General features: G+C 33.2%; 4 protein-coding genes across 4 annotated transcripts; 1 reads left to right on the forward strand and 3 right to left on the reverse strand.

Annotated features, from left to right (window-relative positions):
• The first annotated feature begins 21,964 nt into the window (after positions 1-21,964).
• LOC143561096 (uncharacterized) lies at positions 21,965-22,948 on the forward strand. Its single transcript, XM_077049240.1, has one exon. The coding sequence runs from the start codon at positions 21,965-21,967 to the stop codon at positions 22,946-22,948; it is 984 nt and encodes a 327-aa protein (XP_076905355.1).
• A 9,745-nt stretch (positions 22,949-32,693) lies between these two features.
• On the reverse strand, positions 32,694-38,855 carry LOC143561097 (uncharacterized). The gene is made up of 4 exons (XM_077049241.1): positions 38,711-38,855; positions 37,562-38,492; positions 37,146-37,477; positions 32,694-33,106 (listed from the first exon to the last, which is right to left on the reverse strand). Exons 1-4 carry the CDS (start codon positions 38,853-38,855, stop codon positions 32,694-32,696), a joined length of 1,821 nt encoding a protein of 606 aa, XP_076905356.1.
• A 180-nt stretch (positions 38,856-39,035) lies between these two features.
• On the reverse strand, positions 39,036-43,167 carry LOC143561098 (uncharacterized). The gene is made up of 10 exons (XM_077049242.1): positions 43,098-43,167; positions 42,988-43,026; positions 42,813-42,904; positions 42,264-42,336; positions 41,893-41,988; positions 41,537-41,782; positions 41,031-41,400; positions 39,999-40,828; positions 39,567-39,889; positions 39,036-39,461 (listed from the first exon to the last, which is right to left on the reverse strand). The coding sequence occupies exons 1-10, from the start codon at positions 43,165-43,167 to the stop codon at positions 39,036-39,038; spliced, it is 2,565 nt and encodes an 854-aa protein (XP_076905357.1).
• A 2,083-nt stretch (positions 43,168-45,250) lies between these two features.
• On the reverse strand, positions 45,251-47,955 carry LOC143561099 (replication protein A 70 kDa DNA-binding subunit B-like). Its single transcript, XM_077049243.1, has 11 exons — positions 47,803-47,955; positions 47,468-47,735; positions 47,278-47,377; positions 47,073-47,197; positions 46,922-47,006; positions 46,495-46,627; positions 46,205-46,416; positions 46,005-46,125; positions 45,719-45,898; positions 45,565-45,633; positions 45,251-45,472 (listed from the first exon to the last, which is right to left on the reverse strand). Exons 1-11 carry the CDS (start codon positions 47,953-47,955, stop codon positions 45,251-45,253), a joined length of 1,668 nt encoding a protein of 555 aa, XP_076905358.1.
• Between the last annotated feature and the right edge of the window lie 24,134 nt (positions 47,956-72,089).

Below are 72,089 nucleotides of genomic sequence, written 5' to 3' on the forward strand. Positions count from 1 at the left end.
CCCCAACCTAAGGCGGAAATGCCGGGGCGTGATCCGATTGCTCATAGCTCGAAGATACTATCATTGAATATAAGTGACAATATGTAATTAATTATTTATTCAAATATACACACATTACTCAAATACAATAAACAATTTAAAATACACGAATATAAGTTCAAATAAAGTTTAACTTGATAATATCCTAAAGTCTTGTCTACATGTCCAACTTCAATCTTCAATACTAACAACCTGCATATGCGTAGAAAATGGAGTTTGTCAACAACACATGTTGAGTTAGATGATCACCAATTTTGACACAACAAATAATATATATGATATATGATAGATAATTGATAAATAATAAGTGTTAAATGCGCAAAACCAACCATGTGATAGTAATCAATCAAATCATAACAAAACATGTATATAACCAAATCACAACCAAAGACTTCATAGTGTGCCAATGAATCGTTGCCAAGCGAATCGGGCATTGATTACAATGACTGAGATTGTCGGTTTACCTTCGCCAAGCGAATCGGGCTCCGGTTACTAAGACGGTCGTATGATCATACTAATGAGAATCTAAGACTTGATAGAATACAAACACACTTAAACAAATAGCAATTAGCAAATATCATTTAATTGATACAACACACAATGATCATGTTTGCGATTGTTTGAGATATATATATGATAGAAAATATGAATAAGTACGTATATGTCCCAAAAACGTTTGAAAACAGTATATAAAAAGGGGAATGATCAAACTCACCTTAGATTAATGACAAGCGATTAATAAATGCGATTAAACGAGCTAACGAATAAGCGAGTCGTCCACTACACGACAAATGTTATAAACGATCTGTAACACCCCGGCTTAAGCGGAAACGCCTGAGTGTAACGTACAGATTGCTCAAACACACGTGGCACTATTAAGTGACCATAATAACATTAATTCATTAAAAAGCCAAGTACACAAGTTCAATCAAGTAAACAATACGAGTTTACATCAAAGATAAACAATAATCGAAACAAATGTCTCGTTTATTAAATAACCTAGGTAATCTAAGTGTCTTCAATACTTCAACCTCTAATCACGGTACCTGTAACATATGTATAAAATATGGTCAGCTATAAATATAGCTGGTGAGTTTTCACAGTTTAAATACGTACATAAAAACCATACAATTTATAGACATGTGGTAAACGAGCAAGTAAGTCCTTTCCAGTTGGTACAACCAAATTACTTGGATAATCGCGCAAGTAGGGTCCTTTCCAATTGGTAACAACCAACGTACTTGGATAATGAGGCCCTTTTCCACTCGATACAAATGGACCGGAGTGCAAAGGGGGGCGTATGATCATACTTAATGAGGCTTCCCAATCGTGCAAGTAATATTCGTGCAAGTAATACAAGTAACACACAAGTCCATATACGAATTGTAGTTTTGTAATAGAAGTAACAATACTTGAATTTCAATATGGATACATATGCTACCCCAAAACAATAAAAATATTAAAAAGGGGTGGTGAAAAACTCACCTTAGTAATTGAAGTGAAAAAAAGGAATACGAATAACTCGAAAGCGTCAAAGGGAAACCGAAGCGGTCAATCCGTACAAACTATAAATAAGAATAAACATGACTTTTAACGACTATTCTATCGGGATTTTAAGGCTGTTTAATTGTATGATAGTTTTAGAAGATAGTTATTATTTTATTATAATTTATTACCAATTCTACGGCCCTTTGATTATTATATTATTATTTATGTTTAACGGAAATTGTTTATTAATAAAATATAAATAGCTTAACGGCGAGAATATGGAGTTTATACTTCCGAAATGCTTGAACCATCGATTACAAGTCGAAAATATGATTATTGTCTTGACAAAACGATTTTTAGGAATTTAAAGTTTACTTTACGTTTATTAAACGATTTTTAATAGCGGCTTATGAAAACGAGAAACTTGGTTTTTAAGTGTGAAATGGTGAGTTATATTTTATATTAAATTTACATAATTTTTTATTTTATTTAAAAAGACTTTTATGATTTATTTATGATTTTTAAATGATAAAAATTATTATGTTAATAAAACTGGTTAAAAAAAATAAAGTGACTGACCCGGTGGGTTTCGAACCCGGGTCTCTATGCTGCAAGTTCTGAGTGATAACCAACTGGTCTGGGTCACATACTCGTTATGAACATGGTTTTAATTATTTTTATATATTATTAGTTTTATAGTTATATAATAATAATGATAATAATAACAGGAAAAAAAACAAACACGCTTGACCCGGGTTTCAAACCCGGGTCTGCTGTTTATAACACAGTGAAGTTAACCAGTTGGTCTAAGTGTTCATTCAGTTTGAGCTTGAAAAAGATTATATATATATAATTACCAGATTCATCTTCTTCATTTTATAAGAACATAAATCCTAATTTTCCAATTGGGGTTTCTGTTCCATGTTTGTTTCAGTAAGTTTAGGGGTTTTGTTTATTGGTGTAACGGCATTAAAAAGCATATATCAATTACATTTAGATGTTAAGATTTGGCCGAAACCTAGTTGCCGGAAAAGAATTTATAAGAATTCTCAATTACAGATTACTCAGTGTATTAGAGGGGGATTGAGAGGAATGAGCGAGTTGTAATGAAGCTTAGGGTCCTATTTATACTAGTAGGAGGAGCGTGGACGCGGTTATTGCACTAATGGTGAATCCCGTGAAATCCGGCGTCGATTACAGGGTGTTTTACGGCAAGGAATCACAATTAATTAGTTGGTAATTGCTTAATATTGACGGAGAATTATTTTTATATAAACAAATTCGAGTTAAAAAACGCGTTTAAGGGTGTAACGGCTTCCTCCGGCGCCGGATTCGGCCACCGGAGGTTCGCCGGAAAATCGGGACAGGGGGGGACGGGAGGGGCTGGGTAAGGTTTGTTATTTTAATATAATTTGAATTAAAAATGTTACACTATTAGTCCCTGAAGTTTAAAGAACCTTTAAATGATAATATAAATATCTTTTAAGTTAAATAAAGTTTTCAAGTTTACATTTTTAACCCAAACTTTATAATTAAATTATAAAGTTTTCGGTTTTGGATTATTTACGCGTTTTACTCGCGCGGCTCGATTAACGTTAAGGTTCGGAAATTTATAAACAACGAACAATGAATAATGAACATTAAATGTCGGGAATCACTTTATTAAAATATATTTAATACATCGAAACGACCCAACGGGTCGGGTTTGCAATACGAACACGAAACAAAAATTGACGAATGTCACACGATCAGAATCTGAATATTTGAGATATGATAATACAAGTAAAAACTAACTCGTGGCCGTTGAAATCAATCCAAACGGACGTTTAGAACTCTAGATATGTTATATTTAAGATTTAAGTGAGCTGGTATTGACCAGAATCCGAACAGCGAGTCGGGAGTCGGGTTTTGGTTAATAGCCTTAAAATTTCGTTACAAGAATAAAAGTCTTTTGGACCGAACGTTGAATCCGACCAGAAGTATGAGAAAACGTTAAGTCAAACTAGTTGACTATTTTGTCCTTTAACTAGTTTTAAACCATTTGACCAGTCAACACCCTTCAACCACCGAAATTGATTGAAGGTTATTGACTAGGGAATATATATGAATGATTTCTATGTTTACAACTTACCCGAAAAGTGAAAGAATCAACAGAAACGATGAGTCAAAAGTCCATACGTATGTAAAGTCAACCGGTTATGAACGTATCTTCAGCCAATAAGCAAAAACCGAAGAGTTTGAGGAGGGTGACGGCTGAGAGTAGTGTTTTAGGGTTTAGGGATGATTTGTGGTAGAGAAATAATGATATGTTTATCTAGGATACACTAAATCGATCTAAATATGGTCACTTACTCGTTTAAGAACCGAATGGGCCTTTAATGATTAAATCAATGTTACAAGCTGTAAATTTCATTCTTGATCAAGGGGTTATGTATATGGACATGTATTTTAGTTATATTAGTTTTCTTGGAGCTTAATTCACCTGATTTATGCCTAAAATAAGTGATTTGCATGCTAAAAACGAATTAGGAAACAAAATAATCAATTAATAACAAAATTGAACCAATTAATAATAAAAATTCGTTTTTAATATTTAAGGTAAGAAAATGGACATTTTATAATATTATATAACTTATCTTGGGACATAAGTTTCGAGATTTGGGTCAAAAATAGTCTCTGTACTTTTATAAATGCGAATTTTAGCCGTTTTAACTGATTTTAAGGGTTTTTTAAGAAATATTTGGCATAAATGAAAGTTATGAAATTATAAAATAAGTTAAACTAAGTCAAATACCAATAAATACAAGTTTTAAATAGTTCGAAAGATCCAAATTTCGTTCCCGAATCGGTTTAAACTTAAACAAATACAAATACAAAAAATCCGAGATGTTACAATGAATGGTTAGCAAATCATGTTTCATAATTCCACATCATGAATGGTTAGCAGATCATGTTTCATGTTGATTCACCAAGGCTTACGATGTTGCTTGGAGGCTTAGAAGTAGTAGACGTTGTCAATAGGCGGTGCTCCTTTGTTTTCTCTTTTAACAATACCGAGCCCTTTCCCTATTTGTAGATAATCATAACTTGCACATGTGTATCTTCTATAGATAAACAAAATATTTTTTCTTGAATTTCAGGAGATAAAAGATTTCCACATTCAAATATGGAATCCATTTTCCTTAATTTATAAAACAGTTTTTAATTTTAACACATGGTAAATTGTATGACGCATTATCAAGAGGAAAAAGACAAGAAGGCCTTAAAGTTATTATCCTAGATAGTGAAGATAATCTTTCAAATCTAACTAATATATTCAAGCAACACAATTTTGTCCACATGGGCTTCCATGTCATCAACCTTTCATAAATCTAATTTCCGCATATTCATAACAAAATAATAATCATGTAACATCCCAAAATTTCCAGGTAATATTAATTATATTACTTAATATTAGAGATAAAGTTTACCCGGGTTATCAGGAAATAAATAATAGAATATGAGTTGGTATGGGTCGGGCTAGTGTCGGGTAATGGACGTTGGTTATGGATTTGGATTAATTGAGATGGGTTAAATGAGAATGGGATTTCAGGGATATAAATACCCCCAAAATCCCAAAATATCTTCATTTTCCCCACTCTCCTAAACACACACATTCTAACCGATCAAGATTCGAAGCCGAGACTCGAGATTTTGTTGATAGATCTGAGTTGGTGAGGTAAGAACAAATCCAACAAAGCTAATATTACTGAAAATGGTTAGGATTGGATGGGTTAACCGGACCCGAAACCCAAACTGCCCAAATCGGACCCCTAAAACGTCGATTTTAGGCCGATTTGATGGTTGGGATTTGTAGGCGCCGATCATACGATTCCGTGGGTACCAAAATCGAGTTATTTGGCTAAGAAACGAAGGAGTTATGGGCAAACAGATCTGCAGCGCGATAACTTCGCCTGCAAGATTAAGTTCGCCTGATGAACTTCGCCTTCAAGCGTAACTTCGCCTTCAAGCGTAACTTCGCCTAAGGATAACTTCGCCTACGGCCAAGTTCGCCTAAGGATAACTTCGCCTGAAGCCAAGTTCGCCTAAGGTTTAACTTCGCCTGAAGCCAAGTTCGCCTAAGGTTTAACTTCGCCTGAAGCCAAGTTCGCCTAAGGTTTAACTTCGCCTGAAGCTAAGTTCGCCCGAGGGTTAACTTCGCCTAAAGCCAAGTTTGATTAGAAAATAAATTATAAAGCGATGAGTTAAAGTAAGCTAATACTAGGCCACCAGATTAGGTCAGGCGAGTATTGATACGTGTAACTTGTACAGTTAGCCGAGCTCAGTTAAAGAAGAGGTTTACAGCTACCAGAGGAAGAAGCAGAGTCCAGGTGAGTTTCTAGCCCCATTCCTTGTTATGTTTTCGGGGCTGTGTGCATACTCGATGTGTTGTTAATACATTTATCCTAAGTGATAAGTGTATGTCATATGTGATATGTGTGATAGATATGAATGATTGCTTGTCGGTACGCGAACGATCTTCGGATATTGCGCGTACTGTCAGGTTAAAAATAAAGGTACGAATATTATATATCGAAGATGTAGGAATGCTTCAAATGAATACTTGTCGGGGCGGGAACGATCTTCGGATATTGCACGTGTCGACAAGGGGTATGGTTGTTAAATGAATGAGGTAAAGAATGCCTAGAGTGTTCTTATGTTATAATGTAAGTATGTGTGTATAGGTACACGAATGGCATGTGAGTTCTACGTTCGACATAGTAAGTTAGGATGGCAAATCCCTCTAGCTTCTGTCGGACATAGACTCGGCTGGTAATGGCATAGTTAAGGACTGCGAGCCTTATACGTGAAGTAGATGATATATGTAAACGTAGATAAGGACTGCGAACCTTATACGTAATGTAGATAGGCGTCAGCATAGGAAAGGGCTGTGAACCTTATACGTGCTGTATTTGTAGCATAGGGGAGGACCGCGAACCTCGTACGTGCTATGAGTTAGGTTGCAACATAGGGAAGGACTGCGAACCTTGTACGTGTTGTGAATGTATGTCAGCATAGGAAAGGGCTGTGAACCTTATACGTGCTGTATTTGTAGCATAGGGGAGGACTGCGAACCTCGTACGTGCTATGAGTTAGGTTGCAACATAGGGAAGGACTGCGAACCTTGTACGTGTTGTGAATGTATGTCAGCATAGGAAAGGGCTGTGAACCTTATACGTGCTGTATTTGTAGCATAAGGGAGGACTGCGAACCTCGTACGTGCTATGAGTTAGGTTGCAACATAGGGAAGGACTGCGAACCTTGTACGTGTTGTGAATGTATGTCAGCATAGGAAAGGGCTGTGAACCTTATACGTGCTGTATTTGTAGCATAGGGGAGGACTGCGAACCTCGTACGTGCTATGAGTTAGGTTGCAACATAGGGAAGGACTGCGAACCTTGTACGTGTTGTGAATGTATGTCAGCATAGGAAAGGGCTGTGAACCTTATACGTGCTGGTTTTGTAGCATAGGGGAGGACTGCGAACCTCGTACGTGCTATGAGTTAGGTTGCAACATAGGGAATGACTGCGAACCTTGTACGTGTTGTGGATGTATTATGGTATAGGGAAGGACTGCGAACCTTATACGTACCATAATTGGTGAACATAGGTAAGGACTGCGAACCTTGTACGTGTTCACGACCTTGAGTACAGGTATAGACGGTGAGCTATGAACGTACTCTCGGTAGACTGAGGTTAGTGATTGTAGATATGTATGTATGCGTGGTAGCAAGTATGTATGTAGAACAGAAGGGTAACTAGTGAAGTATGGATATGTATCTACGGATATTTATGTATGTGTATGTATTGTATGGCGTTCGATTAACTAGAACTCACTCAGCGTAGCTGACTTTTACTATGCACGCAGGTGAGCTGATTATAGAGTTAGCATGAGGATGACACACGGCATGGATTGAACGGTTGGCATCTGAAGAAAGAAGTAAAGATGTTTTAAATATAGAGTTTCGTGTTGGTATCAAAGAAAAGATTTAATTTTTTATAACAAATGATTGATGTTTTATATTCCGCGAAAAGTTTTAATAAACTCTGATTTGAAGAACTGTGTTTATGAGTAAATCCGACGTTAAAGTAGGGCTACCGGGTTCGGGGCCTTACAAGTTGGTATCAGAGCATAAGTTCGAGAGATTTAAGCATCCTACATGCTTAGACTCGAACAGAAAATGGGATTTAAGTAAGAAAGGAAAGGAGATGCCAGTTCAAGAATGCCATGTGTCGCTCAAGCAAGATCAGTAAAGGTAAAGTGCATGATTAAATGATATATGTTAATGAGAAAGGAAAGATATGTGAACGATAAGGATAGAAGTAATTGATTGTTTGATGTGACTAACTGCTTAAGTAGAACCAGCACAAAGAGACTCATAAAGGGAAGTGTATAGGACACGGAAAGCAATGTGATCAGCTAGTCACAGCTGGCCACTGTTATTACCTGTTAGCCTTGCTATCCTTGTACTAAATAGTTCCTTGAGTGATGATGTTTGTGTTGTCCCTTTTAGAATATAATTATGGTACAAATTGTCTGAATGCATGTTAGTCATGATAAATTGTTGGGTTGTGATAGAGTGTCGACTTAGGCTTTAGCATTTAATATGATATAAGACAAAGCCTCTTGAAGATTGAAATGAGACTTGGTACATCGAAGGCTTCATGGACAAGCTACCTTAAATAGCTAATACACATGACCACCATTTGATGACTGCAAAGTCAGGAGTAAGAAGGGTAACACAGAAAACGAAGGCGATTCAATAAAGCGTGTAAATATAAGAAGTTTTCCTTTTATAGGGAATAAGTTAGGTTTCGGGGACGAAACCTCTTTAAGGAGGGAAGACTTGTAACATCCCGAAATTTCCATGTAATATTAATTATATTACTTAATATTAGAGAGAAAGTTTACCCTGGTTATCAGGAAATAAATAATAGAATATGAGTTGGTATGGGTCGGGCTAGTGTCGGGTAATGGACGTTGGTTATGGATTTGGATTAATTGAGATGGGTTAAATGAGAATGGGATTTCAGGGATATAAATACCCCCAAAATCCCAAAATATCTTCATTTTCCCCACTCTCCTAAACACACACATTCTAACTGATCAAGATTCGAAGCCGAGACCCGAGATTTTGTTGATAGATCTGAGTTGGTGAGGTAAGAACAAATCCAACAAAGCTAATATTACTGAAAATGGTTAGGATTGGATGGGTTAACCGGACCCGAAACCCAAACTGCCCAAATCGGACCCCTAAAACGTCGATTTTAGGCCGATTTGATGGTTGGGATTTGTAGGCGCCGATCATATGATTCCGTGGGTACCAAAATTGAGTTATTTGGCTAAGAAACGAAGGAGTTATGGGCAAACAGATCTGCAGCGCGATAACTTCGCCTGCAAGATTAAGTTCGCCTGATGAACTTCGCCTTCAAGCGTAACTTCGCCTTCAAGCGTAACTTCGCCTAAGGATAACTTCGCCTACGGCCAAGTTCGCCTAAGGATAACTTCGCCTGAAGCCAAGTTCGCCTAAGGATAACTTCGCCTGAAGCCAAGTTCGCCTAAGGTTTAACTTCGCCTGAAGCCAAGTTCGCCTAAGGTTTAACTTCGCCTGAAGCCAAGTTTGCCTAAGGTTTAACTTCGCCTGAAGCCAAGTTCGCCTAAGGTTTAACTTCGCCTGAAGCTAAGTTCGCCCGAGGGTTAACTTCGCCTAAAGCCAAGTTTGATTAGAAAATAAATTATAAAGCGATGAGTTAAAGTAAGCTAATACTAGGCCACCAGATTAGGTCAGGCGAGTATTGATACGTGTAACTTGTACAGTTAGCCGAGCTCAGTTAAAGAAGAGGTTTACAGCTACCAGAGGAAGAAGCAGAGTCCAGGTGAGTTTCTAGCCCCATTCCTTGTTATGTTTTCGGGGCTGTGTGCATACTCGATGTATTGTTAATACATTTATCCTAAGTGATAAGTGTATGTCATATGTGATATGTGTGATAGATATGAATGATTGCTTGTCGGTACGCGAACGATCTTCGGATATTGCGCGTACTGTCAGGTTAAAAATAAAGGTACGAATATTATATATCGAAGATGTAGGAATGCTTCAAATGAATACTTGTCGGGGCGGGAACGATCTTCGGATATTGCACGTGTCGACAAGGGGTATGGTTGTTAAATGAATGAGGTAAAGAATGCCTAGAGTGTTCTTATGTTATAATGTAAGTATGTGTGTATAGGTACACGAATGGCATGTGAGTTCTACGTTCGACATAGTAAGTTAGGATGGCAAATCCCTCTAGCTTCTGTCGGACATAGACTCGGCTGGTAATGGCGTAGTTAAGGACTGCGAGCCTTATACGTGAAGTAGATGATATATGTAAACGTAGATAAGGACTGCGAACCTTATACGTAATGTAGATAGGCGTCAGCATAGGAAAGGGCTGTGAACCTTATACGTGCTGTATTTGTAGCATAGGGGAGGACTGCGAACCTCGTACGTGCTATGAGTTAGGTTGCAACATAGGGAAGGACTGCGAACCTTGTACGTGTTGTTAATGTATGTCAGCATAGGAAAGGGCTGTGAACCTTATACGTGCTGTATTTGTAGCATAGGGGAGGACTGCGAACCTCGTACGTGCTATGAGTTAGGTTGCAACATAGGGAAGGACTGCGAACCTTGTACGTGTTGTGAATGTATGTCAGCATAGGAAAGGGCTGTGAACCTTATACGTGCTGTATTTGTAGCATAGGGGAGGACTGCGAACCTCGTACGTGCTATGAGTTAGGTTGCAACATAGGGAAGGACTGCGAACCTTGTACGTGTTGTGAATGTATGTCAGCATAGGAAAGGGCTGTGAACCTTATACGTGCTGTATTTGTAGCATAGGGGAGGACTGCGAACCTCGTACGTGCTATGAGTTAGGTTGCAACATAGGGAAGGACTGCGAACCTTGTACGTGTTGTGAATGTATGTCAGCATAGGAAAGGGCTGTGAACCTTATACGTGCTGGTTTTGTAGCATAGGGGAGGACTGCGAACCTCGTACGTGCTATGAGTTAGGTTGCAACATAGGGAAGGACTGCGAACCTTGTACGTGTTGTGGATGTATTATGGTATAGGGAATGACTGCGAACCTTGTACGTACCATAATTGGTGAACATAGGTAAGGACTGCGAACCTTGTACGTGTTCACGACCTTGAGTACAGGTATAGACGGTGAGCTATGAACGTACTCTCGGTAGACTGAGGTTAGTGATTGTAGATATGTATGTATGCGTGGTAGCAAGTATGTATGTAGAACAGAAGGGTAACTAGTGAAGTATGGATATGTATCTACGGATATGTATGTATGTGTATGTATTGTATGGCGTTCGATTAACTAGAACTCACTCAGCGTAGCTGACTTTTAGTATGCACGCAGGTGAGCTGATTATAGAGTTAGCATGAGGATGACACACGGCATGGATTGAACGGCTGGCATCTGAAGAAAGAAGTAAAGATGTTTTAAATATAGAGTTTCGTGTTGGTATCAAAGAAAAGATTTAATGTTTTGTAACAAATGATTGATGTTTTATATTTCGCGAAAAGTTTTAATAAACTCTGATTTGAAGAACTGTGTTTATGAGTAAATCCGACGTTAAAGTAGGGCTACCGGGTTCGGGGCCTTACAAATCAATGATATTGACTTTTATATTTTTTTAACTTATTAATGCAATTATGATATTAATTATTCTAATTATTGTTAGAATTAAAAAACTTATTAAATTTACTAGGTTTAAATTGTTCATCGTTTCTTCTTTAAAAGGCACATGCTTCGTTCAAAAATCATAACGCTCCCCATCGTTTGTAACCAGATTATTCGCCTCATCTATAACCGGTTCTTCGTGATTTGTCGGTTTCATAATCCAAACGACATCAAATATGTTCATTCGTTGCAATTATCATGTGTGATTTATATTTTAGTGTTTAATCAATTTTTGTGAAGAACAACATTAAATTGATTCACTGTTATTGGATTTAGGGTTCAACTGCATGATTTTTTTATACTAACAGTCAATAGATTTGATATTTAATCTATTCCTATTAATCGATTTATGTTTTAATCTATTTTGGGTTTAAAGGTATGTTTTTTTTAAATTATCGGTTAATCGATATGATGCTTAATATGTTTGTTACTTAAAATTATGTTTATATATTATGATTTTTTCTTCCTAATGCGCCTTTTTCCAAGTTTCACTAATATTAATTTATTTTTATGACCTATCAATTTAAAATTTAAAAATTTTATTATATATGAATAGGAACCTAACTGTTATAATACTTAAAATATTAGTTTATTAGATTTAACACATTCCTTTCTTTGGTACAATATTAGTCAAACAATAGTAATTGATTTAACGAGCATTTATCAATCAATACACTAAAAAAAATAAATCATAATTCATTTTAAAAATTTTAAATATTTCATTTTGTAGTAGCTGACTTTATTTAAATATGTTAAGTTTAAAAGTTTAAACACCTATTCAATTAACTTTATAAATTTATAAACAAATGTTTATCTTATACATTGTTTAAATGCTCTTTTAAAACCCTTTAAATTTTTGAAACAAATGTCTGTTTTATAGGTTTGATTAACTAATTAAGTTTTAAATGGTTTCATCATAAAATAAATATTTCTCAAAATAGAATGAAAACTTTCAATACTATTCATTCAAAATTATTTATAGAAATTATTAAAATCAAAATCTTTTGAAACAACTTATATATGCAATCTAATTAACAAAATATTAATTTCTAACTAATTCAAATACGGGTTTCATTATTATTAATTTTACAGTAATTTAGGATATAAATTGGGGTATTGCTTGAATTTGTAACTAATTTGAGGTGTTGTATTCATAGGTTTTGGCATTTTACTGGTTCCAAATTGCTTTGGATAATATAAACACCATCAAGGTATGCTTTCTTCAATAATGTCTATGTAAAGTTTTTCTTTTTATTAATTAATTTCCTTATCACTAATTGTTTATTTTTTTCTAATGTATCTGTGTTGAAATTTACACAATGTTTATTTTTGTTATATTTCAGTTATTGTGTATTAGGCATGACATTTATAACATTCTTTATTTTTCAAATCCGAAAACCCGACCCATTTTAAATTTTTGGTTTTGTTATAAATATATATATGTACATATCTTAAGATCGTTTCATGTGTTTGACATTCGTTATTTTGTTATTTTCTAAACCGAGCATTTCCACAAGTTCTTGTTTATCGTCCACGAGAAATTACGTTATCGTTCGCTCGTTTACCATTTGTTTTCATTTTTTTACAATTAATGAAGCTCCGGGATTTAAAGTTTTATGCTTAAACAATACGCAAAGTACACGAGTATATTATACAAATATATTCAAGTATAATAATTTACGATTCATTAATTATAGCATTTCAAAGTTCATGGTTCACATAGTAAATTTATTTCCAATCATAATTTAAAAGAAACATGAAACTACAAGGTCTTTAATGCAAGTATTAATTTAAATATGTTTTTGAAACCCTTTTGAAAGACCAGGGACTAGAAGTGTAATTTATATTTAATAATTATATCTCAGCCCTCCCCCCCTTTTCTGCCGGCTCGATTTTCCGGCCAGGAGCCGCCGGCGACGCAATGGAACTTCCGGCGACCTGAAATCACGCCGTAGAACTCGCTTTTGACCCGTTTGTTTAGTATAACGACTATAGACTAACGTTTTAAACACCAATCAACATATTAATTGTACAATACCGGCTTGGAATCATCTAATTAAAACCTTGACCACCGTAACTACCGCCGGAAAATCAGCAATCATAGTACCGACCAATTAACGAGTATTCGTTTCAATTACAAGTATAATTAGGATCTAAAACATCAACTAAAATCGTCCAAAACATCAAAACAACCTAAGAAACCCGCTAAACCTCGTAATGGACCTGTCAAAATCCGTTTCCGGCCAACCCCCATTCAATATCAATTCGTTGTATTTCTAGGTAATGCTTATATGTTTTTGATTCGTCTTGAGCCATTGAACAAAACCCCTAACATGATTTTAGCAAACACGGATTTATTTAAACAGATTACGAATTTGGGTTTATGTATGACGAAGATGAACATCTTACTATACTATTAAAGCAAAATAAGGTTTCCACATGACATTCAACTAGCATGTCCACATAGGCTTCCAACTCATCAACTTTCCATTTATATAATTTCCACAAAGTAATTTGAACATTAATTATAAACATTAACTCATAAGTTGAAGAAAATTTTAAAATAAATTCTTATAATCATCAATTGTTGAGTAATAAAGACAATTAATTGTTTTCATTGTTATTTTTTTAAATTTTGAGACTTTGTTATTTTATGTTTTTTTGGATTTTGGGAAATTATTTACGAACGTTTGGACTAGATGTTTGGATTGAAATGGTGGTTTAAGTCCCGAGGTTTGGATTATATTGTTGCTTTATTAAACGCGCGGTTTAATAAAAATTATAACTATATCTCATTGTTATATTTATATTATTAGCATTTTTATGTCGTGTACTTAAATGTTTTATAATTTCAATAAAAATAGTTTTTATAACAGACGATTTATGTTACAACATCTACATATTTACGCTTCATAGTTTACAACATATGACTTTAGTAGATGATGAAGTTTTAACTACCATGTCTTTTTTGTTTCATGATATAAGTAAGAAATATGTGACATAACTTAGAATTATGTTTTAGATTGTTACTTTTCTCTATTTGTCTTTGTATGTTGGGTTCTTTTAATTAAAGTAACATTGTGATGCATTATAATAATAATAATGCTAGATTATCTGACGTTTACAATTCGTTAAAATATATATAACACACGCGACACACACACACAGGTCAGGTTAAAATAAAAACCCACTTGAGTTTTGAAAACTCTAGAAACCCATTCTTAACCATATGTTTTTAATTAAAGTTTGAATCTTGTGGTCCACAATTAAAGTGAATAAAAAATGTAAATATAAAAATAACTTTTTCTCTCTCTTGAAAACATTTATAAAAATTAGTAAAAAAATAACAAAACATTTTTTTTATTTTTCAATGTTTTTTATTAAATGTTACAACACATATTACGTGCGTAAAAAAAAACGATGTTACATAGGGTTTTCACGAGTTTTCACAACTCAAATGTGTGTGTGTGTGTGTGTGTGTGAAGTCTTATATATTTTATGTCCGTGTGTAACACGGGATGTAACCTAGTTTTAATTATATCTCATTGTTATATTTATATTTTTATCATTTTTTATGTTGTGTACTTAAATGTTTTATAATTTTAGTAAAAATAGTTTTTATAACACACAACTTATGTTACATAATCTACATGTTTACGCCTCAGAATTTATAACATATGACTTCTGTAGATGATGAAGTTTTAACTAATATTTGTTTTTTTTGTTTTATGGTATAAGTTAGAAATATGTGGCATAAATTATAATTATGTTTTAAATTGTTAATTTTTCTCTATTTTTTTTGTATATTGGGTTCTTTTAATAGAAATAACTATGTGATACCTTATAATAATCTTACTATACTATTAAAACAATACAAGGTTTTCACATGACATTTAACTAGCATATCCACATAAGCTTTCAACTTATCAATTTTTCATTTATATAATTTCCAAATGTTAATTTGAACATTAATTCTAAATATTAACTCCTAAGACGAAGAAAGTTTCAAAACAAATTGTTATAATCATCATTATTGAATAATAAAGACAATTAATTGTTTTCATTACCTTTTTTTTTTAATTTTGAGCCTTTGTTATTTATTTATTATTTTCTTTTAATTTCGGAAAATTATTTATGAACGTTTGGACTGGATGTTTGGATTTAAATAGTGGTTTAAGTCACGAGGTTTTGATTATATTGTTGCTTTATTAAACGCGCAGTTTAATAAAAATTAATTAGATCACATGTTATATTCATATTTTTAAAATTTTTTATGTTATGTACTTAGATGTTTTATAATTTAAATAAAAATAGTTTTTATTAAACACAACTTATGTTACAACATCTATATGTTTACTTTTACAGCATATGACCTAACTAGATGATGAAGTTTTAACTAATATGTCTTTTTTGTTTCAAGGTATAAGTTAGAAATATGTGGTATAACTTAGAATTATGTTTTAAGTTGTTATTTTCTCTATTTGTCTTTGTATGTTGGGTTCTTTTAATAAAATTAACAATGTAATACCTTATAATAATCTTACTATACTATTAAATCGATACAAGGTTTCCAAATAACATTCAACTAGCATGTCCACATAGGCTTCTAACTAATTATTTTTCATTTATATAATTTCTACATATTAATTTGAACACTAATTGTAAACATTAACTTCTAAGTTGAAGAAAGTTTCAAAATAAATTGTTATAATCATCGTACTATACTATTAAAGTAATACAAGGTTTCCACATGGCATTCAGCTAGCATTTTCACATAGGCTTCCAACTCATCAGTTTTCTATTTATATAATTTCTACATGTTAATTTGAATACCAATTATAAACATTAACTTATAAGTTGAAGAAAGTTTCAAAATAAATTGTTATAATTATCATTTATTGAGTAATAAAGACAATTAATTGTTTTCATTACTTTTATTTTAAAAAATTTTGAGACTTTGTTATTTATTTATTATTATTATTTTGATTTTGGGAAATTATTTATGAACGTTTGGACTGATATTTGGATCGAAATGGTGGTTTAAGTCACGAGGTTTGGATTATATTGTTGCTTTATTAAACACGCGGTTTAATAAAAATTATAATTATATCTCATCGTTATATTCATATTTTTATCATTTTTTATGTTATGTACTTAAACGTTTTACAATTTCAATAAAAATAGTTTTTATTGCACACAACTTATGTTACAACATCTATATGTTTACGTTTCATAGTTTACAACATATGACTTCAGTAGATGATGAAGTTTTAACTATATGTATTTTTTGTTTCATGGTATAAGTTAGAAATATGTGGCATAAATTAGAATTATGTTTTAATTTGTTGTTTTTCACTATTTGTCTTTGTGTGTTGGGTTCTTTTAATAAAATTAACAATGTGATACCTTATAAATATCTTACTATATATACTACTAGGATATAGCTCGTGTGATACACAGATGGTTAAAAAGTAAAAAGTTAAATCTAATAATATACATAACAACATACCTTATGGATTTATAAGATACAAATAATTTTCAAAAATACATAGATTAGTAAGAATATTTTGTATTTGTATTTTAAAAGAAAATCAAAATGAAAGGTTATAAATCTATAACAATTAAGAAAAAGATAAAGCTAACATTAATTCATCCTAGTTGATTTGGTAAGCCACAAATACCTTAAAATTAAGGTAGTGAGTTCAATTCCAACCAACAACACATTTTTTTTTATTTTATCATTCATTAAATGGAATTTGTAAAAATGGAAACTTATACATTTGGCACCTATGTGGAGGGTCTAGTTGAATGTTATGCGGAAAGAATGTGTTGCTTTAATAATATAGGTAGATTAAAGCAATACAAGGTTTCCAAATAACATTCAACTAGCATGTTCAGATAGGCTTCAACCTTCCATTTATAGAATTTCTACAATTTTAATTTGAACACTAATTGTAAAAATTAACTCCTAAGTTGAATAAATTTTCAAAATAAATTGTTACAATTATCATTTATTGAGTAATAAAGACAATTAATTGTTTTCATTGTTATTTTTTAAAATTTTAAGACTTATTTATTTATTTTGATTTTGGAAAATTATTTATGAACGTTTGGACTGGATGTTTAGATTGAAATTGTAGTTTAAGTCACGAGGTTTGGATTATATTGTTGCTTTATTAAACGCGTAGTTTAATAAAAATTATAATTATATCTCATTATTATATTCATATTTTTAGTATTTTTTTATGTTGTATACTTAAATGTTTTATAATTTCAATAAAAATAGTTTTTATAACACACAACTTATGTTATAACATCTACATGTTTGCATTTCATAGTTTACAACATATGATTTTAGTAGATGATGAAGTTGTAACTAATATGCCTTTTTTGTTTCATGGTATAAGTTAGAAATATGTGGCATATGTTCTAAGTTGTTATTTTTCTTTATTTGTCTTTTGTATGTTGGGTTCTTTTAACAATGCGATACCTTATAATATAATAATAATAGATTACCTGACGTCTACAATTCGTTAAAATGTATGTAACACACAAGCGCTCACACACACACGCACACACACACATATATATATATGAAGTTTTTTTATATTTTTCGTCCGTGTGTAACACGGGATGCAACCTAGTATCATTATAATACTTATATCTTTTGTTTCTGTATCATAATCAAATTGTTAGAATGGTCCAGTGGTTAGGTCACTTGTCTGTTTAGCCTTAGACCCGGGTTCGAACCCGGGTCAATGCATCTATTTTTGGTATTTTTCTTTTTTTAACCATTTTACTTATTATTTATATCAAATAAATTATTTATAAATCATAACAAATCAAATAAAGGTATTTTTAAACAAAATAAATTTTTTTATAAATTATAGCTTATCGTGTTTAACTAAAACCCAACTTCCCTATCTTGTTAATCCATAAAAATTCATATATATCTCCGTTACTTTAATTCTTTAACTTTACAACCCGTTAAAAAATCATTAAAACTAATTTATGTTTCCGTTACTTTAATAATTTTATAATTCGTTACACCGTTAAAATAGGTTAATTACAATACTATACATTAACTCACTTAGATTCAATCCGTTAGTGTATAATTCGTAAACTTTAAACCGTTAACTTATAATTCGTAAATATTAACTCGTTAGCTTTAATCCAATAATAGTTATATTGTTCGAGATAAAATCCACATTTAAAATATGTGTGTTGTAATATACCATATTAGCGTTAGTTTAATCCCGTTAAGCTTAAAAATATATATTAATACAAAAATGCATTAAATTAAAATAATGGAATACTCCTAAAACCAAATCAATAATTAACTTTAATAATCCCGTTAGTTTGATCTTTAAATATTCGTATTTATTTTACTTATAGTTCGAGAAGTTCAATCGTTTTGGATCCTTTAACGCATTTTTGATCGCTTCGGTTTCGTTATTGTGCTATCGGCTTTTATTACAAATATATCTTCGCATTCGAGGTGAGTTTTTCACCACCTCTTTTTAATGTTTTAGTGTTTTGGGGTAGCATATGTATCCATATTAAAATTCAAGTATTGATTTCTTCTATTACAAAACTATAATTTGTATATGGACTTGTGTGTTACTTGTATTACTTGCACGTTGGGAAGCCTCATTAAGTATGATCATACGCCCCCCTTTGCACTCAGGTCCATTTGTATCGAGTGAAAACAGGCCTCATTATCCGAGTACGTTGGTTGTTACCAACTGGAAAGGACCTTACTTGCGCGATTACCCGAGTACGTTGGTTGATACCAATAGGAAAGGACTTTACTTGTTCGTTTATTACTTGTCCATGAATTGTATGATTTTTACGTATTATATCAAACTGTGGGAATCTCACCAGCTATGTTCATAGCTGACTTTATTTTATACATATGTTACAGGTGTAAAGATACGAGGATGAAAGTTAGAAGACACATAGCATGCCTATAGGATATTCAAAAACAACTTATACATTTGTTTATTTATTTGTTACAACTTGTATTATTTGATAAACTTGTGTTACATGAAGATTTAAATGAAATAATGTTATTATGGTCACCTAATAGTGTCACGTGTGTTTGAGCAATCTGAACGTCACACTCAGGCGTTTCCACTTCAACCGGGGTGTTACAACATTTTGGATATTGATTTTATTAGACGATTAACTTTCAATTAGTATGTGTTTTTTGTTCTCATGTTATAAGTTATAAAGATGTTTTAACTTTTTATTTATCTTTGTTAGTATTTGTATGGTTTTGTATTTAATTTAATGTCTCATGATTTATATAAAGGTATCCTTTTTATATAATTATGACATTTACATTTTACTAAATTTATAATATACATACATACATACATATATATATATATATATATATATATATATATTACGTTTTAAATATGTTATACCCGTGTGTAACACGGGCACTATCCTAATACAACATCAAATCTATACTACTTAATAAATAAATGTTTTATTTACCACTTGTCCTCAACTTAGCCCTCCTCATTCTCAAAATCCCGCCTAAACCTGCCGCCTTTTATAATAGGCCTATTATTTCTTAATTAACAAAATTAATATTTACCAAAAGTATTACCATAAATATAAGAAACAATCACAGGATATAATCAAAGGGTGTAACCTTTTCGTGATATATGCAGTTAATATATTACCATAATATGCAGTTGACTAATTACCATTTTTAAATGTATCTCATTTTTTTTTTTTGGAATTTAAAACAACTATTTTTTTGGGAATTGATTTGCCATCTTCATTGTTTATAACCAGTTAAAAAACCAAACCCCATAACAATTACAATTTTTCTATATCTTATAATATCTGTTTTCATAACACAAGGTTACTTTTACATATTCATTCTTAATGATTAACCTATAAGTACTCTATGTATCCTAAAAATAAAATATATTAACATGACAAATAATTTATTTGATTTACATCATGGTATCCTATCGATCCTTTAATAAGGCCATGACTGACACACCTTTTGTTATCCCATTTGTATTACTTTTACTATAAGCCCAGCCTCATATTGTATACACATTACTGTAGTTCTTTGTTTATCAGTTTGTTCTGGATAAGTTAGAGCATGTTTGGGATTGGTTTAAATACCTTATTGGCTAGGCTTTCTTAAAAAGCCAGTAAGTTAAAAGATATTTGGCAATCACAAAAATCTTTTTTATTTTAGCCTTTTGAAACGGTTAAAAAACATTTTTTAAAAGCCCAAAATCCTGATTTTTAAAATGGCTTTTGAAAAAGCCAATAAGGCAATAAGCATATTTCAAACTCAATCCCAAACATGCTCTTAATTAGGGGGGTGTTGATTGCTTATTTTATCTCCTTAATACTTAGAACTTATAACTTATAAGTTATAAGATGTTTGAGAAAGTTAAAATTTGTAAGTGGATAAGTCATAAAGAGATTAAATAAGGAATCCCAAACAACCCCTAAGATGGCGTAAAAAACTTGGTTTTATAGTCGAATGGATGTACACTATCTGATTATTTAGGAGATAACTACGTGTAGTTTTGTTAAACATATCGCACCCTTAGATAGATAATGACCTTTAGAAAAAGATGAACTATACTCCTTAGAAATGGTTCTTGAGTGTGAAGATGTAATATAAATAACTGACTTAATACGAATTTAATGCTATATATTGTAGTATTTAGGGAAATAAGATGTTAGGGAGCATGCTGAACATTCATTTGCTAAAGTTTAAGAATTACGTTCAACTTAATGGCAATGCTACCAATACAACTACAAATGTTGTATAACGAGACATTTAGGGAATTGTGAATTGTATGTTTCATTTATAAAATTAGATATAATTCATGTCATTGCATATAGAAGTAAATCAACGTATGTTGTAGTTAATAGTGTTGTAAATAAATCTTATATCATTGTAATTATAAGTCTCTGTTACCAGTTTTTGATGTATTTAGGTTAAACTTGGTAAAGACATTTATCGTTGGTTTTGCACTTGCTACTAACCTTATTATCTTATGTTGCTGAATCAAGCATTTGTATATGCATTTTGCTATTATATTAATCTATGTTTAATCGACTTTGTGTATCCTTCCATTCTACAACACATCAAAATTCAAGAATTCTTCAGTGAAAGAACCATACTTGCTCCTATAAATGATGTCGTTTATGAAATCAATGATTGATTATTACAACAAAATTAATAAAATTTATATTCGCCTATCATCCTCAACATTGAACTATAGAGACAATGTAAAATTACAAATCTTAGATACCACAAGCCAGGTCATATAGACACGGCCATCAACCTAAGATTAAAAATTTTGTATTGTATTCATAGATTACGTATTTACGTTTATATCTAATTTATTTATGAATTTCTATTATCAACGATTTTCGCTATTGGTATTTTGAATTTTATGGACTTATAAAATTATTGTTTTCAATCGGTGATATACACGGGTGCCTAACCTAGTGTTGTATATAAAGAAATATTTAGAAATTTGTAATAAGTTTATAAATATTTTTCATCTTTTATGTCATTTAAGTTACTTGTCATTTTAGCGCTTTTATCGAAATGGTGGTGGCGATTCAAGGTGGAAGAGGATAGCATCTGGAAAAAGGTTATAATGTCAATTCACCATACGCCTAGATCTTGGCCAATCATCTCCCACAATAAAAGGTTAAATGGTACATGGGACAAGATTGTCAAGATTGATAAGGCGTTGGCAACATACCAAGTTTCATTAGCTGATTCCATTAAAGGGCAGGTTGGAAATGGGTCTAAGATCAGGTTCTGGTTGGATATATGGCTAACAGAAGATAGATTGAAAGATCAGTTCCCTACTCTGTTCACGTTAGAAACGGCGAAGTCATGTGTGGTAGCTGATCAATGCATAGTGACTAATGGAAATTATTCGATAAAGTGGAATTGGAGAAAGCAGCCTAGGTCCGGGGAGGCGGTTAACGAACTAATGGAATTTCTTGATTTACTTTATTATTTCAGGTTTAAGGGAGGAGAAGACAAATGGGTTTGGGGTGGTGAGGCTCTAGATTCGTTCTCGGTGGCAACAATGAAGAAAGTATTATATAGAGTGGACCCTCCATGTTCGAAGAGTATCCTAGAATGGAATAGTTGGATGCCGATGAAAGTGAACGCGATTGTATGGCGAGCTATCCAGAACAGGCTTCCCACTTATGATAATTTAATAAAAAGGAAGATTCTTTTCGGCCCAGATATATGTTGTAATTGTTTAGCGGCGAGTGAGTCGGTGGACCATATATTTGCGTCATGCTACGTTGCGAGCGTGGTGTGGCAAAGGATTGGCAGGTGGTGTAACATTCAAACTTTCCATATCAAATATATTCAAGGGTTATTTGTGGCTGTCAAACAAGTCCCTGAGATGGAACATAAAAGAAAAATGGTTTACTCCATTGTGATGGCTGCTATTTGGTGTTTATGGGAAACCCAAAACAAGTTCATCTTCGAAAATAAACCGGTAAAGATTGATAAAGTGCTTGGAGACATAAAGTATTTGAGCTTCTTATGGATAAAAAATCGGGCAAATTGTTTGAATCTAGATTGGAATAGATGGAAATCGATAGTGTTGTAAATTCTGTTCTGGTTTGTTTGTACTTCCAGCTCTTGCTACTTTCTTGGTAGGAAGGGTTTTGGTTTCTTTTGATATGAAAGTTGCTCTTCAAAAAAAATTTTTGATTTTTAAAATTTCGTAGATTGTATTTATTAATATGTTTTAAAAGTAGTTTTTTTTTCAACTCGTGTGTCACACGAGTATATAAGCTATTTTCTTATATTTTAAAATCTAGAGAGAGAGATATGTTCATCAAAAGATGAAATTATTGCAATAACAAAAAAACTAACCTATATAGATTTTTATTTTATTTTTTATTTTTGAAACTCTTCTCTATAAAAATAAGGTAAATAAAATTATGGAATTCACATGCATTTTATTCCGTTCCCAATATGAACGGTTATAGCCGTATAGAAATAATCCAAATTGTTACATGCTTTAGATAAGATAAGATAATATGAGATGTGAACCCCTTTGTTGTCGTATGTATAAATATAATATAAAAGAAAAAGAAAAAATAAATAATCAAGACAAAGATCTTCAAACTTTTTATTAATGAGATCAAAAGTCTAAAAGAGCAGGAGTGGGGAAAGAATATGAAATAACGTGGGATTTGGGACTAACAGTATTGATTTTATGCTTTTGGTACTAATTCGTTACATACAAAATTTGACTTAATAAACATGTGTAAATGGAGTTAACAAATATGAAGAAAAGAAACGATTTAATAGCAAGCATATAGGATACTTTTTCTATTTGTAAATACTATAATAAACACCGATACATATAGTAAACTAGTATTAACACCTCTCGCGTTGCGACGGTGTAATATATTACATATCCACTCCATTCGAAAGCATGAAATTACCATCACCGCCTCCTTCATTCGCCATCCCCTCTCCCGTAGCCAATAACTAACGCTAACCATTGAGAAAACTAAACAAATAAACGAAAAGTAGACGTATTGAACCACAAACGCTTATTGCGTTGTGTTAACACACAAAATTAGACCGAAACATAAAATACATAAAGTACATAAAAAAGTAACTAAGTCAACTTGACATCTACGCGTTGCGACGGGGCCATTAAACGGGAAAAATAGACATAAAAACGTTAACCACACACATGCATTGCAGCGTATTAACTCATTAAATTTGGACGTAAATGTTAAACAAAAAAATTGTGAAAGGCGAAAAGTACATGGGACCAAAGTTGAAAGTGGAAAAATATTGACGACTAGAACTAAAAAATATTTTATGACATATTTGCAAACTATGAAAGGTATAAGGGTCAAAAATGAAAAAATAAAAGTTAGACAAAAAAATATATATATTACATGGTATAAATTTAAATGCGCAATGCTGAAAAGAGTGATGCGTAATTCTCACAGAAATGTATATATATAAATATTAAAACAATGTCTCTATATATTTTCTGAAAGTTACAAATATTTAGTTCCTTTTCTTAGTTAGTTCTACATAGACTATTAAATTATTTTCATTTAAACCATCTCTGTACACCAGTATCTTATTATTCGATATATATTGTTTAATTTTTCAAATAATTGTAAATATACTTTAAATTTTGTGTTTATTACATACATATGCATAAGCTATGTACATAAAAGCCGTCAAAATAATGTTTTCATATGATTTTCAGTAAACTAGCATAACCTACTTAAAGAAAAAAAACACCCCTACAAAGGTGTACATAAACTGAAAATAAAACCAACTTTTTCTTATTTCTGAATGAGAAACAATAAAATCATATTTATATAATTTTATTTTAGTTTAATTTTAAGATTGCAAAAAGTGTGTGTACTTTTGTTATGCATTTTTTCATAATAATTTACGTGTCTAGACCTCTTCCCATAACTCATGTACCACTAAAGTATTAATTAAATAATTTTATGACACCAAAAGGTTGAGAAGTTTTGATCATAAATTCTACGTTCAAAAGAAAAATAGTAACAATTTTTGACAGTAAAAAAAGTCACAATTTCTATGTATCGTATCTAAATTTGTACACTCATAAATACATATTACGTACAAATAAAAATGATGCTCAAATTAATCAAACCTTTTAAGAAATGTACGTTAACAACTCTCCAAATCTAGTCACTTGAGAATTGTGATATACAATTATTGTGGAAAATGTCAAACCTTCTAAAACAATATTAGATGATACATATTGTTGTCTTTCAATTCATACGTAATATATATGGCCCTACGATATTTTTATATTTGTCACTTATCAAATGAAATGATACATATATTTCACACTAGGTTACTAACCCGTGTAATACACGGGTGAAAAATAGAAAATTCGTCACGTAAAGAAATTTGATTATATATTTGAATATTATATTATTCTTCTAATTATAAAAACAAATAATTTTAACCAACAATATCGCCCGTTCTTGAAAGTAAGTTCATTGAACTTGTCTAAAATCGAAGGATACACAAAGTCTATTAAATCATATAATGAATATAATGAATTGTTAATTAGAAGATAATCGAGAATTTGTACATTCATTTGTCGTCATTTAGACCCTCACCCCCAACATTCCCTTCACCTATATCTAATAATTAATTCACAAATTATTTTATCTCTTCAACATGTAAGGATTGGCATCCAACTATGAGCCTTTTGTTTTTTTTGATAATTTAAGTACCTTTCACTTTGAAAAGATATAGGAAGAACTTATTGAAGTATAATTTAAAATAAACACGAACAAAAATCTATACAATCTAACTATTTATTTAACAAAAGTATCATAAATTTAATATTTACAACTCCCTAAATACTTCCTTTTATACAAGGTTTATACTTTAATTTGTAGCATTTCATTGTTGTCAATGATTAATATAAAAAGAAACAAATTGATTTTTTTAATAGCTAATAGCTAAACACTTGGAAACATCAATTGACTTATATGACTTGTTTAACGATTCATAGAGCCATTACTTGTATACACTCTAATATTGACTTGAACTTGTTATGGCTTCAACTCAAGATGCTAATAACACATTTGGTATTATAGTATTTTTCATAATACCTTACCGGAAAACCATAATAATTCAACATCTCCATTGAATTTTTTACTTTTATATGGAACCTAAAGAGATTATAAAAAAAATTATATAATAATTAAATTCATTATAAACAAAAAGGGAAAAGAAAAAAAATGCTAATGAATAATGAATAATATGAGAATCGACTATTAGAGTATCAAATTAAACCTTACCAGAAAATAATTAATCCCCTTTACCGGAATTGGCGATGATAGAAATAGTAATCCGAAACAGAGAGAGAGATTATAATTGTTAAGGTTTTCAATCTTAAGATTTATATAATGTAAATGAGATTTTTTGAATTTTAATAATAATTAGAATAATTAATATCATAATTACATTAATAGGTTAATTATGGATTGTTTGACCAGATTGTAAAAGTATTTAAGTTATTGTAAATTTTAAATTTTAAAATTGGATATTTTTTAGTAATAATGCATTTTTAATTATGGTACATTTAGACATTATGGAATGTTTGACCAATAAAATTCAAAAGTTTAAAAATTAAAATTGAAAATCCTTTTAAAAATAATAAGTTTCAATCGTATTAATGTTACATTATGAAATGTTTGACCATTGATTTACAAAATATACATTTGAGTTACACTTTAAAGTTTTAAAGTTTATAAAATATTAAAATGGCATAAAACTTTGAGAACTATGGTTATAAAATGGTGACACAAAATAAACATAACTAAATGTAATTATGATAATAAAACACACACATACACACACACACACACACACACACACACACATATATATATATATATATATATATATATATATACTTATGAATGATAAAAATAGCACTAATGAAAACAATACAAACCTTATTTCAATATACATCGTTGGATAAATTAACCTTACAATATTCCAAGGCATGCCAAAATGCAATTCGAGTTAGATTTAGATTTAGTGACGATATAAATCATTAAATTCATAACAATATGTAAGGGAAATTTAATATCACAAAACATACTTGTATACATTTAATTAAATGGTGACCAAATTTTTATTTTTTTGGTTGAAATGTTGACGAAATTTGAATACCTGTATTAAAAAAAAATCAACCTCTCCGGGCAATATGCAGTCATTTCGATGGTATAAATCCCTAAAAATTACACACGGACTTATATCATTGTTTGGGCTAATTATACACATAAATATCTCCAGGCTAATTTTTTAGGAATTTATATACATGTATTGATTATTGTTTGAGCTAACTACCATTTCATCTTGAACAATCATTTCGATGAACCAATCTTCTCCGTGCTTTGAATTTTCCTTCAGACGTCAAAGTTTGAGAATACGCACCTTGAGGATACAGTCACTGTTAAGACATCCAATTGTTTCAACATAGTGATGTTTGTTGGCTCCATCTTCCTGGTGATGGAAAAAAAACATTAATTTCTGAAAAATAACACTTTTAACCAAAAAACGAAAAAATTTGAATGATATAAACAACAAAAATATAAACCTTGGAAATCAAGAAAATCATTTTAGCTCAATTTGGTGTGATAGTGTAAGAATTCTTGTGTGAAAGTGAAGTATTATATATAGTTTATAGTAAATGATTGAATTTTGGGAGGAATGAATAAAGAAGAAATGTATATACGGAATTAATTAAAAACATAAAATTAGGGAACTTCAATTACATTACATCATGGACGAAAATTAGGGAACGAGGACTAAGGGATTTTCAAAATTTGAATTACTAAAATGTAATGTTGTTAAATACAGAATAATTCAATTCAAATCTTTAATTATAGACTATATTTAAACATACGGAATTAACTTTTTAATATGGAAAAATAAGTTACTACTTTTTTTATTTACATGAATATAATTAATTATCAATTCAATCAATTAAATAATTACCGTATATCTTGAATGATTATCAATTACCGTATATCTAATATCTGAAATTATAATCAATTATGATATATTTAAATTGTGAATCATATGGTTGAAATTTATAAACATAGTCAACATAATATAATTAATAAGCATTTGAATAATTAAGTAACTGATATAAGCTGTGTAAAAATAACTAAGTAATTTCTTTTTTTATGTATTAACAATAACACAATTTTATTATAATAAACAGCAATTTAAAAATTGAGTCATTGATATAACATATGGTAAGTAGTAATAATAATTATAAATTAATATATATTTCAAATTAGAATCAGCCTCATATATTAAAATCTTTGATTGACTAATTTTGAATTAGTAAATCGGTCAAAATCCGTATTTATAGTAACCATTAAGAATGCTTAATCAAACCTTAATCAAATGATCAAATGATATATCATAATTTATTAAAATATAGAAATTCCGCAATTAAAGAATTCCTTAATCAAATGGAAAATTTATCCCTAATTTACAGAAATTGATTACAGAAATTGATATTTCATAAATATCAAATTACACACAATTATAGTATAGTTAAATCCGTAATCTCTGTATATTAGGTTGTTTTATATTGAATCCAATGGATGAAATATCAATTAATTATCTCAAATAAGTTAAACTTGGAAGGAAGTCTGATGATTAAACTGACTTGAGGTAATGTTGATGGTGAGCACCTTTAATTTGACAGATAAATGAATTGAAGAAAGTGATAGGTGGAACATGATAGAACCATCAATGAGAATGGAAGCGTGAAAGAGGAAAATTGATTTGAGTTTCTAGGTTAATTAAGTTATATTAGTTAGATACATAATAATAAAAATAGCATAAATAATAAAAATCATAATTAATTAATTAATAAATAAATTGGTTAATCATTATTAAATTAAATATTAAATTAAAGTTAAAGATAATTATTAAAGAGAATTGATTGTATCTTATTTTAATTTAATTTTGATTTATTTTATTCAAATGAAAATTAGAGAGGTGGTAGATATATATGGAAAGTTTAGGAAACAACCAATAGGAAGAGAGGAAGTTGAGTTAAAGCCTATTGTTTTAATATATATATATAGATTTTAGAAAATATAGTATATACCTAGAACTGTCATATAGTTTTTACACATTATAAAAAAGGCTTGGGTTATACATACACCATATTGGTTATTCATACACCAGGGTAGCCTATACGAGTCGTATAGGCTTTATACGGCTCGTATAAGTGCATGATCAAGTCATTTTCAGCAGAAGTGTCATGTTTTATTCTTTTGTATCGTATAGCCCCTATACGGCTCGTATAGGGCTATATGACTCGTATAGGGTCAATTTGACTCGTATAGTTTTTTTTTTTCAATTTTAAAACTACAAAATATTAAAAACAACACCCGAGCTGGTTACAAAATATATATATGCATAACAACCTATGTACAACATGAGCGTTTCGGGGGTAACGACTTTTTAGATGTGGTAATGCAATCCTTTTTGGTTGACACATATATACGAGTCGTATAGACTAGAAAAGTAATTAAAAATCTCTGGTCAAAGTACATGCTGACATGCTGTATATACGAGTCGTATAGACCCTATATGGCTCGTATAGGTCAGAGGAGTTACGTAGGCTATACGAGCTGAAAAATCTATACGGCTCGTATAGACTGCAAAAGCTGCCACACTGACACGTTCGTACACAGGTCAATAAGTTAGGGCTATACGACTCGTATAGGCTTTATACGAGCCGTATAGCCTTATTCCTACACCAGGGGACCGGTGTATGCATAACATGACCCTAAAAAAATACATAAATTCTCCCTAAAGTTTTCTCCCCACTTGCAATCTTCTTCTTTTTTTAAAATATATTCAATTAAAAACGGTGATCCCACTTAAAAATATTAGATTTTAAATGTCCTTCAGTTTATTCTCAACTTTTATCATATTTTTTGCACTAATATTTCATAGTTGTATTATATTCTTATTAAACTATATGCACGCACATACACACATGTATATAATAACAATATATGCAAATAGTAGTTAAGTATAATATCACATAATTCAAGTTTAATAAATTTAGTAAATTAATATCACAAGTTATATATAAATATATTTCAAAGTACGCCATAATAAAACTTAGAATAAATTATACAGTTGGTCGAATCCAATAATTCATGTCACCATCGTTGATGACTTGGTCTAATGCAAATAATTGTCGTATATGTTTGTGTATTAACCAAGGCATAAGGGGTAATGGAATAGTTATTTTTTCTGATTAAAGATAAATCACACTCAAATTTTATATTTAAATTACATTTTTTATAATCACAATATTTAAATTCTCACCATTTAAAGACATGCTATGGATTAAAATTGTTCAAACAATCATAATTCGTTAAAAGTTTTTAAATTAAATATTATGTTTACTTATAAAATAGTGATAGCATCATAAAGGATATGTAATTAACTATATATATATATTGGTAGTATAACAAAGATAATTAAGAAAAATAATTAGTCCAGTATGATAATTACAAATGAAACATAATCAAATCATATCACGTAGTAAATGTAAAGAGAACTATGATAAACTCTAGTAAATATATTATATATAATACTACTCATCGTAATGAAAGCGAGAGGAAAATGGAACGCACTGACTAAAAATAAAAAGAACAACATCAAAAAACAATGGTTATTCGAATTTCAAAGTATGTTTGAATTTTAATTTATGATGGGACGACAAATTGCAATGACGGATCTAGAGTCATAGGATGACTACAGGAGACACGGCGATAGAGGTTTATATGTTGATAGAAGCCACGACGGTGGTGGCATGAAGTGCACTTGTAGCGATGTGGCGACAACAAGAGAAAAATAAAGTATGTTCAACCAATATCTTTTTACAATGCGACCCCGAGACAAGAAGAAATAAAATAGAAGAGAAAGAAAGCAGTAGACCTTTGTATGTTCCATGGCGGATAGAAATGCCTATAGATAAGTTATGCGAGGCAGTAGAGCAATGTCTAACCCATAATTTGACGGAACTATTTCAATAAAAGGAGGAAGCGTAAGAAGGACAACACTAATAAATCGGAAAAGAGGTCCTATTATTTCCCCTAAACCTAAGAGGGGAAGTGGGGTTAGCTACGTTACCAAAGTTGAGTGTGAGAGAGAGACGAAAGCAAACCATAATATCTAACAGTTAAAACTGTGGTAAAAGAAAACCCTAATGTAAATTGATACGATCATATTATATTATTATTATTTAAGTTTATCTTTTATTTAGTGTCCTTGTTATAATCAAATTGTGTTTTATTATTATTATTATTATTTAAGTTTATCTTTTATTTAGTGTCCTTGTTATAGTCAATTGTGTTTCCTTATTATTTATCTTTTTATATTTTATGTTTTTTTGTTTTCCTATATATTGTGATCTTGATTAAGAGAAAGAATAAGAAAGAATTATTATTTGGGTCTATTTTTTCTTCTTTTCTTAGGAGATTGACGGTTGTCTCGAATATACCGTAACAATTGGTGCTTTCATTGAGCCTTAGCCTAGATGGCTTTGGAAGAACTCTTGTGGGAGCATCCACAATTACCTCTTTTTACTGGATCTAATCACGCCCTATGGATCTCTCAAGCTGAACAATATTTTATCTTTTACGCGATCTATGGCGACGAGCGGTTTCCCTATGTCATTGAATCCTTCGATGATGAACCATTCTGGTGGTTCAATGGTTGGCTTCGGAGTTTAGACTTCCTCACATGGGATGATTTCACTACGGCAATGCTGACTCAATTTCACGCTAGTTCCGTCAATGCAATTGCGAAGTCTGATCATGAAGCCATTGTTAATGAGGAAGTTACTCAAGGATTGAAAGATGTGACCTTAGGTGAGCATGCAACTGGTAAATATGCAAATCAAATTTACGACAATACAATTACCTCGTTGGCGCTGACACCGTTAAAAGGTGCAATAAGGAGATCCGTGTTGCACCCCTTGTGGTGGTCCGTTGACATTGGCCTGAATAACACCGGAAGACTCGAATGGCGGCCACCGTGGTGCTACGTTGAGACCGCCCCACTTGTCGTTGTACGACTCGAGTGGCGACCACCATGGCGACGTAATTCCGTCCTTGAGGACAAGGACGTTTTCAAGGGGTCGGGAATTGATACGATCATATTATATTATTATTATTATTATTATTATTATTTAAGTTTATCTTTTATTTAGTGTCCTTGTTATAATCAAATTATGTTTCCTTATTATTATTTAAGTTTATCTTTTATTTAGTGTCCTTGTTGTAGTCAAATTGTGTTTCCTTATTATTTATCTTTTTCTATTTTATGTTTTTTGTTTTCCTATATATTGTGATCTCGATTAAGAGAAAGAATAAGAAATAATTATTATTTGGGTCTATTTTCTCTTCTTTTCTTTTGTGTTCTTGGGAGATTGACGGTTGTCTCGAATAAACTGTAACATAAATTCTCATGAAACGTGCATTGTTAATACTGGATATATACACAAATAAGTATAAAGAAAACTAATATATAATTTGGATGAATACACCACAAAATCTTATCAAATCATACCTTATAATACAAATAATAATTGTAGCAAACCCCAAGTATAATCACATATACTAGTTGATTTTGTTTTTTTTATGAAAGCTCTATACACCTTCCAGGAATCATGCATACCTCATATTTAAATCACATATAACTTATTCAAACCCTGTCTCTGTCTCTCCCCATTATATATATCTCTACAGTTGATCCCACACTCACCAAAAGCCAACATTGACTTCTTCCACAATGTTGAAACTCTTTATTCTACTAACCATCTCCACCACCACAATCATGGCACAATTATCACCAACTGCCACCCCAACTGTCTCACCCACCGCCACCCCCGCCCCAGCACCGGTTATAACACCGCCATCTCCATCCCCAACACCCGTACCCGCACCTGCACCCGCGGTACCCACTCCATCGCCTTCGCCTACTGCGGTACCATCACCGGCACCTTCTACTCCTAATTCTCCAGCTTCACCACCAGGTGGTGCCTCTGAGGCTCCATCACCGGGTCCCCCCGGTGATGGACCACCGGCAGATGTTCCACCTAGTGGCACATTTGCTGACGGTTGGACCAATAGAGCTGTTATTGCCGGAACTGCACTAGTTGGAGTAATCTTTGCTGCCAGTTTTATGTGAAGATGAGAGTCAACATGGTTTTATTTATCTAGTTAATAATATACACATTTGTCCTTGTTTTTCACTTTTGAGTTATATATATTTTGTTTTTCATTTTGTTATGGTTTTTATATATCTATTGTTATTTTATTGGTTAGTCACGTTATGGTTCTCCATGAAAAAAAGAATATTGTGTTAATATATATGACATGATCTAATCGGTATTTGAAAATAAATAAAATCAATTATTCAAAATATGATTAAGAATTCAAGATTAGGCTATAAGTAAAAACCTTAATTATTGAATTTGTAACTAAAACTGGCACTTGTAGTAAAAAACTAAATACTAAAATTTGTGACGGAGAAAACAATGAACAAAAATGAATAATAATAATAATAATAATAATAAAAAGTCATATGACCCAGTCGTCTGCGTCTACATTGTAGTGAAAAGGATAGAATGATTCTTTTACACGAGTTCATGAGAATGTAAAGAAATACGATTAACATAATATGAACCCAAACATTGTGTAAGACACATGAGTCTATGCAAGAATGAATTTTTTGCAAGTTACACAAACACGCAAACCATTTAATATGAAATTGCTTCAGTTTATTTGCGTATTATTACTCGAAAATCTCAACATTACAACCACCCAAAATACCATAAGTTAACTTTGACATAAAATATAAAGTTTTTAAAAAGGTTAAACATCTTTAACGGGTCAAAGGCCAGGTCAATTTGCGAACCTGTAAGATTTTCTTGAACACAGTCCATTTAGCTGAATATTTATTGATGATGATTCCCTCACCAAGAGGATCGACTTTTGTTAAGGGAGGCGTCTCACTAACTTTTAATTATCAATTAAGGTTATAATTCTTAAACACTGAACTCATTTATAATACTGAACAGAGTTTGAAAACTGAAAATAGCAAAATCAAAATATTTAAGAAAATTATAGAAGCTAAATTGTTAAAAGTGGATGGGCTATATTCGTGGTCAACATAATAAGTTAATAAATATGATAAGTTAATAAATATGACTTTATTGCTTATATTCTTTATTGTACTTGTATGTATATTTATTTATTGGCAACAAATCTTTACATAACCAAAAGATATAAACACCACAAGAAATTACATGAATAAGAGTTGGTTATGATGTTTGTGCGAAATACACAAAAGATAAAAGATATACGAGTAACAAAATTGTTTATTATCGATCGGTATTTTGAAAATTGGATTGGTATTACACTAGCTGCACTAATGGCTTAACCTAATGGTATAACAAATCAAAATTACTTTATTATTTAATAATAATTATAAAAAGATATAAATATATAATATAACTAGAAATGTTAAGAAATGAATATAAAACAAAAATTAGTGGTACAAAAGTAGTACTACAAAGCAAGTACCACACAACCACTTTTGAAACTTGTGTCTCTAAAAGAATAGAAAAAAAAACACGTTATTATATATGAAAGAAAAGTACCGATTTAAAAGCAACTAAGTCTTATTTAATCTTTAGTAAGAAGACTAAAGACTTCACTTTCTCACAAATTACAATACTCAATAGAATACCTGAAGTAAGAGGCAAAGAGTCAAAGACAACTATCTAAAATACCAAGAGAGAGTCACACCAAGTCACAGAGTTATAGCCCAGCCCAAATAAGTAATGAAAATGGATTGATCCGACCCAACCCCCCTCTCTCTCTCTCCCTCTCAAAAAAAAAAAAAAAAAAAAAAAGACAAAACTTGTTCCACTGCAAATGGGTTTGCCAGATCAACCTAAAAATCACTTTGTTCATCCATGGGGCCACACCACGTGAACCGAACCAGCTTAGCTAACGTTTTGGGATTTAACCGGCTAGTATGGATGGAATTGGTTCGTACCTGACTACCATTGTCGTACCAAATATACTGATACCGTATTTGAATAAAACTAGGTATCATACCGCAACAAATGTATTGGTTCAGTACCGGTTTTCCAATGTGATACTCGCTTTGTTTATGTTTTTCTTTTTCTGTTTTTTTTTCTAATCTCCATTGATCGTATCAAATACCATAGGTAATCAAGAAATTAAAATGTATCAAATTCATTCATAATCAAGATACCATAATATCAAAAGCAAATCATTAAAAATATCCCTACAATCATATTTATATAAACAAGGCCGTAGCTTAGTTGGGACTAGGGGTGTTCATCGGGTTAACATGATCGGGAATCGGGTCGGGTTAGTCGGGTTTCTCTTAAAAGGATATCTAACCCGCAACCCGACCCTATTAAGGTTTGGGTTAGTCAGGTTCTGGTTCTGGGTTAGTCGGGTCAGGTTAATCGAGTTAACCATGTTAATTTATAATTTTAAGTTGTTTTTTTGTGTTTGTAACTTGTAGGTGGCAAATTTCTCATTCCACTAAATTTTTTCAATTTCTTTTACAAGTAACTATCTTATAATTAAATATATAGGCCTGTAAACGAACCGAACGGACATGAATAAAGGCATGCCCGAGTTCATTCATTTAACTTTTAACGAACACGAACACTTAATCAAACACATATTGGTGTTCATGTTCGTTAGTTAAAACTAACATGTTTGTGTTCGTTTATGTTCGTTCATTTAAAATCTAAACAAACAGTTCACGAACATAATGAGCATAATTAAACAAAGATAAACGAACATGAAGGAACATACACGTGCATACATTAACGAACATAAACTAACATAAATGAACGCATTTAAATAAACACAAACAAATATAAAACATATTATGGTGATATAATTTCTAAATGTCAATAATATTTAATAATTTTCTACGAATATTTAATGAACATAAATGAACGTAAACAAACTTAAATGAACGATCATAAACGAACGTTCACAAACATATATAGATGAACAAGTGAAATATGTGTTCATGTTCGTTCGTTTAATTAAATGAACACAACATAAATGAACTTTTCGCCGAACGGTTCATGAATAAGAGAATAATTAACTCCTTTATAAAGCTTACAGTATTGCCTTTATAGTGTTTATTTCACTTTTTCATCATTGTATTTAAAGTTAAGTATCACCACTAATCGGGTTATTCGAGTTAACACAAAACCCGACATTTTTTCAAAAATGAACTCGAAACCCGACCTTATTAACAATTCGGGTTTACCCGAATAACCCGATTAATACTTTTGTTAACCCGACCCTAATTAGCTTATTCGGGTTCGGGTATTTTGGACACCCCTAGTTGGGGGCCAGGGTGGCCCCGGGCCCCCTCCTCTTTCCGGCCGAAAATGTTTATATATAATATAAATTTATCCGTTTTCAACCGAAATTTTGAAAGGGGGGGGGATTCAGGTTTATGTTTTTTTTTTCTACATATGTTGAGTCCTCCTCTGTCGATGTGTATATTCAAGTTTCATCACTGTATATAAAAAGATACTAGGTTAGTTGCCCGTGTAGAACACGGGTTTAAGAAATTTTATTTTATAATTCTAAAAACATTTGAAATATTTGAAGAAACAATGTGGTATTAAATATTAAAGGTAGAAGCATATGTTTAATTTACTAACACATTAATCTTAAATATTATATGGTTGGACACAATATAAATGGTAACATAAATGATAGATTTATTCATGTAAAGTGAAAAAAGACACAAAAACTGATAAATTGTTGAAACTAAGGAAGAAAGTAAGTTACAATCAAATTTGACAAAGTGAAACATAAATTACAAATCTCGAAATATCTCTTTGTAAACAACATTAGATGTCTTATTTGTAGGTTTGCCATATGCGTCGAATATTAATAATTTGACTCCGTCTCTACTCTTCACTCTTGATAGTGCCACATACAACTGTCCATGGCTGAAAACCGGATGCTTTAAATACAAACCAACTTTTGATAGTGACTGTCCTTGGCTTTTGTTAATCGTCATTGCAAAACATACTGAAATTGGAAATTGTCTTCTCTGAAACTTGAAAGGAATCTTGTTATTTGTAGGTATCATATTTACTCTGTGAATATATGTGCGAGTACCAATATTACCTCCAGATATTATTTCAGCTACTACGACATGTTTTTTAAGAGATATGACTCGCAGCCTAGTACCATTACACAAACCAATTTGATGGTCAATGTTTCGGAGTAACATAACAGGAACACCCACCTTTAAGACCAATCTATGATTTGGCAATCCGGAAATTTTAAGACCGTTTAACACGTCGGGCGAGTATAAATTTGCTTGCAACGGATCAATGAAGTCTTCTGTTGGACAAATACTATCTGAGCTAAGGTACTCCTTTTCATCTCTGGGAAAAAGTGAGATCAATCGATCATTAATGTCTTGGACATCTTCATTGGTAGGTAAAAGTATTGCTCTTTCACGAAAGAATTCAATATTTTTGATATTTTATAGAATTGAAGGATAAACAAAATCAATTAAACTTTGAATCGGATCATACGAGTCATTGATCAAAAGATCATGAGGTATGTCTATTGTTGCTTCACCATCATTTGAACCACCGACACTTCCCTCGCCTATATCCAACAGCCATTTAGCAAACTGGTTTGTCTGCTCAATATCAGATGCTTGAGCTCCGATGGTTAACCGCATGTTTTTTGTTAACCTAAGAAGTTTGCATTTACCCCAAATATAGGAAGAACATAAAGATGCATTCACAATCTGTTGTCTGCTTCCGTTTGTAATAACAGGAAGAACTTGCCTAAAATCACCACCAAAAACAATAACTTTACCTCCAAATGGGATTCCCGAATTGATAGAAGTATTAGGAGTTAATACGTCCGTCATTGTTCTATCAAGAGCTTCAAATGCATGTTTATGTATCATTGGGTCTTCATCCCATATAATCAATTTTGTTTCCTTTAGTAAATGCGCATCATCACTTCCTGGTTTTATGCTGCAAGTTGAGTCCTCGTTAAGATTTATAGGAATATGAAATCTGGAGTGTGCTGTTCTACCTCCTGACAACAGCAATGATGCAATACCACTTGAAACAACATTCAATACAATTTGACCTTTAGATCGTATTGCCACAGATAATGTCTTCCACAAAAATGTCTTTCCTGTTCCACCATAGCCGTAAAGAAAAAATACACCTCCTTTGTTAGCTTCAACTGCGTTCATGATTTCGTCAAACACTTTTCGTTGTTCATCTGTTAATGAACTTATAAGGTTGTGAGACTCATTTTGTAAAGTGATTGTGTCATAAGAGAGTTCGTCAACAATTAAACGATTGTTTGAAGAAGCTATAGAATCGTGATCAGGATACGGCATAGTTTGAAATCTACGTAGGCTTGAGTTATTTCGAAGTAGGTACTTCTCAATCTCACACAAAGTTAAGTTCTTAATTTGAGTTTCTGGAAGTGATAAATCTGCAAAATTGTATTAATAAAATATAAACAATATTATATGAAGTACGTATATGAACAAAACATAAAAACGAAAAATCAAATTCATTAAGGATGGTAAAAATTGAAAATTTATAATTAATCTTCATTTGAAAGTATAATATGGTTCATATATTTTAGTACTGAATAACGAATTGGAATACCTGGAATATTCAATATTCTTTGTTATGTGTAAATAATGCCATCTGATAGATATTCCCATGTTTTTTCCCACACAAAATCAGGTCTAGAAAGAGAGCTGGACAATAACATTGATCCAAATAAAGCACGAAGATAATAACCAGAACCGGATGCACTCGCCTCTTTAATTGCTTCAATATATTCCATGTCATCATCGAGTAGTCCACGTGCATAGCAAGCATCTCTAAATGTAGGATATGTCTGGCCATCTACCGTTCGAATATCATCAAAAGATTTTGGTCCTTTGACTTTGTTTAGAAGAATTCTTAAGAAATACGCCTCACCGAGAGACGGAGAAACTTGATGAATTCTTCCAATTGAAAAACCCTACTTTCGTCGTTCCCACTTTCGTTGTTCAAGTTTCCAAACAAACTTAGTAGGAAATTCAACATAAGTAAGGTTTCGTGCTTCGTCATTAATTTGGTTACACAACATCCAAGCTGAAAACATTGATGAAGAAACTAATGGCTTGTTAAGGACATCATCAATATCATCATCGGGCCCGTACGTAACCTGTTGTTGACCAGGGAGATGGAAAGGAAGCCTAATTACTGAAGGCGAGTTGTAATGTACTTCAAATGCAAATATCCTCCATGCTGCTTCACACGCAGAAAGGTATCGACAATCATAATATTCTCTAATTTCATCTCTTGCTTTATCTTGATCATCTTGATTGTCAGCGTCTACAACAGCAACTGTAGCCCAGTCAGGACCTTTGTTAATGTATTTGAATAAATACTTTATGGATGCAGCCTGATTACACCACTCAACGTTAATATGTGCTTGATATCTTTTCAGAAGCGTTTAATTATATGGCACGACACTTCTGTTGTCTAAGTCCACAACAGACTTTTTAACTGTGCATCCAGAATCTCTTCTTCTGTATATAGGATAACCATTTGAATCAATAGAATTGTGAGGTGTAAACTTTTTAGGGAACTTTTTAGAACACCTTCTATTAATCATGCATGAACAGTTCATGTTATCATAACCACAAGGACCATGCATCATGAATTCACTCACAAGGGAATATAATTCATGATCTTCCTTCTTGTCTGGAATCTCGGCCGAAATAAACAGGTCAATATGATCAACGGTAGGAAGCTTGTGATCAGCATGCATGAATAAACATATATGGGCATGAGGCAACCCACGCTTTTGAAACTCTACAGTATAAACAACTACATAAAAAATGAATATTATTAATGTTCGATATAAATTGAAAGTTGCTAAAAAGAAGACTATGTTTAACAAATACTATTATATTAAGTAAATAATAAAGTAAATCACCTGCTTGAACCTTTCCCAGAACTTCGTCTTTTTTTAAGTCTTTGATTATTGCATCAAGCTTAACTTTAAATAATCTACACATGATGTCAGGCCTGTCTTCAGGATTAATGGTGGTACTATTCAGGAATCTTTTAACTTCAGGCCATTTAGGATTGAATGTTATAGTTATGAAAAAATCTGGATATCCATACCACCTACAAATAGCCATGGCATCTAGGTAGTTTTGCATCATGTACCAAGAACCTCCGGTAAAAGATGAAGGTAATATCACACGTTGACCAACGCGGGACATGTCTTGGTTTTTGGTGTTTTTTAAGTTATGAATATTCTCATATGACTCACATCTAAGAACCTTTTGTTTTTTACGTATGTAGTTGAGTCTTTCGGTTTCAATCATTGTGTATATATCAACTAACTGTTGTTGAAAAAGTCTTCTTCCATTCAGAGGCAATGAGAAAATATTTGGCCTATCTTGAATTCTGTACGCAAAAAATTCTCTCATGGTGCAGTTTGGCCGTTTACTTTTTTGTAAGCTTCTAAAATCTCTATGAGGGGTGTCAACCCTGTAACAATCATCACCGTAAATATAGAAATGTGGATATTGAAGAGGAACGTATGAAGGATGCAATTCACTTATATGCTTTAGACTTCCCGTTTTAGTTTCAACAATAATGTCTCGAGGCTCAATATTACCAATATCACCAACAATCAGCGCAGCAACTTCAGAAGAACTCGGCAAGTTGTATGTTCTTCCATCTTGTTGTCTTCTTCCAATAAGACGCAACTTAAGGTTAGCATGAGGATTTTCTTGAAAACGATCTCTTGCCATCCTATAAGATTTCACCAGCTCATTATGAGAATCTAACATACGCTGTAGATCCTTTATTATCTCAAGATCTAGCAAGTTGGAACCTCTTGTAGATTGTTTTTTTGATTGACTGGTAGGAATAAGAATATTCGTTTGTCATTATTTAAAAAAATGACATAAGGTCAAATGTGTAAAAATAGTGAATTAATTGAGTTAATACATACCTAAATAAGCATTGTCTATTTGAGACTTCATTTTCCGTGTCATATATGTATAGTTGCGAAAACTTTGGTTTTGATCCATTCTCTGGCAAAAGACTTCCAATAGAATGATAATTCTGACCGCTAATCCTAAACACAAATGGAGCGTTACCTCTATTAATGGAGGAATCAACCTTTCTGCCCATTGATGTAAACGCGAACATAGAATTGTAGCGTCTAATGTTCTTTAAGAAAAACTTGCTTTTAGGACCAACATTGCTAAATAGATCTTTGTAAGCTGGCGGAGCATCTTTAAATTCAGGTAGCTCGACCTTACCGTAACCACAACATAGGAAATAAGTTGTTTTTCCTTCTTTTTTTTTCCTATTCCACCCTCATTTTTCCACAATTTTGCATGGCATAATTCACATATAAGATTCTGATCACCATGATCCAAGTAATCTGTTAAATTAACTGGTGGTCAAAAAATGTATGTGCATTATTAATTGGAATTGTTGTATTATAAGTACCTGTTGAGATTCCTTTGAATGGGTCTTTAACCAAAACTTCGACATCAACTTCTTCATCTGACGTCAAGTCAAGCATAGGTATAGGATTTGTAATCCGCGAGTTAGTTATTAGTTTACGCTTTCCTGATGATAACTTTGTTAAAGAAGTAGATGCACAATTGCTGGATGCCATGATAGGTGAAGAAATATAAACTCGACGAGTATCACATAATGAGGTAGACCTGTTGTTTTTGGAAGTAGATGCCCCTGGGGAAAAAATTAAGATTTAAAATATGGTAACATGAGCAAGTTGATAATAATTGATATTATCGTTTATGTTTAAATTATGAAAAATAACCAGTAAACGGGTATCTTACCACTATTGATATCACCAAATGAAGTTGGATTCTTTGTATTTTTTGCAAACTGCTTTGATTTGTAATCATTGTATTTGGTGTCACATTTTCTTTGCCCTGTGTAATTGATGTAGAATTTATTGATGACGAAAAAGGTTTATTAGACTTTTGGGTGTTAGGAGCAATATTAGATCTCCTGCTATCTAGAAGTAGCTTTCTTGATTTCCTGGCCTCTGAAGCATTTAACTTACGAACGTCGGCTGAAGATATAGCGGTTCTTTGTATGTCCCATACATAAAGAAAATAATTGTAGAAATGTTGTTCTACACGGACAAATTTAAATTTTCTGAATTACAAAAATGAACGTAATATAATACAAATTGAAAACTTACAATTTGAAGCATGACCGTTGACAGGCGCTTTAGAGGATGATGCACTTTCAGGGGTGTTGCTTTTAGACATTTCCTTGTATAATAGAGTGCAAATAGAAGTATAAGAAATAGATTTACAAAGTAAAAAACAACTATTTAATGTTATCTATTGATTTTATAATATCGATAAATTAAAATGTTTTTGTAATATGACTTCGTGTTTTAAAATTACATATACAATTTCATTGAGCATTTACAGTTGAAAACTTGAAATTCATGCTAATGACGTAAAGACAAGGAAAATAGTTTGTAGATATTACAAAGTACAAAAGTTTTATATCTAATACGAAACTATATTAATTATGTTATATATATATGTATATATATATATATATTAAAAATTAAACTTGTATTTGTGTTTTAAATCTATTGTAGTTAAGGACAGATTGTATATTCTTTTAAAGGTAAAACGTGTATAAATGACTTGAAAAAAATCGATGCTAAAAACTAAACACATTCCCAGTTTAGACAAATTGAAACTTATAGCAGTGGGAGCAAGGAATTATTTACTTGAACAATATTGGATTTATTGATATGTAGATCTACTTTCCTGAATTTTACCGCCTCTGAAGCATTTGCATAACGAACGTTGTTTACATAAGCTGTAAAAAATAAAAAAAATAAAATAAACATATTATTAGATGATGAGTTAAGTTTAACATAAGTAACAAATAAATTTATTTACCATTAGAAATGTCAAATAAAGTAGTTCTTTGCATGTCCCCTACAAAAGAAAAGAAAAAAAAAGATAAAAAGTTGTTGTAAGGGTTATATAATACAAAATGGAAATCTTACCATTTGAAGAATCGCCGGTGTGTGACGCTTTAGAGGAAGATGAAATTTGAGGGGTTTTTCTTTTAGCCATGTCCTTGTATATCTATAAGGTGCAAATATAATTAAAGTCAACAGTATGCAGTCAAAGACTTTATATTTAGAGGTGATGGGATTCCACCGTTTGTATTACACGATTGAGCTTAATTAGAATACAAAACCTTAAAATTTATAAAATCGAAAAAGGATTTATCAGTACTATATTTTTAATAGTTTAGATGGTATTGGTTAATAAATGCCACTAAAAAAGGTATTTATTTAATTCTTATTATTGTTAATTAATCTTTGTTTTGTTATAGCATATGCATGCAATCATACGGAAGCATAAAATCAATAAAAAAGCCTTTTTTTATATAGGTAACATATGGGTATTTTAGTGACATGAGGACTTAAATATTTCCTCTTCTAATTTAGGTCTAGAGTGTTATTTGTGCAAAAACACTACACACACGAGATATGTAGGAATGCGTGTTTGTTTTATAACTTTTATTTTTAGATATCAGATATATGATCAAAGAAAAGAAATAGAATATTATTATTAACATGCATCAATTAGAAATAATATAATAAAATTCTAATTTGTCTTGTAACATATTAAATTTGTTATGTGAAATTGCATATATTTATAGGATTATTCGTCCGAATAGACTCACATCATTAACCACTTACAACGATGAAAAGTTATCACAACTCTAAATGCCTAACAAATAATTATATGCATATATACGACAACTGAATATAGTTGTTTTTGAAGCATAACGTAGTGTTATAATGGTCTATGGTGTGCCCTTGATTGGTGTAAAAGCCAAGAAAATAAGAGCAACCAAGATTACAACCGGAATCAAGAGGAGCAGTTGCGGTGGCAATACCAACGGTAGAACAACCAACATGAATGCCTAACTTATTTAATGTATAAAGTATTTATTATGAAATATAACATTTTACTAAATAAAAATAAAAGAGTAATGAATTAGTTACATGAATGATGAACTTTGGTGTAGTACTATGATAAAATATCACACCCGGAAGAGAAGAGCTTTGTGGAACACTCTGTGTAGAGAAAAGCTTTGTGGAACACTTTGTTTATTAAAGAATATAAAGCAAGGACAAACAGTTTACATATATATGCTATTTAAAGTTGAAATTAGTTAGGTAAACTTTTCCATATATGTTTATGTTAGGTAACAAAATTATTTGATATGACAAACATATTCTTTTATGTTAACAAAAATAGATTAAATTTAAAAGTTAAAAATCAATCTATGCCCATGATTTACGTTAGTAAATTTTGTCCTTAATTAAAACAATTATAAATTGGGGTAAATATATATTTATATAAGTCAAAAGTTAACATAGATAATGGATTGAGCATAAACCAGTCAACCTAAAAAAGTATATATTTAAAATAAATTTACCTAATTAAAGAATTATTGAATGGGTGTATATTAGTCCGAATCTTTAGCTGCAGGAGTATTGAATTTTCGTCATCATAAATTTAAATTTAATGTCTATACGAAAAAAATTCTGTATTATATTGTTTTTGAATGTCTATTTTTTTTAAGTTTTTCGTGTCTCATGTTATAAAAAAAATTCTCTTTTTAAAAGTCCAGACTTAACAGAGTAATTTGATTGAGCATAAAAATAGAATTTTTGTCATCATATATATAAATTTGATGACTTCAATGAAAAAGTAATATCCATGTAGGTAGTTTTTTGTAGAAATATAAATTTTGTTAAAGTTTTTCGTATTTTATTTTAATTTTGCATGTAGGTACTTTAAAGTCATACATATACCTACTAATGTAGAATTGTATTTTAATGAAAATATTAATTAATAGTAATTGGAATATTTTTTGTAGTAATTATACTTTAAGGAAGTGAAATATTATTTGTCTATAATATTAATTTGAAGTTTTGCAAAACATATGTACCACATAAAAACATAGCAATAACCAATCATAAAATTTTATCAAAAAAAGGAATCTCCATGTAGTCAAACAAAAAGAAAAATCCCCAACACAATCAAAACAGAAAATATAAAGAAACATAGTCTCAGCAAACCATGCAAAAAAAGACAATAAAAAGGAAAGTTTTTTAAATTAAATAGGAACCAACTACTACTTCTCGGTTTTAGGAATCAACAGCGTCTCATTCCAATTTGCATCACGCAAATCCTTTGTGTGAATCTTCTGTTGTTTAGTTGATGACAGAGCGGATGACTCGTCAACGTCGTATACATCTTCAAGATTACGCTTCAAATCAACACTGGCAGCCGTGCCCACACTTTCATTGCTATTGGAAATCGGGGTCCCATTGTCAGCGGTACATGAAATAGAATCCTATATAATAAAAAAAGTAAGGAATTATAAGTTCAATATAGTTAGTTTGATTTAAGTAGATAGCGAAAACATAAGTAAAAATAGTAGATAACCTTCAAAGAAACATCCGTCTGTAACGGCAACTCTGAGTTACTTGGGTTCACCGAATCAGAATCTTCAACCTTCATTTTGTATGTAAACTCACATGCTTTACATGTACAGTTTTGACCGGTTTATTATATATAAATGAAGAAATTAACAAATTACCTGATTATTATAGAAATTATTTTCGAGCTTTGAAATAATGTTCAGATCTTCAGTCAGTTTTGTAATGGAAAAATACTCAGCATTGTTATCAAGATTATAGTTCTTGATCTCGATCCTAAAGGCGAACTTTCTTTCTAATAAAACGTTGAAGGCAGCAGGAAGAGTTAAAAATTCAGCCGACTGTGAAAAGCATCTAATGTTTTAATTTCAAATATAAAAAGTTATAGAATTTTACTATTATAGTAATGTTATTATAAAACGATTCAAAAAAGACAAAAAAGTTTACTTGTTCCTGTTCGTCCAGCACGTCTTTAGCAATTCGTCCTATAAGCTTGTTAGCCTCCCGCTCAAACATTGTAAGAGTCACAGTCCATGTGCAATCCTGGACTCGTATGGGGATCTTGTATCTTAAAAATATGATTAAAATAAATTAAAAAGATAAAGCATGGTTAATATTGTAAAAAAAAAGTTAAAAGATTTGAGAACCTAATCATAGGAGATGATACAATAGTCTGAGTGCAATTGTCATTGAGACATTTGTACTGCTTCGCCACTTCAAAATCGGCTGGATTCTCTCCCTTATCAATTCTGACGGTTGTGGTTTCAACTCCATTTTTACATAAATCACAACTACGATAATTCCATGATTTCTCAATGCATAGAGCTTTGATCTTACCAACAACAATAAGGGATTTAACCTATCCAGAAATAAGAGAATTTTAATAATGATGTTTCAATGAATCTAAAAACAAAAAATTTAAAAAACAATGACATACCTCTTTGATTTCGTTAATTTCACGAATGTTGATGAAATCAATATCATTAAGAAATTCGTCTTCCAGTGACGAGACCATAGAGGTACCAACGGACCGATGAGAGGATGTTTCTTCACCAATGTTAGACAGGAAACTGGTGTGATGAAACATTATTTGTTATAATGAGTAGGTAACTTTTAATAAAAAAAATCAAGACTTGTGGATGGTCTATTTTCATGTGTTACCGTGTTTTGATAATAGCTTTTATCAAAACAGAATCAATTTTTAAATAATATTATTACAATTGTACGATCACAAATTTGGTATGGAAGAATGGGCTGTACAGATTATATTTTTAAATTATAGCATTACAATAATAGTATTACCTTTAGAAACTAAAGGTAAATATAAATGGTAATTATTTTAAACATATATAATAACAATGTACCTTTTCTTAAATTCTAGGATTTCATCAATTGGTGAATTTATAAACAACCGCGTCGTATCATAAACATTAGAAACAGTCCTGTTATCTGTAATAACATAAATTCGTTAGTTATTTAAAGTACAATGAAATAATGACATGATTTTTTACTTACGTCCGTATATATGCAGATTTCCGAATTGAAGAATTAGGAAAACATGAGCCTGTTGCTTATTTTGCATGTAGTTCAACATTTGCTGACAATATTCCTCCCACAAGGTTAATATGATGTGTCTACTTCTGTAAGATTGTTGATATGGATAACATAAATATAGTTAAGTGCAAATGAATAAAAAAAAAGTAAAATTTGAGTTGCTCACTCCAGATCTTCTAATTTGATCTCCATCTTGATTGCTTCTTTGCCACCTCTTACCGGTTTCTTCTCCACCTCATAGCATTTGTAAACATATCCAATAATATCTAGTGTGAAATAAAGTTAGAGTGTTAAGAGTTTTAATGTGTGTTAAACAATTAAGAGTAAATAATAAATAAAATAATACGGTATCTAACTGAGTCTAGTGTACTGAGGTAGAGGGTCTTTTAAAATGGAACCAAAATTGGTGAATTCAAAACCATGCATGGAGCCTTTGAAGGTGGTGCATTTTTTTAGGTCTGTTTGCCAACGGAAAGAAATTTTCTGGCCATTGTCCACATGCTTGATTTTTGTGTCATTGTCGGCCAGTGTGGGCCTAAAAATGAAGTAGCACTCATTCTCTCGGAGATGTTCTTCAAACTTAGGAAAGTAAGTTTTGAACACGCTTGCCTGCATCTTTGTTCCCTGAAAATTTATGTAGTTGAGAGTGCTGAATATTATAAAAAGAAAAAAAAATTTGGTAAATATTTACCTCCTCATCCATTATAATCATTTCAATCGACCAAATTTCGTTAGGGTTCTTGTTGTTTGGTTTTCTCCATAGTCTAACAACTCGAACTTTGATTGTATAGTTTGTCTTGGTAGCATCAAGTTCCCTAAGTTTGATCAAATCTTTTGGCTCCATGTTTCTGTGTATTAGAGACATTGTTAAAAAAAGGTGTTGTATTTCGTAAGTAATAAGATATAACAAGCTATATAAATTAAAGGGAGAGAACAATTGAATTACCATGGCAGTTAGATCGACTTCGATGGTGATGAGGGTGGATTGTTATTAAAGAATATATAGCAAATGCAAACAGAATAATTTGATATATATGGCAAACATATTATTTTTATGTTAACAAAAATAAAAGAAATATAAAAGTTGATAACCAATCTGGGGCCTTGATTTTCGTTAGTTATTATTTTCCGTAATTAAAAGTATTAGAAATGTGTTAAATACAAAGCATAGTCAAACAGAATATTTTCATATATATGCCAAACAGTTTACATATATATGTTATTTAAAGTTGAAATTAGTTAGTTAAACGTTTTCATATAGGCTTACGTAAGGTATCAAAATTATTCTGTCACATGATTTTATTTAGTTATTCCTTTTATGTTAACAAAAATACATTAAATTTAAAAGTTATAAATTAATCAGTGCCCATGATTTACGTTAGTAAATTTTGACCTTAATTAAAGCAATTATAAATTGGGGTAAATATATATTTATATAAGTCAAAAGTTAACATAGATAATGGATTGAGCATAAATCAGTCAACCTAAAAAATTATATATTTAATATAAATTTACCTAATTAAAGAATTATTGAATGAGCGTATATTAGTCCGAATTTTAAGCTGCATAAGTATTCAATTTTCGTCATGATTAATATAAATTTAATGTCTGTAGGTTCCTGAACGCGGATCGTACACGGGAAATCTCTAACAACGCAGGTGCGGAATCCCTGCGTATATAGGTACGAGTGTAGATATTGTAGAGATTGAATACACGAACAATGAACACGAGCTATAAGGTAAACACGTTATATTGAATAACTAAACACGTGACAGTAGGTCACTGTTACAGAGAACAAAACGAAACAAAGCGTAACCAAAAACCCTAACTCACGTCCTCTTCTGTTTCGGCTGAAACAGTGTATTTAAACACGACAACTTCGCCACTGGCGAAGTTGTCAGTAACCTCGCTAAATCAGCAAGTTCGCCATAGCGAACTTGCTGATAACTTCGCTAGTTTACAAAACAAAACATAAACAAACCATTAACTATATTACAGACTCGATAACAAATACTAGACTATGAACTACTGACAAACATGTACCAACAGACTCCCCCTTGGCAGTAGCTTCATATCTTGATCTCTGAGTCTTGTAATCTTGCACTTTCACGCGTGCGCCCCTTCTCTCACACAAACCGACACAACTCCTTGATATTTCCTCGCTTGATCCTTCCAAGCAGGAATGTAGAAGATCTTCTTGTTGTTCAGCACTTCCAGATCAGCCTGCGATAGATTAACAAGATGCATCGGGTCATAAACCCGAAGAACTTCTTGTTCGTCCTCATCTTCCATAACCGCCTCAGCTGTCTCGCAATCCACATACCACCATTTCAGATCTGTTAGGACATTCTTGGGCATGACTCTCATTGGTACTTCCTTCAGATGTCGGACTGGTTTATACTTCATAACCATCCATGGTTTTCCGTCAGCCCTCATTCCCCTATCTTTATCTTCTATCAATCTTCCTTTCTGAGGCTTTAGCAGTTCAAACTTTTTGTCTTTGATGGCTTCTTTCCAGACGATCTTTTCAATAATTCTCGCCATATTATCGTTACTTCTGTTAATTAGCCCCAGTCTTGCTAACTCTTTCACCTCGCATTCCGGTAGGGAGTTTAGAGATCTCAATAATCTTTTAAAGTATTGAATGCCGTCGTACCTTTTGATCACAAATAATTTCAACTCTTTGTCGTACAACCAGCATATAATACCTTTCTTCGACTCTGCATAGCCCTTTATATTATACGTCTTTCTAAACATTGTTGGCACTGCAGGCTTCTTAGTTTTAACAAACCATTGAGCACACCCTTCTTTCCAATTTGGTTGCTCCTCCCATACCGTATCATCTACCACATTCTCATCTCCCAAATCTGCTCTTTCAACAGCTGGAATCTCATGTTCCACTGCGTCATCCACGATCTTTCCTTCTTCCAACACATTCACCACATCAATATTTTCTCCAATCCTTTCAATTTCCTCCACGGGCAACACATCATCGTCATCATCATTCACAAAGTCATCAACCTCCTCCTCATCTAACTCCTTCAAAGCATCGATGACGTCTTCAACATCAGCATCGTCATCAACATCCACAACATCATCACCCGCTGCATCAGTTGACTCCCCCTCAGCTGTGGAAGCCCCAAGATCCTGAGAGGTTCTTGGCAGCTCACCACCTGCACCCGAAGGTGCGTTGGGATCATCGTCATGATCTTGTCGTCTCTTTGTCCTCAACTCATCGCCCCTGCAAGTCGTCTCCCCCTGAGATGCCAAGAATTCCTTGAAGGCATCGATAGTTCGTCCGTGTTCTACCAGGAGGGCGGCTTGGATTTGATTGGCTTCCACCAGGCGGTCAATGGTCTTCGATTGTTCAGCAACAATACGCTCCAGCGAAGCAATCCGTTCAGAGTCTGAAGCAGGCGTTGGAGTTGGTGGAAAAGTAGCAGCTGAAGTGACCGCAGGTGGTACACTAGGTAACCCTGCAGTTGTTGTAATTGTTGAGTCGACGAAGCGTGCAACTACCACCGGGGGATCAACCAGTTGGGGTGGTAGCGACACAACTGCTGGTGCCGACGCCTCGACCGTAGTAACCTGTGCAGTAGTAGGCAATAGAGACATACCTGACAAGGCAGGCGGAGCAAATCGTACGAACCTTGAAGTCTCCCCCGCTCCAGTGGCCATACCTTGTTGTTCTCGACGTGAGCGTTTCAGCACAAGTCGGACTGCCTCTTCCTCATCTTCATCATCTTCATCCTCATCCACAGCCCTCGGCCGCTTACCCGATATCCTCTCCCGAGTCACCAACAACCGTCTGGCCTCAGCAAATGTTTCATCCAGCTCGGTTTCAGCTACCGAAGTAGCCGCTGAGGTAGTACCCAAAATCTGAGAACCCGAGAGATCCATATCGAACAGACCGTGTCCACTGAAGGCAGCATCCAGATCAATGTTTGCAGCAGCAGACACAGCCTGCGATGAAGTAGCTGGCACAGCAGCAGAAGTGACAACAGGCGCAGCTGATACAGCATGAGGTGCTGCCGCCTTATGTGGTTGGGGATCCCTGAACTCATCCCCGCCTGCATGGACATACTCTGGGTTAATTAGATACCCGAAAAGAGGAGTATGCCTGGGACGACGCTCAGGGTTGCTCCGAGCGCTTGACGTCCTGCACTGAGCGAAGATACGCTTAGTGACACACTCAACGAATCGTATCGGGCGCCTTTGCGGTAGAGACGGAGCAATGTGATTGATAATCATCTGCAAGAAGCGCGGATACATAGTGAATCGCTCGCGCGCCGCAGCCCGTATTTGGCGATCAATCTCATAGAATATCATCTGACTAAATGAGTATCTGCGATTATAAGTCAGCGCAAGCATAGCCGATTGCATCGTTGCCCCCATTCCGTCTGTCCCTCCCTTCCTGCCGGACATGCAAACAATCAACACATGCATCAAGAACCGCCATTGGTCCAGCAGAAAGCCTTTCCTCCTTTGTGAGTCCCCCAGCGGACCCGAATAACCCATTCTCAAATATGCTCCATCACGGAAAGGAGCTGTGAATTCCGTAGGGTCATCTCTGGTTTCTGCACCGAACTGCAGAGCCAACCGTATATCCTCAGAAGAGAATTGTATGTTTTGGCCATTTACGGTTGCTCGTATCACCGAAGGCTCAGCCCTGCAATCAAGGTAAGCTGTCTTCCAGAAGTCCTCAATGTTTGGCAGGGAGATGGGCAGTGTTGTCGTTAAAGCATGAAATATCCTTGATCGCTGGAGAAATGTGATAATCTCCCTGAAATCATCTAAGCCTCGTGCATCTGGATCTAAGGTGATATATTGGTTGTGGGATGGAAAGAATTGTCGTTGGTCATCACCGTCATTACCACCAGTTCCTCCAACAGCAGCCATATCTGCACCAAACAAGACAAGTTAGAGAGCAGTAGTGTATTCCACAAGTTCGCATAGAACCAAGTGCGAAGTTGTGAGGTAACCAGTACAGGCGAAGTTAAGGGTGAGGCGAAGTTGGAGACAACTTCGCTTCGTCCTTAAGTTCGTCTGAAAACTGATAAGGCATTTGAAATAGGCGAAGTTAAATTCTTGGCGAAGTTACGGTTAACATCGCCACTGGAGAACTTAAGCCGAGGGCGAAGTTGGGGACAACTTCGTCATTGGCGAACTTCAGCCACTGGCGAAGTTGAGGATAACTTCGCCAAAACCTTAACTTCGCCAGAACCAGAACCAGCGACTGTTCAGATTCAATCGATTTTGTCCGATGATTTTCGGACAAAATCGATGATTTATAAGTGAAGAACAACATATTTCAAAGGATTTGAGACGTAAGGCTCGTCCATGATCACGTAACAAAGGGTCGGAAAAACTTGGTTTTGAAAGACCGACGATCCAAGGTCTCGAACCGGGTAAACTATTACGAACGAGAGAGGTAAGATACAAGTGATAACACATACCACAAGAATAATAGTAACAAGAAACACAAGATCGAAAAGACGATTGAGTATAAAGATCGCCGAAGGATTTGAGGTTTTATGTTCGCCGGAAGATTTATGAAAGAGCTACAGTGTTGAAACAGAACATATATAGGGCGGAGTTGTGTCTGGCGAAGTTACGAATAACTTCGCCATGGCGAAGTTAAGCACAACTTCGCCAAATCCAACAACTTCGCCAAATTCAACAACTTCGCCAGTAACTACAAAATCAGCCCTTTAAGTTTGAAAAATTTGTCATTTAACCTTGGAAGCTTCCAAAAAGAGTTATAACTAAAATGGTCATGTCCAAGTAACCAGTCAAAATTAATACAATTTAAAAATAGGAAAAACTTATTTTACGAAACAAGGGATCAAATTTCAGTCTAGTCAGGGGACCACCATGTTTTAGAAAAGATCCTAACAGGAATCATACTAACTACGTGACTGTCACTTGGATCCGTGTTTGGCTGTGTTATAAGCATGTAATAACTTAAATGGTTTTCATTGTTTCTGTGATACGGATTAAGGTTCAGTTAAGCTCAAAAATTTAAGTTGGCAACAACTCAGAGGTAATGATGCCTTCTATCTATTCTCAAAGCGTATTTGGCTATACCCAAGTCACCCCGAATTGACTTCGACCCATAGTGTCTGATTAACTTGTAGATACTCGTTGTCTGCTTCCCGTTTTCTTCTTACTCCAAACTTGAGAAATCTTGAGAAGTGTCGGTTCTCGTGTTTATTGTCACTACTTCTCATAAGTACATTTTTTTTTTTTTTTTTTTTTTTTTTTTTTTTTTTTTTTTTTTAATCACACATAAGAGTTTTCATCGGAGTACTAAACTACTGCAAGTCCCGAATCTGGATCACTGCAGTGTCTTGAAATGCTTTCTTCACGGGAATCAGAACACTCACGGGCTCGTGTATGACTGGGTAGTTGCTTTTCTGCCTATCCTTCGAAAAGATATGTATGAAGACATGCAAAACTCTTAAGGAGTTTCCACATTAAATTCGAGTAAATTTAGGTTAGTATCACATACACTTTTACGCACCATTAAAATTACCATGACATACAATGACTGTTCTAAAGCCTTTTAAGCTTAATAACTTCACTAGTTAGGCACACATAGTCAGTATATATATCATTTTCCAAGGGTGGATCAATTTTCTTTTAAACACAGCAAAGAACTTCTTACGAAGTAATAGACTTGAAAAGTAATTTCATTTCCCAAAATAAAGTATTGAATTCAATTGCCCCAATCATGTCAAAGTCATCAGGTAAACGGCTATCCTGAAGATCCATTGGATCAGCTGGACCGACCACATGCAAGTATGTGTCCTTCTTACTAAGAATGACCGACTAATTTTCAACAACTGAAAGAAAAACATGTCAACACTGCCCCAGTTACTTTCAGTCTTCCGGTTAATGGCTATCCTCATTTCCTAAGTCGAAAACAAGGACCAAAACATATCCGAGGAGATGTCCATCAAACCGAGGTAACCGACTAATTTTAAGCAATAAAGACTCATTTTTTTTTTTTTTTTTTTTTTTTTTTTTTTTTTTTTTTAAAACAAAAACAAAGACATGGTTACTCGGGATTGATCATCCCATTTAGTTCAATTAGGTTTTGAAATCTGGATTTATCAAACGCTTTTGTAAACAAGTCAGCAAAATTTTCAAGTGTATCAACTTTTTCGATCTTGATCAGTTTCTTCTCAGCACAATCCCGTATGAAGTGATGACGAATGTCAATATGCTTAGTTTTACTGTGCTTCACGGGATTGTTAATTACTGAGATGGCGGCAGTGTTATCAATTAAAATAGGAGTGAGTAAGAAATTCAGACCATAGTCGCGCAATTGTTGCTGAATCCATAAAACCTGAGAGCAGCAGTTGGATGCTGCCATGTATTCAGCTTCGCAAGTTGAAATTGCGACTGATGTCTGTTTCTTGCACTGCCAGGAAACTAATCTTCCTCCAAGAAACTGACAGCCTCCTGTTGTTGACTTCCGACTCTGATTACAACCTCCATAATCAGAATCAGTATATGCCACCAGTTCAACGTCTCCTCCCTTTGGGTACCACAATCCTAGTTTCGGCTTGCCCTTGAGATACCGCAAAATCCTCTTCACACCTTTCATGTGAGATTCCTTTGGGTTTGCCTGAAAGCGAGCACAAAGACAAACAGAAAACATTATATCAGGCCTAGAAGCAGTTAAATACATTAAAGAACCTATTATCGCCCGATACAGAGTAGGGTCCACATCTGCGTCACCATCTGATTCAGCTCCCAATTTGTGATTGACGCAGATTGGAGTGTCATATGGAGAACTGTCCTCCATCTTGAATCTTTTCAGCACATCATGAACATACTTTGTTTGATGAATGAACATTCCATCTTTCTTCTGATCAACCTGCAATCCTAGAAAGAAAGTTAGTTCACCCATAGCACTCATCTCGAATCGTTTCTTCATGACAGCCTCAAAATCTTGACACATGGATATTCTTGATGCAGCAAAAATGATGTCATCCACGTAGACTTGAACCAGTAAGAAGTCACATCCTTCTCTCTTCACAAACAGCGTACTGTCGATCAAACCCCTTTCAAAACCATTTTCCAGCAAGTAGTCCGATAACGTTGAATACCAGGCACGAGGTGCCTGATGTAAACCATATAACGCCTTGCTCAACCTGTATACATGATCAGGAAAGTCTGGGTCAGGAAAACCCGGTGGTTGCTCAACATACACAACCTCGTCAACTTTCCCGTTAAGAAACGCACTCTTTACATCCAACTGAAACACCTTCATCTTTTTGAAAGCAGCAAACGCCAAAAACAATCGAATCGCTTCTAACCGGGCAACAGGAGCGAAAACCTCATTGTAGTCAATACCCTCTTGCTGATTAAAACCTTTAACAACCAGCCTCGCCTTATTTCTCACAATAATCCCCTTTTCATCTCTCTTGCACTTGAACACCCATTTCGTGCCTATAGCGTGCACATTCTTTGGTTTTTCGACCAAAGTCCAAACTTCCATTTTCCCGAACTGAGCCAACTCTTCTTGCATAGCTTCGACCCACGAGCTGTCCTTCAAAGCCATTTGATAATTTTTCGGTTCAATTTGGCTTATAAAGCAGGAGTACAAACATTCATTCATTATACCTGTTTCTTTTATGCTTGAATAAACACAGGTGTGCTCATTCAGGCTACTTCTGGTTTGTACACCCGAGGACACATCACCTATAACATTCTCCAAAGGGTGATCTTTGTGAATTCTCGTGGTCGGAACAGCACCGACATGTAAATTGTCTTCCAAGTTTGAAGAGATCTCATCTATGGTAGTTTCAGGCTGAGAGTGAAAAGGATTAATAAACTCATCTTCAGTTGAGGCCGCAGGGGTATCGATAGGGTTTGATGTGGAAGGCTGAGATTTTTCTGTCATCTGATGTTGCACTAGCTCCTCTTCCTCATCAAATATCATCTTCGTCACAACTCTTTCGTCTTCTTCAGCAATTTCCAAATTAGGTACGTTAAACGACTTAAACAGTTTAACATAGTCAAAAAGCTCAGCAGGTCCATTGCTTGGTTTTGGCGGTTGATAACTAGTAATGTCGGTGTTACAAACCACCTCCACCTTGCAAGTTGTCGTATTGAAGACCCGTCTGTTGGGAGTCCCAACAACATAACCGACTAGAATTCCCTCATCGGCTACTTCACCAAATTTCGAGTTAGTCTTCAAAATCGAACAAGGAGACCCAAAAGGTTCAAGACCACACAAGTTGGGCTTCCTTCCGTGCATAAGCTCGTAACAAGTTTTTCCAAGTTTCTTAACGGTTAACACCCGATTCAGAACATAGCAGGCTGTAGCAACTGCTTCAGCCCAGAACATCACAGGAAGCTTTGAGTCGGCCAGCATAGTTCTGGCTCCTTCAATCAACGTTCGGTTCTTCCTTTCAGCTACTCCGTTCTGTTGTGGAGTATACGGAGCGCTATATTGATGCTCAATACCCTTCTGAAGACAAAAGATTTCCATCTCAAAGTTCTTGAACTCTGTCCCATTGTCGCTTCTGATGAATTTAACTGATTTACTCATGACGTTCTCGACTTTTGTAATTAGATTCTTCACCATCTGAGTCGTCTCGTCTTTCGTTTTCAGAAAATATACCCACGAGTATCGTGAGTAATCATCAGTTATCACCAAGCAGTAAGAAGTACCGCCTAGACTTTGTACATTCACCGGACCGAAGAGATCCATATGAAGTAGTTCTAGAGTACCAGCAATTGAGTTGATCGTCTTGGTGAGATGGCTTTTCTTGTGTTGTTTTCCCTTCTTGCACGCTATGCATTTATCTTCAAAGTTAAAACTCTTTAAGGGAACACCCATCACAAGCCCATTTTTGACAATGAAGTTCATCTTACGAAGATGAATATGTCCCATTCTCCTGTGCCATAACTCTGATTCTGATTCGCTTGCCTTTGTCATTAAACAGGATTCTCTGGTGGCCATTTCAGTAGACCTCATATCCATCACGTATGTATTCGTTTCACGTGGAGCTTTCATTACTATCCATTCTTCTGGTATATGAAAACCAGGCTTCAATACAATTGCTTCATTCTTAGTGAAATGGACAGTATATTCTTTATCACAGATCTGCGACACACTCAGCAGATTGTGCTTTAATTCCTCCACAAAATTTACATTTTCAAGTGTCATTCTCCCATTCGACACTGTTCCTCTCCCAGTTATTCTTCCTCCGCTTTCACCAGCAAAACTAACTCTAGCTCCCTGAACAGGTTTTAAATCTTGCAACAAGTGTTTGTTGCCAGTCATGTGCCGGGAACAGCCGCTATCTACAATCCAAAGATTGTTGGCAGCCCTGTTCAACTGTTCCTGCACAATAAAACAATGAGTTAGAATCTTGGGACCCAAGACCAGTTGGTCTTGGATCGATACATCCCGTACCCTGGCTTTCTCAAGTTAGCGTCAGGATAATTTCTGTACGTCCTGTTAGGGAATCTCCCTGCAGATTGAGTGTAATGCCTTCCAAACCTTTGAGAATAGAAAGTGTTATTTCTTGTGGTTTGGTTGTAAAAATGAGGTTGGTTTTTATGAAAACTTGAATTCGTTACATTTTGGCAATTTTTAAAGTTTTCATTTTTAGCTGGAATAAAATGACGCTTATTCTCATTTTTATTTGGCTTCACATCTCTAAATCTCGGTTTCAAAGGACAATCTGCAACAAGATGTCCTAACCTGTTACATCTAAAGCAACATCTACTCTCCATTTTCTTGTCAAATGTTGGTTTGGATGTAGAGGTAGTATTACCAGCCGTTCGTCTCACATAAGGTGGGACGTACGGATTGAGTGGAGAACTCTTTTTAGAAACTTTATCATTATCTCCACTGGTGGGTAATTCTACCTTTTCTTTTGTCTGACCAGATTCGGACAACATATCCGAATCTGATGAGACTGGACTTGATACAGAAATATTCACACTAGAAACAGGCGAACTTGTTTCGCCACAGCTAACACTTGGTTTGACACTAGTAATTCTAATTGGGGTTGACTGAGCAATCTCAAAATCAACAGATTTCTGAACACTTGGATTATAAGTGTAATTATGGTTAAAGGGTGGTGGAACCTCGTGGTATCCGATTCCTGCCCTCTTTGCAGAGGTACTTGGATCACTCACAAGGTGATCAAGGATAGCCGAGGAGTTTCTGAACTGCTCAAGTTTTCGGTTCAGTTCCACCACCTTTACCTGGTGGTCAGCAATCTGTTTATCTCTATCAGCAATCAATTTTGTCTTTTCTTCCAAAACCTCATAACTAAGATCAATAATTTCTATTTTCTCAGCAAGTTTAGTTTTAAGACTTTTAATGTCTTTTTCACAAGCCTTTATCTTAACTTTATAACTGTTTTCTCTTGCTTTAATGAAATGGTGATCTTCTTTAACAGTTTTAAACTCAGCATCTAATTTGACATACTGATCAGTTATATTGGTTAGTTGCTCAGTCAAATTTTCACAATTAGCACAAATAATTTTGGGACATACCTTGGATCTACCATCCTGATCGTTCGCCATGAAAGCAGTTTCTTCTTCATTTGCTTTCTTCTCTCCATCAACCTTCTCAACTTCTACAGCTTCAGTCTCAGCCATGTGTGCTTGTTCACCCAAACCACTTGAGTGTTGGTTCCAGTTGTATTCTCCTGCCTCTCTAGTTAACATGGCATTGATCTCGCGGTTAATTCCAGAGTGTTGGTTAGGCCTAACTTGTCCCCGTTCAACTCTCTCATTCCTACATTCCCTAGCAAAGTGCCCGAACTGTTGACAATTGTAGCACCTTACTTTTGATTTGTCAAATCCAGGCCTACCACCAACAAACTTTCTTCCTGTTTTGTTCATAAAACGTTTTACCCGTCTCACGATCATTGCCATTTGCCATTGCAAATCCATTTCTTCCAAATCGTCAGCATCAATCTGGTCATAATCCTCATCAAGAACGGCAGGGTCCACAATCTTCCCCTGGATATAATTCTCGTATGAAGCAATAAATGAAGCGTAGACTGCAAACTGCTCTTCAGCAGATTTTACACTCATAGGCATCTTGGTGTAATTATTGCTTGTGGGACCAGCTGAATAACCACTTGTAGAGGATTGAGGCTTTGAAGCACTAGATCCTCCAGCAACAAAACATACGTCCCCATTTGAGTTCACAGAAACATTTCCTTCATGTGCAGAGTCAGAACCTGACTCCCCCTTCGAATAAAATGCAGCAGATTCAGGCCTTGAACTTGAGCCTGAGTTAACTTTAGCACCATACATACCAGGGTCTTGTATCTGGTCTGTGGGTGTCTCCTTTCGAACCATATTTAGCTCATACGTTCTGAGCTTGTTCACTGCAGTTTCTAAGTCACAGTTAGGAAAGTCTTTGTCTTCCCTCATTAACACGGTATACATTTCCCACTTCGGTGGGAGAGCATCTAGAAGCTTTTCAACGATCTCCTCCTCTCGATAGGCAATTGAATAGTTGCTAAGCTCTGTCATTAAGTGATAGTATCGGGTGATAATATCATCTAAGGATTCATTCTTCAAATATTTGAAGACGGAGAATTGGGTTTTTAAAAGTTTAATTTTTGAGGCACGTATACCCACGTTCCCCTCGAATCTGTTTTCCAGAGCATCCCAGAGCTCTCTTGCAGAAGTGTACTTTCGGAATGTATGAAGAACTTCTTGAGGTAGTGCCATAGTAATAGCAGCATGGGCCTTACTCTCAGCCTCATACATTTTCTTCTCCTCGTCATCCATCTTACTGTACTTCTTCACCACATCACGTCCTTCGTATTGCATGGTTGGAGGTACATATCCATCCTGCATGCACACCCACATCTTGGCGTCCTGATATTTGATATACTGGATGAACCTGTCCTTCCATGCCACGAAGTCCGTTCCCTTCATCAACCTCGGGGCCTTAGTGGCTGACCCCGCCTCTACCTCCATCTTGACTAAATCTGAGATGTTAATCGCGGACATCCTTGCGAAAACCTGAAAAACCTGAAAAACACACAAAAAAAATATTAAAACAGCTCAGATGGCGAAGTTAAGAATAACTTCGCTGGAAGTTAACTTCGCTGAACAAGAACTTCGCTGGATCTTAAATTCGCTTGACTTGGCGAAGTTAAGAATAACTTCGCTTAGAATGAGCGAACTTAGGATGTAAGCGAAGTTGGGTGGTAAGCGAAGTTACGGATAACTTCGCTTTGGCGAACTTATGAGGTAAGCGAAGTTGTGGTTAACTTCGCTAATCCTTATATCTTCGCCGAAACCCTAATCTCCAGTGACGGCAACTTCGCCTGAATTCAGCAACTTCGCCCGATGAACGCGAAGAACAGTTCAGATCTGAAACTCGGATTTTAACGAGAATTTTGAAGGTTTAAAGGCTTAAACACACTGGTAGGTAGCTAGAATGAATAAACACACCAAAAACTCGTCCCGGTAACACCCGAAATGAAACGAAATCTACACCCGCGTGAAATCCCGAACCTCACAATCGAGCCGATGGCTCTGATACCAATTGTAGGTTCCTGAACGCGGATCGTACACGGGAAATCTCTAACAACGCAGGTGCGGAATCCCTGCGTATATAGGTACGAGTGTAGATATTGTAGAGATTGAATACACGAACAATGAACACGAGCTATAAGGTAAACACGTTATATTGAATAACTAAACACGTGACAGTAGGTCACTGTTACAGAGAACAAAACGAAACAAAGCGTAACCAAAAACCCTAACTCACGTCCTCTTCTGTTTCGGCTGAAACAGTGTATTTAAACACGACAACTTCGCCACTGGCGAAGTTGTCAGTAACCTCGCTAAATCAGCAAGTTCGCCATAGCGAACTTGCTGATAACTTCGCTAGTTTACAAAACAAAACATAAACAAACCATTAACTATATTACAGACTCGATAACAAATACTAGACTATGAACTACTGACAAACATGTACCAACAATGTCTTTACGAAAAAAAATGTGTATTATAATTTATTTGAATGTCTATTTTTTTTTATAAATTTTTCGTATCTCATGTTACAAAAAAAGATTCTCTTTTTAAAAGTCCAGACTTAACATAGTAATTTGATTGAGCATAAATCAATCAAGTTAACAAATTGTATATATAAAATAAATTTAACGAACAACGAATGTATTCAAGTTGATGACAGAGTAATATAACTTGATCTAACTTAATTATATAAATAACTAACGAACACCGAAGATGACGCTTATTAATCAATTAATGCCTAAGTAGATAATGAAGTCGATTTAGTGTTTATATAAATAATTAACGAACACCAAATCAAATGAGAAAGCAACTATAACATACCGGCGGTCCGAACATGCTGCTGCAACACCGGAGAAGTGGAATCGATTAATGCCTAAATACATAATGAAATCAATTTAGTGTTTATATAAATAATTAACGAAGACCGAATCAAATGAGAAAGCAACAACTATAACATACCGGCGATCCGAACATGCTGCTGCAACACCGGAGAAGTGGAATCGATTAATGCCTAAATACATAATCAAATCGATTTAGGGTTTATATTAATAGTTAAAGAACAACGAATCAAATCAGAAAGCAAAAACTATAGCATACTGGCGGTGGCGGTGGCTGGTGCGGTGGCGGTGGCGGGTGCTGCAACAGAGTAATATATAAAATAACTTGATCTAACTTAATTATATAAATAACTAACGAACACCGAAGATGACGCTTATTAATCAATTAATGCCTAAGTACATAATGAAATCGATTTAGTGTTTGTATAAATAATTAACGAACACCAAATCAAATGAGAAAGCAACTATAACATACCGGCGGTCCGAACATGCTGCTGCAACACCTGAGAAGTGGAATCGATTAATGCCTAAATACATAATGAAATCAGTTTAGTGTTTATATAAAATAAATTTAACGAACAGCGAATGTAATCGAGTTGATGACAGGGTAATATAACTTGATCTAACTTAATTATATAAATAACTAACGAACACCGAAGATGACGCTTATTAATCAATTAATGCCTAAGTACATAATGAAGTCGATTTAGTGTTTATATAAATAATTAACGAACACCAAATCAAATGAGAAAGCAACTATAACATACCGGCGGTCCGAACATGCTGCTGCAACACCGGAGAAGTGGAATCGATTAATGCCTAAATACATAATCAAATCGATTTAGGGTTTATATTAATAGTTAAAGAACAACAAATCAAATCAGAAAGCAAAAACTATAGCATACCGGCGGTGGCGGTGGCTGGTGCAGTGGCGGTGGCGGGTGCTGCAACAGAGTAATATATAAAATAACTTGATCTAACTTAATTATATAAGTAACTAACGAACACCGAAAATGATGCTTATTAATCAATTAATGCCTAAGTACATAATGAAATCGATTTAGTGTTTGTATAAATAATTAACGAACACCAAATCAAATGAGAAAGCAACTATAATATACCGGCGGTCTGAACATGTTGCTGCAACACCGGAGAAGTGGAATCGATTAATGCCTAAATACATAATGAAATCAGTTTAGTGTTTATATAAAATAAATTTAACGAACAGCGAATGTAATCGAGTTGATGACAGAGTAATATAACTTGATCTAACTTAATTATATAAATAACTAACGAACACCGAAGATGACGCTTATTAATCAATTAATGCCTAAGTACATAATGAAGTCGATTTAGTGTTTCTATAAATAATTAACGTACACCAAATCAAATGAGAAAGCAACTATAACATACCGGCGCTCCGAACATGCTGCTGCAACACCGGAGAAGTGGAATTGATTAATGCCTAAATACATAATGAAATCAATTTAGTGTTTATATAAATAAATAACGAAGACCGAATCAAATGAGAAAGCAACAACTATAACATACCGGCGGTCTGAACATGCTGCTGCAACACCGGAGAAGTGGAATCGATTAATGCCTAAATACATAATCAAATCGATTTAGGGTTTATATTAATAGTTAAAGAACAACGAATCAAATCAGAAAGCAAAAACTATAGCATACTGGCGGTCCGAACATGCTGCTGCAACACCGGAGAAGTGGAATCGATTAATGCCTAAATACATAATCAAATCGATTTAAGGTTTATATTAATAGTTAAAGAACAACGAATCAAATCAGAAAGCAAAAACTATAGCATACCGGCGGGTGGCAGTGGCAGGTGCGGTGGCGGTGGCGGGTGCTGCAACACCGGAGAAGTGGAATCCGGTGAGAAAACGGGGTTGGCGATGGCGGTGGCGGGTGTGGGTGCGGCTGCAACACAGGAGAGGAGACGAACGGAGATGAAGGCATTCTACAGCCTGATTACACCGGTGAGGAGGACATGAAGGATGAATTAGGGTTTGTTTGAAAGATCTGGTGGTAACAATTAGAATCGGGCCGGGTTAATGGTTTCTAAATGGATTGTGGACATAGGCGGGAATGGATGAGTGAGGGTGGGCTAAATGAATGACACGTGGCTAGAGGAAAGCTTTATTTATTTAATTGTATAGATACATGTATAAAGTATATATAACACCTCATTACATACAATATACGTTTAATCATCATCTGTCTAAAAACATGTTTAATCCATTTAAAATTTGATATGTACATGTGTTTTTTTTCTGTCTTTTTTTTTAAATAATCCTAGAAACTAAATCATCTTAGAATTATTTACTAAACTAACTTTAGTTATCAATAATCTAAAAACAATAATTATCGTATTAATTGTTTATTGGATTACATCGAAACAGAAGGCAAGTGGGCAACAAGCTGCGCCGCTACCCCTTTTTGAATCGCAAAACCCAATCTTTTAAAAACTATATTTGCTGATCTTGGAGTCATAACATTACTATGCATGACCCGCTGAACACGGGTAAGTAGCTCCACAGCTTCAGGCGCGAGGAAACCAAAAGTGGCAAAAGCAAAAGGAATAAATACATATTGGTTGTCAAGACACACCTTTTCATGTTTTGCCACCTTACCTGAAGCAGCTTTTAATGCGGCTTGACCGATCGCGAAACCACTACTCCCTAAGCCCACCAAATGAGAAACTCCTGTTAAATCCACACACGTGTGTTTCCCTCCTGTCCATCCAAACACCAAAATGTCAGCCGATCGAAGAGATGATCTTCCCTCCGACGGGTCAGTCAGGAAATTCACAGGTGCTTCTTTCTTAACAGAAATTCCAGCTCGAAGAGATGTCTTTTTCACTATTTTTTTTGTATCTTATAACTATATATACTTATAAATTATCTTCATACTAAATCGATCATTTATAAATGCATCATGATACCGATACGGTAAAATCCAAGGCTAGGCTAGGTAATAAGTAAAAAGAAAAAAAAAGAAGCAGCAGCAAGTTTGGTTGAACTCAGGGATGTAAAATAGCCGACCCACTAGCTCAAGTTTCACAAATTAAAGTTTACTGTGTAAGAATAAATATATATTATATATTTATTAATATGGTTATCATTATCATTTGTATAATATTAGATCAAAATAATTGAATTATACTTTATTATATATTAGTTTGGTAATTGTTGATGGACTATATTACTTTTACTAGCTAATAAAGGAGAGAATAAATTCAGATCAGAGACGCATAACAAATTCGTGTGCCTTCTCTCTCCCAAACCGAGTTCCTTTCAAGAACCATAATTCCATCATTGATTGTACATCTTGAAGAGGAATTCGACCAATCTGACAATCATATCGTCTACATTATTCTCTGCTGCGGTTACTACTCACTTTGCTGCAACTGGTTCATAAATTTAATATTTATCATGTTTTCTATTATCTACGTGAAGAACTGATCTAACAGACTAGACTAGGATTAATGAGTCTAGTCAAACATAATATTTATATAACTATATTAATAATTATCAACTGTATTAATTTAAAGAAGTTTGAATAGTACTTTCATTTGGTTTGTCCATTTTTTGGGTCCTTTTAAAACATGCATATTTTAACTAACCAATTAACCAAAAATGTTATATTCTGGGGATTTTTTCTTTTGTTCGTGAATCAGCATGCATAATTGGTAACGCGGATTGCATGTTACATAATACAATATATAAACAACAAACCTGACATGTTTTGATACACGTTTGGTCATATTACGAGTAGTTTTTCTTTTTAGATTTTCTTTTCATTTGCTATATATAGTACGCTGACATTGAAAACGTTCTGGCCCGCCGTCACGAGCTGGTATGATCTCGCTAGTTAATATTATATACAAAATTATATATTTATATATGAGTTATGTGAACTAAATTGAGCATCTAATGCGCACGCCAAGATTAAGTGATACAAAGTTTAGTTGCACGTATTTCGGGTTTAAAAGCACTTACATAAATTTGCATACATTATAACACATATTAAAAAAACAGTTTTGAATTATTTGTCCACTTTGTTTCTTAAAATTTTTCAATAATATACTTAGGGGGTGTTTGGGATTGCTTATTTTCACCAACTTATAATTTATTAACTTTTTGAAAAATAGTTTGGGATTGCTTATATTGTGAGAGGAAAAACTCCATAAGTTACACTTTTGTAACTTATTAACTTAATGAAAAATTATAAGGAGGTAAAATAAGAAATTCCAAACACCCCTTAATGATATGAATATTGAACACTTAAAAGCTTTAAAAGTATTGGCGAGGTGGTTAAGACTCATGTCCACCAAAGTGCTTGCCTAGGTTGGAAACTTGTATATATTATGAAGATTTTTTTATTTTTTATTTCAAGCTAAGTTAGTAATTTAAGCCTCCTTAATTTAACAATTTGAATTATGCATGCATGTTAATGAAATGGGGCGTTACATGAATATTTTTATCCATTTTACGATACAAATTTTATGAAGTCTTTGTGGTTTCTTTACACACATTGATTACCATAGTGAGCGGTCCGAACTTGCTTAGTTATTTTATTATTTAACTAAATTATTTATAAAATGCAAAGTTTTACTTAAAATATTTAATTCTAAAGTAGACATGTTACACTCATCGTTTACTATAGAACATGACGATACTATAATTAACGAACCAAAGTGACATCGACCAAGTTACCGCTGCAACACGTGAGTTTAAAGCAACAGAGTTTACCTAAATTAAGGGGACATAATTTACTTAAGTACCCTTTTAACGATAAAAAATAAAATATATGTGTAAATTAAATTGTGTAATTTGTTGATTTTAGTTTTTTTTTCTCATAACTTTATGATTTTTCTCTCTATATACAGGGTAGGGTTCTATCCAAGATACCTTTTAAAGGATAAGAAGAAAAAAAATAAATTATTCATTTTTCAAATTTTGAAAATGAAAGAAAATAATCGAAATGCCATGTTATTCATGTTAATTTTCTAATATTTTGAACAAAATATATAAATAGAATTCGTTAGTGCATGCACATCTAAAAACCATGTGTAGATATATTTTCTACACATCACATGTGTATGTAAAAGTAAACAATTTAGGTTTAATGTTTTAGTTCCAATAATAATTTGTTCTTTTGTAATGAACATCTTCTCACACACATATGTATATACATTAGTACATAAAAAGTTTATTTTGAAATGGTTAAATGGGGTTACATAACGGTTTTAAAACCATTTTAAACGTCACGTTGTAAAATGTATTTAAGACGGTTTAAAAATTGGTGTAAAATGGTGTCTAAAAACAACGCTTCAAAAACCGGTGTAAAATGATACACAAAAACAACGCTTCAAAAACCATTGTAAAATGATATTAAAAAACAACGCTTCAAAACAGACAATTTTGATCACTAACATCTCCTTTACATGATGTAACGATATATAATCCTCATTTAAGCTATTTATCAAACATATGGTGTGCATTATGTTTGCATTTAATTTTATGCTTCTTTCATTATCAAATAACTCCAAAAACAATATATCACTCTCTTTTTTAAATACTAATTGTCCAAACAAATAAAACTTTAAAAAGTGAAAGAAGAGATACATACCCATAGTGAATTATTGCAGAAAAAGTTTTTTCCTTTAACAAGCAAATTTATGTTTAGCAAATGAAGAAAATCACGAAATGGATATGCAACTACGCAACTAAATTGGAGACATCAAACAATCAACAAGATCACCATAACGATGACACTAGATAGGTGCAATATTCCAATCTGTAAATATAAGCACAAAATAAACAAATCTTTACTAAAATTACATGAAGTAACCTGAGATCTAAAGCTTTAACATAACAAAATCAAGCCTCATAAACCCTAACTAAAATTATAAACACAATCAACGAAGTATACCTCATTTTAAACAAATTTTGAAATGCAATTTGAAGAGTGGATTGAGAGAGAGAGAGAGAGAGCTATATTTAGAGGTTAAAGAGAGAAAATAAAATTTATGAAAATTTTCAAATAAAGAAAATGAAAGCAATATACGTTAGTGGGTGGGAACCTCAAAATCTTAAACATCTGTAGTTTACAATAAACAGCGCTATTTACAATAAGATCAATAAACAACGCTAGTTTTCTCTTATTTAAAACGGTATACAATGGTGTGAGGGAACCTCAAATCTTTAAACAACGCTAGTTTTCACAAAACAATGCTAGTTTTAAATAAACAACGTTGGTTTTCTTCTTATTTACAACGGTATTCAATGGTGGGAGGAAACCTCAGAACTTTAAACAACGTTAGCTTTTAATAAACGACGCTAGTTTACAATAAGTTCAATAAACAATGCTAGTTTTCTTTTTATCTATAATGGTGGGAGGGAACCTTAAAACTTTAAATAACGCTATTTTTCAATAAACAACGCTACTTTTCAATAAGTTCAATAAATAACGCTAGTTTTCTTCTTATTTACAACGATATTCAGTTGTGGAGGAAACCTTAACATTTTAAACAACGCTAGTTATCAATAAACAACACTACTTTTAAATAAGTTCAATAAACAACACTGATCTCTTCTTATTTACAACGGGTTTAGAAAATTATACTTTCTTAAAACGGTGGATTACATCTTATTCAACGATTGACCTTCATACCGTTGTAAACATTTTTATGACTGGTGCTAATAGACGTTATCACAGTAGTAATATATATATATATATATAGGGGATGGATCTTGCGAGAAGTCAAGTTACAGCGAGAAGTGTGAGAAATCAATTTGGACCATTGATTATGTGTAATTAATGGATTAGAAAAGTTGTGGCAAACTTGTAATTATGAAGATATTAATCTACCAAAATTTTAATGAAGAAGGGTAATTTGGTATTTGTTTTTTAGACTCTCAAAGTGAAACTTAAGTCATTAATAGCATTTATTTATTATTATTACTAACTAATTGTTTAATTGTTATTTTTGAATTGATGTTATTAATCAAACTAATGTTAAACAAAATTTTAATAAAATATTGTAATATCTACAATCATATTTCTTCAAATAATATTATATATTGCCTATACAAATTTATGTATTATTTACACATGCATAGTCATGTATTGTGTAGGTGGAATCAAGAACGTGTATGTGAAAATATTACAATTGTACTCTATTAACATGATTTGTTATTTATTATATGTAATTTAATGTGAAAAATAAAAAAAATAATTTATTTTGTACTGTGTAGGGTTTATATATGTACTATTTAAGTGGTATCACGAATGTGTATATGAAAATTTTACAAGTATAGGTTATTATCATTATCCGTTATTATTATATATAGTTTAATGTAATAAAAAGTTTATTTTGTACTGTGTAGGTTAATTTATGTACTGTGTATATGGTATTTCGAATTGTGTATATGTAATTTTTATTGTGTGTTAGTTTATTCAGTACTGTGTAGGTTCGTATATGCACTATGTAGGTGGTATTTCGAACTGTGTATTTGTAATTTTATTCATGTGTATGCTCATTTATGTATTGTGTAAGCTTATCGATGCCATTGAATTTAAGAACTATTATCTGAATAAATGTGTGAAATTCAATTTACGAGAATAAAAAAATAATATTGATAAATCAACAAAATTGAATTTGATAAATATAAAAAAAAGAATTCAATATAGGTTGATTTGACTAAATTTTTAAAAATATTAAAACAAATTAATTGTAACTTCTCTATACATTATGACCTACTAAATATGAAAAAATGCACATTTTACTATAACACCCTTACATTAAACTAATGATAAAATAAAAGAAAATATATGATTGGTTGGATTAATTTCTCGCACTTCTCGTAATAAAAAATATTTCTGAAATAAACCAAATCCTATATATATATAATACAAATTAATGTATTAAAGGTCTATTCTATTGACTTTGTGACACTGAAAATGTTGTAGATGTATAAAGAAAAACATAACATGAGGGTTGGTTTCTTGTCTCCCTTAAAATGTGGAAAAAAAAAAGCTTTGAACAAGGATGTTTTCTTTAAATTGTTTTCTCCTATTTGGGTCCCATGTATATATTTTTCATACAGCTTAAAAATTATATATATTATCACCATGACATCATTTGTGATAATATGAATCATCTTAACTTAATATTACACGTTAAAATGTTAATCAAAAGAGACCAAACCTAACTGAAAAACAGTTATATCGAGGTTTAATTTCAGTTCACAGAAATTGTCGATCAACATAATGTTTATAAATCAAACATTAGTTTTGGCATTATTACTTAATTGGCTTATATAAAACATAATCCTATCAATCAGAATTGCATTCAAGCAATCCAATTCACTCGTGTAACATACTTTGTCTTTGGTTGTTCGATGGTTTGGAATTTCAAAACTTATTAAATCCATCTAAATAATTAGTCGAAAATATCAATAAATACTCCTCTGATTGAATAATCATTTTAACTTCACGTCTTCCTTTAAGTGTATCAAGGCAACAAATATATTATATTAAGAATATATTAAAAGAATGGCCATGAATGTTAATATATTAAGGCATCAATCGTTTTGAGTGATATATATTTATGTCCCTATATTTATTATTTGGACTTTCGGACAAAAAGGACGAAAAAGGTGTGTTTATGAATCACTCATAAAAAGGATGGTTATGACTTATGACTCATATATAAATTAATAAATATAATGTGAAATTACGAACATGACCTTTACGTACGTATGTTGTTTAAAACCTTGTAAAGTATAATTAAACCATACGTGGAATTACGGAGGTGGGGAGGTCCCATGCTACATCCATGATGGGAGACAAATATGCAAGTCATACATAGATATTAAAATAATTATTAAAAGAAATTAAAATAAATTGTATTGCCACTATTCTGATCTCCTTTTGTTTGTTCCATAATCAAAGGCTAAAACTGATTATTCACTAAGTTTGTTAATATTTTGTAGGCAGGGTCAAGGGCCGTTATAAGCTAAGGCTTTAGGTGTGACATTCGTCAAATTTGAGTTTCGATTTATATTTCGTTTGTAAACTTTCATATTGTAAAAACCGACACAACACCCTTTGTTCTTTATTTATTTATTATATAATATTATAATATACCTCGACCGTAAATAAACCAATGTTTGTCGTAATGTAGTGTCGTTAAGAAAAACTTATGATGGTCCAAACTTATTTTCGTAAAGTGTTATAAGCATTAGAAGCCTTCAAACTATTTTCAAACAACCATTAGAACTTGAGGGGCTTGTTGTGTAAATACGTATTATATAAACCTAACTAAAAACAAACCCTAACATTAACTTAAACATTCCTAGCCATCTTCTTCTTCTAGCCGCTTTCCGGCCGCCGCCTTCCGGCGAGCCCAACTCCGGCCACCACCATCTTGCACCACCATCACCACTAAACCACCACCATCGCAGCCCACACCACCACTTCCATCACCTCCACCTCCTTCTCTATAAAACGCAGCCGCCGCCGCCACAGCCGACGCCACCCCTGCCGGCCAACACCACCAACGAACACCTTCACCCAGCCGCCACCCAGCCGCCTGCCGTTTTCCGGCGAACCTCCATTTCCGGCGAGTCCCGTAACTCCGACGCACGCCCAGCCACCACTTTCCACCTCCCTTTGGTCCATAACTCCGCCAACACCCTCTCCTTCCCTCCCTCACGTTTCCGGCAGCCCTTTACCCCTTTCTCCTCGGTTTTCATTTTTCTAGCGACCGGAATTCCGGCCGCCGTGGCTGCTGTCACTCCCTCTCTATCTCTCACTCAGTCTCTCTCTAGCTCTCTTCTCTCCCTCTGTTTGGTTTCCATCTTCGGCAGTTTTTCGACTCGGGAATATGTGATAGGTAAATAAATTTCGGTTTTGGTATTATTAGTTTCATATATTGATTTCCGGGTTTAAGTAGTTAATAATTGGTTTTTGTATCGGTTATAGTTTTGAAGCGAGATTGATGGGTATGGAGTTGGTTTGTTTTGGGTAAAAGATAAACGAGCGGGAAATGAATACATTATGTTCTTATGGGTTTAATTATTTTGGTTCGGTTGGTTTGTACATAAGTTGTTGAACGAGAGGTCTCGGGTTCGTGTCTCAACCTAGACCGGTTTCGATATAATATTTTTAGACTTAACAAATTGTTACCATTAGTATTAATATCAATATATAAAATTTATTATTAGTATTATTACGTATAACTTACTAAAATATTTATTTATCATTATTATTATCATTATTATTATCAAATAGATAATTATTAGTATTATCATTATTATTATTAACAAGATTATTAATATTTTTTTTATTACTATTATCTTTTAACAAAATGATTATTATTATCACTATTATTATAAATATTAAAGTTGTTATTAATATTATTAAAGGTCATATTATTATCTATTGAAATCATATTTTTATCATTTATTTATTAACAATAATATTATTATATTTATTTTGTGAACTCGTTTAGAAATCGAACCGACATCGAGTATAGTATCATTATTTACTATCAATATCATTACTTATTATT

This window comes from Bidens hawaiensis, unplaced genomic scaffold, assembly GCF_021521415.1.
Source record: "Bidens hawaiensis isolate Kalapana, Puna unplaced genomic scaffold, B.hawaiensis_p1.1 tig00020534_1, whole genome shotgun sequence".
In the NCBI taxonomy this organism is placed as follows: Eukaryota; Viridiplantae; Streptophyta; class Magnoliopsida; order Asterales; family Asteraceae; genus Bidens; species Bidens hawaiensis.

What these genes read in the sequence shown, in the direction of transcription:
- LOC143561096 (XM_077049240.1), top strand. Translation starts at nt 21,965, where the DNA reads ATGTCAATTCACCATACGCCTAGATCTTGGCCAATCATCTCCCACAAT.
- LOC143561097 (XM_077049241.1), bottom strand. Translation starts at nt 38,855, where the DNA reads ATGGAATATATTGAAGCAATTAAAGAGGCGAGTGCATCCGGTTCTGGT. An exon ending in ATGGGAATATCTATCAGATG is followed by an intron (nt 38,493 to 38,710) that starts GCATTATTTACA and finishes ACAATTTTGCAG; the next exon opens with ATTTATCACTTCCAGAAACT. An exon ending in AGCTGAAATAATATCTGGAG is followed by an intron (nt 33,107 to 37,145) that starts GTAATATTGGTA and finishes TAAAACTGGCAG; the next exon opens with CAAAGATTACTCCAACTAGT.
- LOC143561098 (XM_077049242.1), bottom strand. Translation starts at nt 43,167, where the DNA reads ATGGCTAAAAGAAAAACCCCTCAAATTTCATCTTCCTCTAAAGCGTCA. An exon ending in ATAAATCCAATATTGTTCAA is followed by an intron (nt 42,337 to 42,812) that starts GTAAATAATTCC and finishes CTATTATACAAG; the next exon opens with GAAATGTCTAAAAGCAACAC. An exon ending in GAAGAGATTCTGGATGCACA is followed by an intron (nt 39,462 to 39,566) that starts GTTAAAAAGTCT and finishes TGGTGTAATCAG; the next exon opens with GCTGCATCCATAAAGTATTT.
- LOC143561099 (XM_077049243.1), bottom strand. Translation starts at nt 47,955, where the DNA reads ATGGAGCCAAAAGATTTGATCAAACTTAGGGAACTTGATGCTACCAAG. An exon ending in ATCAAATTAGAAGATCTGGA is followed by an intron (nt 47,198 to 47,277) that starts GTGAGCAACTCA and finishes ACAATCTTACAG; the next exon opens with AAGTAGACACATCATATTAA. An exon ending in ATCCTAGAATTTAAGAAAAG is followed by an intron (nt 46,628 to 46,921) that starts GTACATTGTTAT and finishes TCATCACACCAG; the next exon opens with TTTCCTGTCTAACATTGGTG.